We start from the raw sequence: 66,506 nt of genomic DNA, 5'->3' as shown, positions 1-66,506 counted from the left end.
TTTTGTTTTTTAAGGGGTGGTGGGGAAAGAAGAAAGCACTCATGAGTGGGAGATTTTCTTGGGTAGTGAAAAGCTATTCAGTGGTGGGTGGTGGCTGCAAGTTGTGTAGACAGAAGTCAGCCTGCCAGTGTGTGAACTGGCCCCCATCAAGTGGCAGAGGTGACATTTTCCCAGAGAAAATTCAGTTTCTCTTTAGACTTGGTTTGAGGGTTTTTTTTTGTTTTTTTTTGTTTTTTTTTTTTGTTTTTTTTTTTGTCTTTTTTTTTTCTTCAAGAATTGCTGCTTACGCCTTTAATCCCAGCACTTGGGAGGCAGAGGCAGGCGGATTTCTGAGTTCGAGGCTAGCCTGGTCTACAGAGTGAGTTCCAGGACAGCCAGGATTACACAGAGAAACCCTGTCTCGAAAAACCAAAAAAAAAAAATTTTAATCTGATCCTATTTCTACCTCCCCAGGGCTGAGATGACAGGTGTGCACCACTAGGCCTGGGTTCTGTAGTTGGAGGGAAACCCAGGGCTTCCTATATGATAGGCAAGTGTTCCACCCACTGAGTCCAGCCTGTATCCACCATTCAAAGAAGTTTGCAGAGAAACAGTTCTCATAGTGCATAGCTCACTGAAATTCAGAAGCCATACAAGGATGGAGGCACTGCCACCTCCCCCACAAACACTTACCCCCACACCCTAGCCCCCACAAATCCACATCCTGTCAGAGTTTCACACTGAGACGTTTTGTGACTGATTCTCCCCCTGAACATCATATTCTCAGGGCCCTGCTAAGTATCAGAACCCGACTCCTCTCTGTGGCTATGTAATATTCCAAGGTATGAGCAGAGCATGAATCAGTTCCTCATACATGTATGTGTGTGTGTGTATGTGTGTGTAGTATGTAGGTGGAAGGTTAAGTGCAATGTCCGAAGAGACATGTGATCTCCTGGAGCTCCAGATAGCTGTGAGTTGCTGTTGTGGGTAGTGGGAATTGAACTTAGGTTCTCTGTGAGAACAGCCATCCTCGTACCCTCTGAGCCCTCACTCCAGCTCCTCATTCACAGTTCAAGCCCAGCCTCTGATAGCTGAAGAGTGAGCAGCGGCGCCTGGTGGGGTCTGGGACAGGGGTCAGTGTTTACCTCAAACACCTGACCCACCAGATTCAGGGCTTCCAGGCTCAGTGGAGGGTTGGGGTATAGTACCTCCAAACAGCCCTCTCTCCCTCGCTTCTCAGCAGGCAACAGATTTGACACGCAGATCATTGGGGGTCGAGAGGCAGTCCCACACTCCCGCCCATACATGGCCTCTCTACAGAAAGCCAAGTCCCACGTGTGTGGGGGAGTCCTCGTGCATCGGAAGTGGGTGTTGACGGCTGCCCACTGCCTGTCTGAGTCGTGAGTATCCCTCTCTATGTCCCCAGGCTTCAGGCACTGAAGGACTCAGGCCAGCCCTCTCCAGGCTGTATAGGCTGTGGCTTCAGGTTCGATGGGTCACGTGGTACAGGAAAGGACACCTCCTTTCAACATGTGACACCTGGTAATGTGTGAAAGCCAGCCTGCCGATAAGACAGCCAGAGTAGCAAAAACTGCCATCAAGAAACCACTAAATAAAAATAAGCCGGGCAGTGGTGGCGCACGCCTTTAATCCCAGCACTTGGGAGGCAGAGGCAGGTGGATTTCTGAGTTCGAGGCCAGCCTGGTCTACAGAGTGAGTTCCAGGACAGCCAGGGCTACACAGAGAAACCCTGTCTTCAAAACAAAAAAAAAAAAAACCCAAACAAACAAACAAAAAAAAGAAACCACTAAATAGAGCCATCTTGGTAGGGATGGTAGACTGACTGCTCATGCAGGGTATCATCCTCAACCCCAAAGAAAACAGGAGCCCAGAACAAAAGGAGGCAGCTCTTGTGTGTGACATCATGTGCCTGTAGTCCCAGCTCTCAAGGAGACTGAGGTAGGCGAGTAGATCTCTACCTGACCTGCATAATTCCAGGCTACACAGTAAGATCTTAACCAAAAGGAATTGTTAGCTCATGTGTTTCAGAAGTTTAGGCTTCAGGTATGGTTTGATCCAGGTTCTCTCACATGGCTCGCAAGTGTAGGAGTCTTGTGGAAAGAAGTTATTTCTCTGTAGTTTGGATGAATGCAGGAAGTTAACACAAGCCGACTAACCTCAAGCCTAATCACAGAAGAGAGGCTGCAGTTGGGGGAGGGGTATTGAAATCTCCCAAGTTGGCACTGGGTAGGAGCCAGAGGAGGAAGTCTCCTGGGGAGAGGGCTGAGAAGATGGAAGATAAGCTGCCAGGAGTGGGCTGGGGAGATAGCTATGGATGTGTGGAAAGGGAGGAGGGCATTTCTCAGGCTGTGGGCAGCTGTGGGCGAGCAAGGTTTGCATTGCAGGCTACAGAAGCTGAAGGTGGTGCTGGGCCTGCACAACCTCCATGATCCCCAAGATCCTGGTCTCACTTTCTACATCAGGAAGGCCGTGAAACACCCTGCCTACAACCACAGATATGAGAATGATCTGGCGCTGCTTAAGGTGCGGGCAGCATGGGGTGGGGTAACTGAGGGCCTGCCGTAGCCGCCTGGCTTCCGTCAGCCGCTCACTGGCCCTCCTGTCTCCACAGCTGGATGGGCAGGTGCAGCCCAGCAAGAAGGTCAAACCACTGGCTCTGCCGAGAAAGCCCCGAGCCAGGCCGGCAGAAGGCACCCGGTGCAGCACAGCTGGCTGGGGTGTGACCCGCCAGGGTGGGCACCTGGCCAGGGCCCTGCAGGAGTTGGATCTGTATGTGCTGGACACCCGAATGTGTAACAACAGCCGTTTCTGGAACGGTGTCCTCGTGGACAGCATGCTGTGCTTAAAGGCTGGGACCAAGAGCCAAGGCCCCTGTAAGGTGAAAGCGATGGCCCGGAGGCCTGGCCTGGGCAGCAGCCCGAACCAGCCTGACACTCTGGGGAGTGGAAGGAGGGTGGGACTAACACTCACCTCATTCCTCAGACAGGGAAACTAAAGCCCTGGGAGGGTAAAACACCGGTGTCTGGGTTGGAAGTCAAGAAGCCAGAGAACTGTGGTTTGAAGTGCAGTAGCACAGATTAGTCATCTGGGCCCAGAGCAAAGGTCCTGGGGTACAAAGGAGAGAGGAGAGAAGGGAAAGGAAGAGGCAAAGAGACAAGAAGGCGAGAGTGCACATGGAGCTTACAAGAGGCCCCAGCACCTCCCAGCCTCCGCTCCCCATCTGCAGGCACAAAGGCTGACTTGTGTGTATGTCCCTCACCTTTTGCAGGGTGACTCTGGAGGGCCCCTGGTGTGTGGCAAAGGTCAGGTGGATGGGATCCTGTCTTTCAGCTCCAAAAACTGCACAGACATCTTTAAGCCGCCTGTGGCCACTGCTGTCGCCCCCTACAGCTCCTGGATCAGGAAGGTCATCGGTCGCTGACCATCCCAGCCTCTGGACTGATGGCCCAGATGATCTGAGACACCATTCTCGATGGCTGGGGCCAGGAAGGGATTAGATATGCCTATGGCGACCAATAAATCTTGATATATCTGTGGAGTCCACCCCTGTCTGCCTCTGACCTCTGCAAACCTCCATTCCCTCTATAATGATGAAGGTGACCCTTCGGAATGGCTGGCAGGAGAGTCCTGGGACACAGGCCTTGGCTTGCAGGGAGGCAAAGCAAGAGCAATTGCAAAGTGTGGCCAGCAGGGGGTGCAAGCTACCTTCTGTGTGGCTATCACATGATTTACTGACACCTCAACAGGAATAGCTAAAGTATCACTTCAGTGGGTGTCAGTACATCCAGCTTCCGGTTCCAGAACATTCCATCACTGTGCTTCCACCTCAAACGAAGCCCAATCCCCAGCCTGGTCCCCACAAACCTCCCTGGACTCTCCTGCCTTCTGTGCACTCTCACACTGTGCGGCCTTTGTGTCAAGGTCTGCACTGAGCTGCACATCCTCAAGGCCCCTTCTTACTGTGGTGGTGTGAAGAGCCTCCCTCCTCTACCTGGTTTCCTGCGACAGAAAACACATTGGCAGGAAAGAAACCATCACAAGTCTATTAGAGAAGCAAGAGCCAAGGGTGCCTGGAAAACAAACATGGCAGTCAGCTCTGTCCTGGCAGCTCTGCAGTTGGGAGACTGAGGTAGGAGTGCCTCCATTTCAAAGTCAACCTGGGCAGCAAAACAGCCTGTCTCAAGGTGGGGGGTACTATCTCTACAGCCTTCTCTCAGAACATTCTTTTCTTCCCTTGAGAGAGGGTCCCACGCAGTCCAGGCTGGCCTCAAACACCATGTGTCGAATGTAGCTGAGGATGACCTTAAAATCCTGGTGTGCTTGCTTCTACCTCCTAGATGCTGGGTGTCAGGCGTGTTCCACAAGCCCTCTTGAGCCTGGAGCTAGGGGAGCATGCTCCACTGAGCTACCCCTCCTTTCTTTCACAAAAACAGCTTTGTGAGAACAGGGAGGCTGTGGAAGGCCAGCCAGAAGTCAGAGGGCAGAATTAATGCTGAAACCTAGATGCCTCCGGCGGCTTGTTTTCCAGCCTGCACTTTGTCCCAGAATTCTAAATTGACTCAGCCTCTCTCTCCCATGCCCCAGGGAGGATCCCACCTGCCTCACCTGGCTCCTGGACTCTGGGTGGCCCTGGTTCAGTAAAACAGGCTTCAAAGGTATGAACAGATTAACTCTGTTTTATCGCCAGAGAAAGGCGTGTCTGGAAGCAACAAATCTGGGAGTGGTAGGTACATCTGGAATCCTAGCACTCAGGAGGCTGGGGTGGACAGGGCAAGAATTCCAGGCGAGCCTGGGCTACAAAGCTGGACAGACCTCATCAGTTAGAGCACTGGCCGCTCTTGTAGAGGACTCAGGTCTGAGTCACACATGGTGTCTCAGGACCATTTGTGACTTAGATTCAAGGGGTCAGATACCTTCTTCTGGCCAGCCTCAGAGGCAACCTCCTAGTCAATAGAAATAAATCTTTTTTTGTTTTGTTTTGTTTTTTGGTTTTTTGTTTTTCGAGACAGGGTTTCTCTGTGTAGCCCTGGCTGTCCTGGAACTCACTCTGTAGACCAGGCTGCCCTCGAACCCAGAGATCCACCTGCCTCTGCCTCCTGAATGCTGGGATTAAAGGCCTATGCCATCAGATCCAGCTGGGTTTTTTGAGACAGGTTCTCATACTGGGACCTGGAACTCACTGAATTAGCTAGCCTGGCTGTCCAGCGATTCCCAGGGACCTGCCTGCCTTTCTTTCCACCCCCCCCCCCAGGATTCCCAGGGACCTGCCTTTCTCCCCCCACCCCCAGGATTCCCAGGGACCTGCCTGCCTTTCTTCCCCCACCCCCCAGGATTCCCAGGGACCTGCCTGCCTTTCTCCCCCCACCCCCAGGATTCCCAGGGACCTGCCTGCCTTTCTCCCCCCCCCCCCAGGATTCCCAGGGACCTGCCTTTCTCCCCCCACCCCCAGGATTCCCAGGGACCTGCCTTTCTTCCCACCACCACCCCCCCAAGATTCCCAGGGACCTGCCTTTCTCCCCCCGACCCCTACCCCCCAGTACTGGCTTTAGAAACCCTTGACAGCTTTCCAGGCTTTCTCTGCAGAGTTGAGGTCAGATCCTTATGTCTGTACAACAGACGCTTTAAAAATCCCTGCAGTCTCCCCAGCTCAGCCTTGGTGGTTTTCTGTCAGTTACCCATCCTTGAGGCTGAGCCAGGAGGTGGTGGCACACTCCCTTAATCCTCCACTCCGGAGGTGGAGGCAGGTGAATTTCTGTGAGTTTGAGGCCAGCCTGGTCTACAGAGTGAGTTCCAGGACAGCCAGGGCTACACAGAGAAACCCTGTCTCGAAAAAAAACCAAAAAACAAACAAACAAACAAAACCAAAAAAAAAAAAAAGAAAAAAGAAAAAGAAAAAAAGAAACCCAGTCACAAACAAACAAATAAATAAATAGTTGCGGTTTATCCGTAAGCCCTCAAACACTCTTCTCAGCTTAGACAGAGGTGTGGTGGCCTCTGTCTCTAGAGTATTTCTCTAGCAAGATTGGTAAAGCCTAAAGTGAAGATGTGGCCAGTTGGGCCTGGGCCACAGACCTGAATACCCATGGCCAGCAGGATATCCTCTCAGGTCTCAATCCCCACCAGGGTTCTGGGGCGGCTCCAACTGGACACAGATCAGAGGTGCTGGGCCTGTGAAGCAGGCAGGTTGTTTTACTGCTGCTGTCCATGCTTCCTCAGCTGGTGCTTCCTTCCCTCTAGAAGCTGTCCCACCCATCCCACAAGGAGTAGGAGCCAGGCAGGAGCCAGACAGGATGGCCTCCACACATACACAGCAATATGGAGACGCTCCTACCCCACCTGGCAATACATGAGGTTTTCCCTTCCTCCCCTCCCCCGTGTTTCTCTCTCTCTCTCTCTCTCTCTCTCTCTCTATATATATATATATATATATATATATATATATATATATATATATATATACCATTGCCTAGTCCACCCTTGAGCTTGCAGTGATTCACCTCTTCAGCTTTCTGAGAGTCCAGATGACAGACAATACCAGCACACCTGCTTTCTCCCCAGGACAGCACTCGTTAGCCCCTCAGCTGCTGATCCCTATAGACCACAGGATAGGAACAACCAGGCTGAGTGCCTGAGGTGGCTGGGCCATGGCCTGGGAGGTAGGACAGGCTCTGTGAAGACCACCATGGGACAGCTAGTGGTGTCCTGGAGCCATAGGCAGTGAGCAGTGAACACCAAGCACAGGACACAGGAGGCCTGGCCCTCAGGATTCAGAGATCATAACCAGCTGGCACGGTGTGCACGAAGGCTATGTTGGCTACATTTCTGCTGCTGTGATAAAACACCAAGCCCAAGGCAACTCACGGGAGACACAGTTTATTTGGGCTTACAGTTTCAGAGGGTTAGAGTCTACCATGGTGGGTCACCATGACAATAGGTGACAAGCATAGCCAGCAGGCACAGGAACTGACCACTCACAGAGCTGACTTAACAGTGAGGTCATACCTCCCACACCTCCCAAACCATGCCCACCAACCAAGGACCAGGCTGCTTGAGACTACGGGGACAGCTCATTAAAACCACTGCATGCTCACCCCCGCATCTGAGAGGGGGAGATGGAAGGATCCTGAATTTAGGCCAGCATGGAGACAGGAAGAAACCCTGAGCCAAAGGAGAAGAGAAAAGAAAAGAGGGGCTAAGGAAGTCCCTCCAGTTAAGAGCTCTCCCAGAGGAACCAGTTCCATTTCCAGCACAAGGTGGCTCACAACCCTCTGTAACTCCCGTTCCAGGGGATCCAGCGCCCTCTTCTGGCCTCCCTGGGAACTCACTCACATGGGGCACATATATACATGTAGGCAAACACATATAATTAAACTTGTTTATACATGAATATACACACTAATAGAAATACTTTTGTTTTGTTTTGTTTTGTTTTGTTTTTGTTTTTCGAGACAGGGTTTCTCTTTGTATCCCTGGCTGTCCTGGAACTCACTCTGTAGACCAGGCTGGCCTCAAACTCAGAAATCTACCTGCCTCTGCCTCCCAAGTGCTGGGATTAAAGGCGTGCGCCACCACTGCCTGGCCTTTAAACATTCTTATAAGAGTTAAAAATACAAAACTGGGCACTCAGGAGGCAGAGGCAAGTGGATTGCAGAGTTCAAGGGCAGCCTAGTCTACAGAGTGAGCTCCAGGATAGCCAGGGCTACACGGAGAACCTTGTCTCAAATATATATATATATATATAAAATAAATCAAAACAGCCCAAACAACACATGTATATTTTACAGCTGTATCTCAGTAGAGCAAGGGAAGGCAGGTCCTGGGAGAGCCAGACAACTGCCACCCCAGCACTTGCAGGTGGAGAGCCTTCTTGTGGGCTGGGCCGCCCTAGAGCCTGGCGTTTCTTCTGTAGGATCCTTCCCATCCGCTCCTCAGAAGAGCCCTCACCAGGAGGGCAAGTCACATGTCCCCACAAAGCTGCAGACAAAGCTGTGCTCTCTCATCTGTAGCCAGAGTTCCAGACCCCAATCTGAGCACGTGGAGCCTGGCAGGGCCCGCCCTTCCTCTCCCAGAGTCAGGGATTTTCACTCTCCAGGGTTTGAGGCTTGGCCACCCCAGCCCCTTCTTTACTTGGATTCGTTGGGTCTCTTGGTCACTTACAGAGACCTAATCAGGGGCTCGGGAGCGAGTGGCTGGGTGTGGGGCTGGGGGCTGGGGTGAGGGTGGGTAGGTATGGTGGTAAAATGCCTTCCTAGAACTCCCCAGCGAAGGGCCTGGGGGCGTGGCTCAGTGGCAGGGTTCTTCACAAGCCCGTGAATCTATGGATTCCCACTCCGACATAGCAAAACACAAAGATTAAATTAAAAATCCTGAATTTTAGTCCGGTGGTGGTGGCGCACATCTTTAATCCCAGCACTGGCAGTGGCAGGTGGAGTTCTCTGTGAGTTCAAGGCCAGCCTGGTCTACAGAAAGAGTTCCAGAACAGCCAGAGCTATGCAGAGAAACAACAACTCCTGTGTTGGAAAAAAAAAAAAAACAAAAATACAAAAGAAAAGAAATAAAAAAACAAAGTATAGCTCTGGCTGTCCCGGAACTCACCCTGTAGACCAGGCTGGCCTCAAACTCAGAAATCGGCCTGCCTCTGCCTCCCAAGTGCTGGGTTTAAAGGCCCACGCCACCGCTCATCCTGGATTTCAATACACAACAGATGGTTCTCGATGTATCTATGTTGCAAACACTGGGTGGAAAAGCCCTAAAAAAAGGAATCTAAGTTTTACAATTATGACACTCAAATTTTATGGGTTGATTTGTGTGTTTAGTTATCTTTTCTTTTTTTTCTTCCTTGATTTCTTTCTTTTTGCTGTTATTGTCCTTGTTAGGTTTTCTTTGTTTTGTTTTGTTTTGAATCAGGGTTTCTCTGTGTAGCTCGCTGTCTAGACCTCCCTCTGTAGAAGTGGTAGTGAAGACCCCCATACTCGGGAGACCCTTCCTCAAGCCTCCGGAATCGCGACCACCCAAAGATCACAAGAAACCATACCTGGATGCAATCAGCAGAGGTTTATTAGGGAAAGAGCTGGCAGCCAGCGGTCTGACCAGGTACTCGCGCTGGAGTCAAGGTCCGACCCCCTCGGCCAGTCCTTGGAGGGTTTTAAAGGGAAAAACCACAAACCAGGGGAGTGGGATGGGGTTGTTAAAGATACAAAACATGAAAACAGTGGAACAATTCAGAGGTATTCACTCTAAATGATTAGTGTCATGTGGAAATCGCCCTGCATTCTTCTCAAAAATGTGGTTTTTACCATGCCATTGTGCCCTATCCGGCCATTTCAGATTGCTATCTTTACTTTTTCCGGCTATAGGGCTAGGGCCCCACCTAGGTGGTAGCATCTTTATCTGTAATCAGGAATGTCTTCCTGCCTTGGGCGAGGCTTGAGGAATGTAATCCAGCAAGTGTCCTTCACCTGGAATGTGAAGGCCTGAAATCTTATTTTCAGTTCTGTAAGGCAAAAAATCTACACATATTTCATAAAATGGCCTTTATAATTTTTCACTCTACAATAGTAGTAGGCTTGCTTCACAGAAATCCGCCTACCTCTGCCTCCCAAGTGCTGAGATTAAAGGCGTGCACTGCCACCAGGCTAGTTATTTTCTTTTTAAATTTAATCTCATTTTTTTTCTATGTGTTGGGTTTCAGACCCTGGACAAGGGCCTGGGTGCATATTTAACATACCAAAGTGGACCTGACCTCCAGCTTCTCCCAGCATCCCTCAGTCCCTGCCTGGTACAGGGCATGGTTAGCATACTTTCCAGCCCAGGTGGGCTGCCCCTCCCCCAGCAGCTCTTTCCCATATAACCCCGGTATTTTGGTGTCTCCCCTCTCTCCCTCTCTGCACTTTCTCTCTTGCACCATGCACATGCTTTCTCTTTCTCGTCCCTCTCCCCTCCCTCCTTTGGGACCAGTGAACCCACCAGACAGTGGCTTCCCGATAAACCTGCCTTTATAGACTTTAATTTGGCTCATTTTGTGGGTGGAGAATAATGTATGGTCCTACTGTATGGGTGTTTTGCATGTACGTTGGTGCACAACTTGCTTGCTGTGCCTGGTGTCTCCTGAGGAGACCAGAAACATGCATGAGATTCCCCTGGAACTGGAGTTACAGCTGTCTGTAGGCTGCCCTGTGGGTGCTGAGAGAAACCTGGCTGTTCTGTAAGAGCAGTCAGTACACTCAACAGCTGAACCTTCTCTTCAGCTCCTTCTCTCCTTTCCTCGGTGTGTGTTTTTGCTTTTCTTTGGTTTTGACAGGGTCTCCTGTAGCCCAGGGTGGCCTCAAACCGACTTTTGGCTAAAGGATGTTGAACTCCTGGCTTCCAGCTGCCAAGTGCTGGAATGACCAGCATGCACCACTACCCCAGGCTTTCCACATCTTTATCTGCTAGTCTGGCTGGAGATCAGGCGGCTAAGGTGGAGTAAGGCGAAAGGGCTTAGAAGGCTGGTGGCCATGTAGGGTCAGAGAAGACTCTAAAAAGCCAGGCCTGGGAGGGGCCGGGCTTCATTGTGTAAACATAGGACAGGGCTTCCTGGCCAACCTGAAATTTCCCAGAGGCCTAAACATACAGGGGTTAGGAATTCCACTCAGCCCAGCCTTGTTTGTTTTGAGCCTAAGGACCTTTGATGCCAGCTGGCAGCTCCCTGCACTAACCCTCATTCTGCACATAGCTCTCCTCTCCGGGGAGGCTTTAGGATTCTGAGCAGTTAGCTCAAAGCCCCCCCCACCCCCAAGCCTCTGAGAGGCAGCTGCCATGGTGTGTAAGTGGGTCACCAGGCTCATAGTGACTTACTACTGAGTCCTGGCCCCTCTGTCACCAGGCTTTGTCCTGCCCTTCCTGGACATTCCTGAAGCCCCTGGCATGGTGTGCACCCCTCAAAGGAGCTGCTGACCCTGAAGCTGCTGCCAACCTCATGCCTGCCCTCATCTCCCGATTTTACTTTTATTTATTTATTTGGATTTTTTAAAAGATTTATTTTATGTATATGAGCACACTGTAGCTGTCTTCAGACACACCAGAAGAGGGCATCAGATCCCATTACAGATGGTTGTGAGCCACCATGTGGCTGCTGGGAATTGAACTAAGGCCTCTGGAAGAGCAGTCAGTGCTCTTAACCACTGAGCCATTTCTCCAGCCTCTATTTGGATTTTCAAGACAAGGTTTCTCTGTGTAGTCCTGACTGTCCTGGAACTCACAGAGTGCCTCCTGCCTCTGCCTCCCAAATGTTGGGATTAAGGCCTTTAATTTCAGCAAAGGAGCCAGAGCCTAGCCTGGTCTACATAGTAAACTCCAAGCCAGCCAAGTCTACACAGTGAGCATCTTTCTCAAACAAACAAAACCCAAAAGTTGTTATAAAACGTCCATGTCACAAATGAAAACAACATAAAGGCAAAAGTAAAATGTATAAGTAAATAAATAATGTAAGAGCAGCTCCGGCTGGGGAGATGGCTCAGTTCTTACAGTGCTTGCTGCTTTCCAGAGGGCCACGTTTCAGTTCTCAGCACCCACACCAGGCCCATAATGCCAACTCCAGGGATCAGGCGCCCACTTCTGTCTGTGGAGCCTGCATTCATGTGGTACCCACAGGGAGACATACTTACACATACATGCACACATACATACACACATACACACACATACATACATACATACATACACACACATACATACACACACATATACATACACACACACACATACATACATACACACACACACATACATACATACATACACACACATACATACATACATGGACATACTTTTTTGAGATAGGGCCTTACTACTTAGCCCAGGCTATCCTAGAACTGGCTATGTAGAGCAAGCTGGCCTCTAACTCACAGATGTCTGCCTGCCTCTGCCTCCTGAGTGTTGGGGTTAGAAGTGAGAGCCACCATGCACGACCCTCAAATATAATTTGTTTTTGTTTTTGAGACAGGGTTTCTCTGTGTAGCTCTGGCTCTCCTGGTGGTAAATACTCTATAGACCAGGCTGGCCTGAAACGAAGGTCCACCTGCCTCTGTCTTCCGAGTCCTGGGATAAGGCATGTGCCACCACCAACTGGCTCAAATAGAAGGTTTTTTGTTTTTGTTTCTTGGTTTTTTGGTTTTTTCGAGACAGGGTTTCTCTGTGTCGCCCTGGCTGTCCTGGAACTCACTCTGTAGACCAGGCTGGCCTCGAACTCAGAAATCCGCCTGCCTCTGCCTCCCAAGTGCTGGGATTAAAGGCGCGCGCTACCACCACCCAACTTTTTCTTTTTTTTAATGAAAAAGAGAGCTGTGCATCGTGGGGAAGGCATTTATCCCAGCACTCCGGAGGCAGAGGCAAGTGGATCTCTCAGTTAGAGGCCAGCCTGGTCTACAGAGTAAATTTCAAGACAGGGGCTGAGAGAGGAGAGAGGGGAGAGAGAGAGGGGAAAGAGAGGGGAGAGAGAGGGGAGAGAGAGGGGAGAGAGAAGGGAGAGAGAGGGGAGAGAGAAGGGAGAGAGAGGGGAGAGAGAGGGGAGAGAGAGGGGAGAGAGAGAGGGGGGAGAGAGAGAGGGGGGAGAGAGAGAGAGGGAGAGAGGGAGAGGGAGAGAGAGAGAGAGAGAGAGAGAGAGAGAGAGAGAGAGAGAGAGAGAGCACGCGAGCGAGGCGAGAGCGCGCGCGCGTGCACAGGGGCAGCCCAGGCTCCAGGCCCCACCCCTTCGAGGGTGTGGTCTGTATGGTCACGTGCCAACGCTTCCCCACCCGCTCCGCTTCTGTAGCGCGAGCCTGGGCGGCGGACGCTGGGTACGTGCCTACTCGCTGTGCGTCTGGCGCCCCGCCCTGCGACGCCGCGTGCGTGCGTGCGTGCGTGCGTGCGCGCCTACGTGCGCGCGCCCCGCCCTTCTTATAGAGCCGCAGTGGGGCGTCCCTTGGACGAGGCGACATGGCGGCGGCGCTGCTGCTGGCGCTTGCCTTCACGCTCCTGAGCGGCCAAGGCGCCTGCGCGGCGGGTAAGAGCGGGGTGCTGGGACCGGGCTGGGGTCACGGACCTAAGGTGAGCCGCGGATTTCGGGGACTTGGTAGTGTAGGGAATCACAGCTTTGGTTCCCTACTCGGGCTCGGGGCTGGAGATGTGTGGAGGAGTAACAGTGGCTGTGGGTGACGCTCGAGTTGACCCTAGACCTCGACTGGGCGACGAGGTGGAGGGGGATGATCTTAGAGATGAGGCCCTGGAGAGACAAATCAAAGGTTAGGACTCTGAGGGAGACATCCTAAGGTTGTGGGAACCGGGCGTGGAAGGAGCCGCCACCTTGCGGTAGTCCCCACCTGAACATGGGAGGTAATTTAGAGAATTTGGAGTACAGAAGTGAGTGGAAATGACCCCAGATTTTGGACAGCTGGAGATGGAGGGAGCCGCTGCCTTAACTGTCCCAACTCACAGAATAGGGCTGGGAGGTGACCCTGGAGGTTTGGAGATACAACAATGACTATAGGCGGCCTAGGTTTGGGGGAGTTAGGGAAGGTGTGGGAGGAGGTGAGCCTGAAGCTGGAAGACAGTAAGGCTCTGGGGCAACATCTCCGAGGTTGAGTTGGGGCGTCCGTGGTCGTAGAACTACCATCTTGGTTTCTCCACCTGGGTACCAGGGCTGGGACTTAACCCTGAAGATTGACCTCTTGGTGTTAGGGCCTGGGAGTGTGAAGAGAAAAGAAGCTACTGGGTTGAGGGTTCCCCACCTGAGAGACAGGGCTGGAAAGTAACCATGGGCAGGAGGGAATTGCAGAACATCTGGGAGAGATTTGTGGGACATGGGGTGGGTGACAACAATGTTTCAGGTGGCTTCCTCCGGGTTTGGAGAAATCTGGTTGGTGAGGAAGCTGCCATCTTGGGGAGGTCCCAAATTTGGAAGACCTGGGAGTAGAAGGAACTGCAATCTTGGTTCCCAGAGGGAACAGGGCCAACGGGGTGGGAGTCACAGTCCCTAATTTAAGAGGGTGTGGAGTTAGAGAGGTCTGCCACTTTAGTGCTACCACCTGGGGGTGGGGAGAGGAGATGAAGCAGCCTTTCCTGCAAGGGCTGCTCCAAGGTTTGGGGCTACTAGGGGGACTAGAGTGGGAGGAGCTACCATTTCAGGGTGTCCATACTTGGGGGACTAGCCAGGGAGATGATTCAGGAGGTTTGGGATACAGAAGTGCCTGGGCGTCTGGGTAGGAGGGAGGTAACTAGGAATTTGGGGAGGTCCTTGACTGTTTGGTGATGTGAGGGTGACCTGAGAAAGGGTTGGGAGGTCTTGTGGTGGAGGAAGCTGCCGCATTGCTGTTGAAGGGAAGGAGCACAGCACTGCTTCAGGAATCTGAGAGAAGGTGAAGTTGGTGGGGGGTGGCATTGCCTGTTAGCAATGTCCTCGGGTCTTGGAGGGTGTGGATTGGAAAGGTGTGAGAGGTGACTCTCTGGGTTCTTAGGGTACAGAGGTGCCTGGGGATGGTGTATCCTAGGCTTGGAGGACTGGGGTGTGAGTGGAGTCATTGCCCTGGGGTCACATGTGGAGGTTGGGTGAGGAATTCCCCAGTGGCAGTTCCCTCCCTAGGTTTGGAGGAGTCCCAATCAGATGTCCCCATCTGTCCCTGTCCTCCTTGGGGTGAGCTTGCAGACTCTCCATAGTCCATAGTCCCTGGCAATGGCCACCTGTCCTTGCCCCTAGCAAAGGAAAGGAATGGAGGTCCCTTCTGGGCTGGAGCCATGCTTCTGGCTGGTCCGGTGCTCCTCTGATCTAGGACTGGTTGGGGAGTGAGTGCCTGGGAATGGCCCTGGACCACAGGCCCAGGGACTTGTTGGATTATCATTCTTGATGGGATTTCCAGTGACCAGGGCATACTCAGCTTGCTCCCACCCTGGTGTCTGGCCTATTCTGGCCTTAGGTCCTTGCCTGATTGAGGCTCAAAAGGGCAACTGAGGCTCAGGTAGGGAAGGCAGGTATTCAAGGTCATGGCAAGGTTGAGCAAGGAAAGGCAGTGTGGTAGGCCTGGACTCCAGAAGGCAGGCAAAGGCCGGAACCAGAGCTCCACTGGAGAAATGGGCCAAATGACTGCTGCCTCTATCAGCAAGGAGGGGTCTGTCCTGGCAGCAGTGCCCAGGGTTAATCCTGACCCACTTTCTCCATGCCCTCTTCCTCCTCATCGAAACATCTTGAGGTGCTCCTGTGAGGCTGGCTCTTGGGTGCAGATAGCTGTCTCCTGCCAAGGTGGATGCAGCTGATTTACTGTGTCCTGGGCACAGGCCCAGTGGCTTTCTGCCTGGGGTTAAGCAGACCTTTGCAGTGCACAGGGGCCAAGCACAGAGTGTAGCTTGCGGGCAGGTCCTGGGAGCAGATCCACAGCCTACAGCCTGGGCAGGGCCCAGGTCAGCCTGGGCTGTGTCATTTTCCGCCGTACAGTGGGGGGAGGGGGTTCTGCTCAGAGGGCAGCCCTGTGGCATGGGCACTTAAGTTTCCTAGTTGTGTGAGGCTGGAACTTGATACTAGGGTCTCTGCAGACTGGTCTAAGCACTCTACGCCCCAGTTTCACATGCTTTGTCTGAGTGGCGGGTCTCAGACACCTCACTGCAGGGTGTCGCCCCAGCAGTTACACAGATCTGATTTACCCACATTCCTCAGGTGTCTGAATGACATGGTGCTCCTGAGAGGTGACAAGCCAACAGCCTAGGTCATCACTGGGTAGCAGGAGACTGGTGTGGGCTGCCCTCCAGAACAGCACCCCCTCCCCGGCACCTTGTGGTGCTGGCTTGTTTACCCAATGCCTCAGGCTGGCCTTGTTCTCACCTAGCTGCAAGTAGGCAGGAAGGAAGGTGCTGTTTGGACAGGCTGAAAGCTGTGGGCTACAAGTCACATGGCCGGGCTCCCAACTTGACTTCTTGAAGACCCTGTGGAGGCTCCTGAGGTTGCCATCATAGTTAATGGTCACTCCTGAGCAGTGCTAGCTAGGTTCTGTGTGGGAAGGTTGGCAACAGATGCCAGGGAGTACCACAAGGCACCTGCATTCCTGAGACCGATCATGGGTCACCTAGATGGTCCTAATGGCCTGGCATGTGACCATTAGGCTTGTGGTCCTTAGAACATGGCAGCCATGTCCCAGATGGATGACACCCATAGTATAGTGTCTCTTCAGAAACCCAGCTGGGATTGGGGTCTTCAGGGCACCTGTCTTTCCTGACGACCTAGATGAAGTGGTCAGATGTCCTGAGGCAGTAAATAGGAAGGGGCCAAGGGAAAAGGCAGCTGTGGCTTCCTCCTGACTCCGTGATTTCCACTTGTTGGGAACTACAGGTTGGGGAGTCTGGAAGATCTCAGCTCTGAAATGTGGGTTACCAAGAAACCATCCTTTACCAAAGCTGCTGTGTCCTTCGTACCCCAGGGGTCTTGGGGCCACTTTGGTGGTAGGTGTCACTCTTGGCCCTGGAGATTTGGGGCAAGTGCTTATCTTGTCCCACCCCCAAGTGGCCGTAAACCCGTATACTTGTGCCTTCAGACAACGACTGTACCTTATGTAGGCATGCGAGACCTGCCTTCCCCGGGACATGTGTTTGGGGCAGGCACACAAGTCTGAGTGTCCCAGGGCCCTGAGAGCCCCTATCCTATCTTCATTTTTTGTTTTGGAGACAATTTTAAACAATTTCATCTGGCCTGGAACTCCTAGCAATCCTCCTGCATAGATCTCCTGAGTGATGGAATTATAGGTGGGCCACAACACCTGGCTCCTATACTCTTTTAAATTACATTAGTGTGTGTGTGTGTGTGTGTGTATGTGTGTGTGTGTGTACACGCACGCATGAGTGGCACACAGGTCCTTCACCATGTGGGCTTGCTTGGCGGTCACCACTCTTACCCAGCCCTTTGTGCTTTGTTTTCTACCTAACTTCATACTTTTCCCTGCAAGCAGAAAGAAATGGAGTTCGTTGTGCTGTGTTGGCCCCTGTGGCAGGCCCTGGCGGTTGTCCTTCCTGCCTGATTCTCCTTCCTTGTAGTAATGGGCACTAACCCTTTCCCATAGCTGGCTTCCTCAAGGCACCACTGTCACAGGAGCAGTGGGCGGGGGGCAGTGTGGCCCTGCACTGTGTGGCTGTGGGCAGCCCCGTCCCCGAGATCCAGTGGTGGTTTGAAGGGAATGATCCAAACGACAGCTGCTCCCAGCTCTGGGATGGTGCCCGGCTGGACCGAGTTCACATCCATGCCACCTACCGCCAGCATGCAGCCAGCTCGCTGTCTATTGATGCGCTCACCACAGAGGACACAGGCATTTATGAGTGCCGGGCCAGCAGTGACCCTGACCGCAACCACCTGACCCGGCCACCCAGGGTCAAGTGGGTCCGTGCCCAGGCAAGCGTGGTGGTCCTTGAACGTGAGTGGCCAGGGCACTTGTCTCTGTTTACCTCTTGTGCCACCCGACCCTGGCTTCCACTTTGTAGAACCAGATGCTGCTCTGCTCTACTCTACCACACATTTAGGCTCACCTGGGGATATGGGTGGGCCGGACACTCATCAGTGTCACCCTGCTGGGTGCAGGCTGGCCCTGCCCTCTTCCAGGTGCTTCCTCAGCTTGTGCCCCAGGTCTTTGGTCTTCTGTATTCCGCCCTGACCTCCCATCCTGTTCTGCTCTGTGCACTTGCTCCCCTGGCTCACAGTCTTCCCTGTGTGTTTGTCTGGTAGAGGTGGGGTCTGCTGCCCAAGTGTTCGCTCTGACTGTCTACTGCAAACCTGAAAATTCCAGCCAGACTCTCCAGAGACTACTGGGGGCTTAGTTTCCATTTCTGAGTGATGGTCAAATATTAGTGAAGGGAACATGAGACATCCATGTGTTTTTGTTATGTGGGGAATTGGGGATGGTGCTCCCCCTGAACCACGCAGCTATGGGAGCAGCAGGCGGGGCTTGGGCAGCTGGGTCTCTTACCTTGAAAGTGGACTTGTAGTGGGACATCAGCTTACCTTAGAAGTCTGGGGCTGTAGACTGTCAGCCACTGTAATTCCAGAAGCAGGGGTGTGGGGCAGACTGTTGTCCTAAGCTGACTCTTTCTCCCTGTGGCCTCAGCGGGCACCATCCTAACCTCTGTCGTGGAAGTCGGCTCCAAGACACAGCTTACCTGCTCTTTGAACAGCAGTGGCGTTGACATCGCTGGCCACCGCTGGATGAGAGGTGGCCAGGTTCTGCAGGAGGACGCACTGCCTGACCTGCAGATGAAGTACACGTGAGTCTGTGGTGCCCAGAGGACCCTGTCATGCCATCTCACAGATGCACCCCGTGGAGCCGTGCCAGGCTCCACACAGCTCTGTGTTGGCTGCATGGCCTACCTGTATAGCGTGTGTGAGAGCCTGGGTGGGGAGGTGGCTACCTTGCCTTACGAGCTCCGAACCTCACTGCTCTGTCCCCTACAGAGTGGATGCAGATGACCGCTCTGGGGAATATTCCTGCATCTTCCTTCCTGAGCCTGTGGGCAGAGGCAGCATCAATGTGGAGGGTAATCTGGGGCCAGAGAGCACAGGCCGTGACTGGTGAGCTGGGGGCTGGTGTGGGGCTGAGAGCAGTCTATGTGCTTGGGCAGCAGGGTTCTCGTCCTCACAGGGCCACCCAGGATTAAGGTCGGAAAGAAATCAGAGCATTCCAGCGAGGGAGAGTTTGTGAAACTGGTCTGCAAGTCCGAGGCATCCCACCCTCCTGTTGAAGGGTGGTTCTGGTTTAAGACTTCTGACAATGGGGACCAGGTGAGGGCGGTGGGGCAGTAGAGGCTGCAGCGGGAACATGGCATCCTGGACACAGGGAGGGTGGCAGAAGGGGCATGGGATTCTAGGAATAGTGAGGGCTGCCATGGGAGTGGGGACACAGGAGGGGCACTTTACTTTGGTGAGGGGATCTGGGAGTGGGGACACAGGAGGGGCACTTTACTTTGGTGAGGGGATCTGGCACATGAGGTTGCAGGAATGACAGGGCTTCCAGAGATACCATGGCAGGGAATGTTGCGGGGCTCCTGGGACAGTAAAGGAGAGACTCTGGCAGGACATGACAAGCCCCTCTTCCCAGTTCATCACCAATGGCACTGAAACCAATAGCAAGTACGTCGTGATATCCACACCTGAGAAGACAGAGCTGACCATCAACGATCTGGACATGAATATCGACGCTGGCACCTATGTGTGTAATGCCACCAACTCCCAGGGCAGTGCTCGGGAGGCCATCTCACTGCGTGTACGCAGCCGCCTGGCAGCCCTCTGGCCCTTCCTCGGCATCGTGGGTGAGGTCCTGATATTGGTTACCATCATCTTTATCTATGAGAAGAAGCGGAAGCCAGACCAGACCCTGGACGGTGAGCAGCCCTGGGTCTGGGTGAGTGGGTGGGCCCCACTCAGTGTCGGCCTGGAGGATGGTGGGGTCTGCCCGTAGCTTAGGTAGCCACTGTGAGGGCTTGGAGCTATGGGTACCTCCAGCTGCCAACTGCATGGTAAGCCTGGGGTGGCAAGGCTCTCACAAGGCTCTGACAATGTCCTCTTTCCTTCATGTGACTGCTCTGGATTGCAGAGGATGACCCTGGCGCCGCCCCACTGTAAGTCCAGTCGCTGTGGGCTCTGAGGAGCCATCTGTGTGTCTTATAGAAATTGGGGGGCCGGGGCTCCTGGACTCAGTGTGTCTGTCTTTCATGGGCCTTGGTGGGTTCAGGGAAAGTGGCTGGCTGCTTTTGAAATAATGGCAAGATTTTGGTGGTGCCGAGGCCAGCCCTGTGCCTGTCAGAGTGAAGACCCCCTTTTGTATCCTCAGGAAGGGCAGTGGAACTCACATGAACGACAAGGACAAGAATGTGCGTCAGAGGAACGCCACCTGAGGGGTGGGGCGGCGGCAGGGGAGGGGCCGGGCCTTCTGACCCCAGCCCAAGTCCACCTCCTCTCCTGTGTCCCATCCTGTCCTCGACTTGAGCCTGCCCAACCTGACCTATCCCAACCCAAGTGAAGACAGAGCCTTACCTTACAGAAAGCCCACCTGGAAGAAGCAAGCCACTTGCAGCCCGTTTCTAGTTTAAACTAAATGAGGTTTCTATGCAGACAATCCATTACTTAGGGGTTTGTGTTTTTATTTTTCCTTCCCTTCTGAAGTGTGTCACTACAGCCCTGTGGAGTGGGGGAATGGGTCAGGGGGAAAGGCGAGGGCACGCTCTGACTTACTGTTGGAGGGGGCTGGGACCCCACAAATAAAGACCTACCCCACCATGTGTGTGTCACTGCTTGAGGCTCCAAGATCCCATCTTACAGGAAGAGTGCATGTTGAGAGCACATGCAGGGGAGGGGTTTTTGGTCAGCAGGGCTCCGAGTGGCTCAACCTCCCTAATGCTCTGCTCCTGTAATAGAGAACAGCACCCCCGGAGGTCCTGACCTACGAGTTGAACTGCAGGTACATCTCTAGTCCTCATGAGTGTCCAAGAAAAGCTGTTGTCATGACATTGTTGGCTGCTGTCCTATGCAGGCCTCTGGCCTAGTACTGATCTGGCTTTTGGACACCCATCCTCCAGGAGATGTGCTTGCTTATGGGAAATAGACAGACCCATGAGACTTCCTGGCTGGTTTTAACTCTTAAGTTTTGGGCAGGGGTCAGGACAGGTGTATGTGGCCTGTGGTGTTATTATATAGTCTGGCTCCAGAGAGATGAGACCCAGAAGCCAGCTTTGATCCCAGCATGGTGCATCCCAGAGTGGTGGTTAGGAGAGGGAAGGTCTCTGGGGTATTGATTGGCAGGCTTTTCTGGGACCACTGAGGTAAAAAATAGGGTCCAGACCAGGCCTTCTTCATGTCAGGGAAAAGCTGGTGGTTCCTCAGATACCTCCCTGGCCTTCCAGCCACTAGGGAGTGCTGCACTTTGGTCCACTGAGGAAACCTGTGCCCTGGACCTGGCCAAATGGCTGGCTTATCTTTAGTACCCACATGCAGCTGCACGTGCCTAGGACCTCACCCTCTGTGTGGACAGGAGAACCTGCTTAAGGTTCAGAGTCAGCCCTGACTGCACCAGTGTCCATGTGAGCCTGTGTAGAGAGAAGCCCGGGCATCTGCTCCCAGCGCTGGCTACCTACGGGTATCTAATATTCTGTCCATCAAATAAAGACCTCCCACAATTACAGGTGCAGCTCCAGTCATCTCCTGGGGTCTCAAGGCAGGCACTGTGGCCCTAAGCCTGTGAGTCAGAACACACTGAGGGGTTTAGGAAGTGGTTCCATTTAGGGCTCATCTCCAGAGCAGTAGTCTCCCCTGGAGAAGCAAAGGGACATATCCACATCAGGTGGTTGTCCATATATAACAAAAAATAACAAATACTGGCTGCATGCCCCTCAGCCCAGAATGACACAGAAGCAAATGCTCACCCCTGTTCCTAAAGTCCTCAGTTCCTGAGATGAGATGGGTACAGGATCGACTTTGTCAAACAGAACAGCCTGGAAATAGTCTCTGGAAACCACGGGGTCTTTTGAGAACCAGCCGGCAGGCAGAGACAAGGTCCAGGGCCTTGGGGAAACAAAGCTTCATTGATAGGGCAGGACTCCACATGGACTCAGCAACTCGCTGCTCACTTATGCTCAAACCCTCTTCAGCCCGTGGTCCACCTACTCTGCAATCCTAGTCCATAAAGTGGGATGGAAGTAGGTAGAAGGGCCAGACAGGATAGATAACATTGAGGTTTGTAAAAAGGCCATCACTGTGAAGCCTGTCATAGATGGGTGCTCACCGTGAGCCAGCTTCTCCACACCCTAACAGGGGCCTGGGGGAGAAGCACCTTGGCAAACCTTAAGTGAGTAACAACAGGCTGGTGAGCTAATACACACCTGTCTGCACCTGCAAAGTGGAGTCAGCTTAAGGATCAGTTCAAGGTCACCCTCAGCACATACTGACTTCTTTAGCCTATGTCCTATGAGCCATTGTCTCCAAAAGACAAAAAGTGCAGCCACCCTCCCTGGATGTGCATATGCCAGAGAAATCAAGACCCCAGGGAGAAGTGCAATGGACACCCAGGATGTATGTGTGTAGATCAGAACCTGAGGAAACCCCCTTCCCTACCAGCCATGAAACTCACACCCCAGATCCTGCCAGCCAAGGAGTCCAACTTTGGCTTGCTGAATGCTACTGGGGCAGCTTCTGCAACTGTTCTATCCTTTCCCTGGCCCGGTCCTAACTCCATTCAAAATACCTCAGAATCTTGAATACAAAATGACTGGTTAGTGTTGGGAGAGCAAGGGATGGGAGAAGAGTCTAAAGGAGACCCTTGAAGCAAATGATTTGTTCCCTAGAGTCATTGGGTTGTTGGTTGATTGGCTTGTTTTTCAAAGATCATGATGAGGTTGTGTATCTGTGTGTGGGGAGTGGAGTGGCCTGTGGTGCTGAACTGAAATTATAGGTGTGTATGACTGCACTCAGCCATTGATTGGTCGGCAGGGTCTCATCAAGCAGCACTAGTCTTCAATTCACTATGAAGACCAGGCTGGTCTCAAACTTAGAGATCTACCTGTCTCTGACTCCCAAAGGCTGGGATTGAAACTAGATAGAAAATGGAGAGGGCTTAGCGGTTTAAGAGCATTTATGGTTCTTGCAGGAGACCTGGGTTTGGTTCCCAAAATCCACATGGTGGCAAACAACCATCCATAGTTCCAAATAACTCCAGCTCCAGGAGAATCCAACACCCTATTCTGGCTTCGTTAAGGGTCATTCTTGTATCTGGTGTATATACATACATACAAAAAAAAATGAAATACATCTAAAAGACCAAAAGGAAGCTAAATAGGGCCGGGCAGTGGTGGCGCACGCCTTTAATCCCAGCACTTGGGAGGCAGAGGCAGGCGGATTTCTGAGTTCGAGGCCAGCCTGGTCTACAGAGTGAGTTTCAGGTCAGCCAGGGCTACACAGAGAAACCCTGTCTCGAAAAACCAAAAAAAAAAAAAAAAAAAAAAGGACAGTTCCTGAGGAATGACACCCAAGATTGACCTCTGGCTTCTGCAGATGCACACACACACACCCAAGACAGCAGCCCTGAGCCAGTTATTCATTGAGTGTCAAAAACCCTCTGGGGCAGATGTCAGCATGGGTATGGGGAAACCAGGTGGCCACGGCCAGTTCCCACGCATTGAAAATATCTGGCTCACAGTAGCAAATCAACAAGATCCCCAAGTGCAGACACAGGCCAAGATCTCTAAGTCCTAGCATCCTTTGTGACCCCTGGGCTGGCAGAGCGGTCTCCTGGCATGGAAGATCCTCTGACAGCCAGTAGCCATGCTGCCTCTTCCCTCAACCATAGTCCTGGGGCTCTGGCAACCTGCCGGGATGACATCTTCCCAGGGTGAACATAAAAGATCCCCCTTCATCTGGAACAGGCATGTGTCCTGGGGCGGAGCGCAGTCTGGCACTGTCAACTGTGATGTTCAAAAGTGGAAGCCAGAGGGGTGCTAGGGGCAGCTCCAGAGTCCCCGGGGCCGGGGCAGCCCATGTGTGTCAGATGAGGACATGCAGCTGGCATGGCACATCCGACACCATGGAACACCTACTGTGAGCAGGCAGAAGTCATAGCCCCATTCTTGGGACATTCAACCCATTTGGTATAGCTAATTCAGCATAAGGTCAGGACAGAAACAGTGAAGTGAAGCCTATAGGGACCTTGCCGACCATTGAGGGTTAGAAGGGTCCAAAAGAAGCTAAGAGGGACCAGGAAGATCTAGAGGGGATCCAGAAGCATCCAGGAGGTCAGAAGGATTTAAGGGTGAACTTAGGTTGGTCCAGGGAAATGGGGGGGGGGGTGTCAGGAAAACCTAAGGATGCCCAGAGGGGACATAAGAAGGTCCCAAGAGTCCCCTGCATGTGTCATAAAATCCTCTCCACTCTTTGGTGAAGAAGGGTGGGAACTGGAGTTAGACCTAGTGTCACCTGGCTCCAGCCTCACCACATAACCTCAGGCCACAGCCTTAGGACTCCCGGGAGCCAATGTCTTCCAGGAGCTGGGTTGAAGTGAGGGATGTAGCTGGGGCTGAGTCAAGGGGGCAGGTATGTGTCCAGAGGCAGATGTTGAGCCAGGGTGCCCTGGAGACCTCTAAGGACTACCAAACCTGGGATCTCCACTATGCTGAAGGGCACCTTTTGGGGGTGAAGTCGCCAGATGTCACAGGAGGCTCTATCTACTGTTTTTGTTGCCTGACTGTGCCTCAGTTTCCCCACAAGTGGGGCTTGGAGATGGGCTGAGCTTAGAACCCAGAATGATCTCAGCCCTTCCCACAAATATCCGTAGGTTTCTGGCTTGAAGGCAGTGAAGCAGCAGAGCTAGGGCTCTGGTGGCCTCCGGAACACACTTTTATTACGGAATCTGCCACCCTGACCGGAGAAAGGGGTTAGCACCGGCGGGGGAAGCGCCAGCGGTTGCCCCTCCCGCGGTGTTCTCGAGATCGAGAAGGAACCCCAAAGCCTACCAGGGCCTGGTCTGCATCGTGCGCCAAGGCAGGGGCCCGCCGGCTGGGCTCTGTGACCTTGGGTTCGTCCTTGGCCTCAGTTTCCCCTGGGGAACCAAGCCTGAGCGCATCTCCAAGGTCTCAAGGGGCTGACTGACCTTGAGCCTGCCTGCTGGCCCGAGCCTCAGTTTCCCCGATCCATTCCACTGTGGGGTGGGGGTGGCTCAGGTGGAGGCGGGGCTCCCGCCCCCGCCCCTCCCCCGCGAGCAGAGGCTCCACCCCCGGCTCCGCCCTCCCTCGGGCTCGGCCGGCGGCGGCGGCGGCCGCTCCGCTCCGCACTGCCCGGCGCCGCCTCGCCATGGATGCGCGCGGGGGCGGCGGGCGGCCCGGCGATAGTCCGGGCGCGACCCCTGCGCCGGGGCCGCCGCCACCGCCGCCGCCGCCCGCGCCCCCTCAGCCTCAGCCACCACCCGCGCCACCCCCGAACCCCACGACCCCCTCGCACCCGGAGTCGGCGGACGAGCCCGGCCCGCGCTCTCGGCTCTGCAGCCGCGACAGCTCCTGCACCCCTGGCGCGGCCAAGGGCGGCGCGAATGGCGAGTGCGGGCGCGGGGAGCCGCAGTGCAGCCCCGAGGGCCCCGCGCGCGGCCCCAAGGTTTCGTTCTCATGCCGCGGGGCCGCCTCGGGGCCCGCGGCGGCCGAGGAGGCGGGCAGCGAGGAGGCGGGCCCGGCGGGTGAGCCGCGCGGCAGTCAGGCCAGCTTCCTGCAGCGCCAATTCGGGGCGCTCCTGCAGCCCGGCGTCAACAAGTTCTCCCTGCGGATGTTCGGCAGCCAGAAGGCCGTAGAGCGGGAGCAGGAACGCGTGAAGTCGGCGGGGGCCTGGATCATCCACCCCTACAGCGACTTCAGGTGCCGCCTTCGGGAGGGGCCCGTCCTTGGCGCGCCCGGGAGAGGGCGGGGCGCCACGTCCCGGATGGTGACCTCGGGGTGGTGGCAGTTCGAGGCACCGGGCGGAGGATGGGGGGTAGTCTCCTCGCGGTGACCTCGGGCGCGACCTGGACCCGCCCCCGAGGGGCCCTGGTGTGCAGAGGCTCCGCCCTTTTGGAGGCTTGAAGTGAGGGGATCCCTGGCGCTCCCCCTCCCGCGCGCCCCGGTTGCAGTGGGCGAGAGCCACGGCCTCAGGGCCAGGGTCTGAGCGCATAGGGGTGGAGAGGACGAATAGAGGGGAACGTGGGCGCCCGTAGGCCGCGGAGCAGAAATGAGGGTGGAAGGATGGATAGAAAGGAGAAAGGAAGAAAAAAGAAGAGGAAGGAAAAGAAGGGAAGGAAGAAGGAAGGGCGCATGGGAAAGGACGCACTCCGGAGGCCTCGGGGAGGGGGTTATTAAGCGGGCGCCGCTCGTTCCCACGGTCTCCGCTTGCTCCCGGGGCGGGTGCGTCCCGAGTACCCACACATCCCGGGTGTGTGGCTACGGACGTGGCCTGAGTTGGCTGCTGCGTGCAGCGATAGGCGCTGGCGTAGGGCCATGACCCGACTGTTTGCATCTGCCTCTCCTTTCCAGGCGAGCTTGAGATATGATGCTGGAGAGGGTCCTATGGGGGCGTATGTCTGCGGATCAAGGGGAGGCGTGTCCCTAGGGGTGTGGCTGGTGGGTCTCTAGAAGTACCTGTTGGGATGCTGGCTGTGCGAGCGCGCGTGTGTCCCGAGTGGGTGTACGCGCGCGTGTGTCCCGAGTGGGTGAACACCCGCGGGCCGTGGGGAGAGCTGCGTGCAGGGGATGCAGGCTACTGACCCCATCTGCAGTGACAGTTAGGGTGCAGATTTGAAGACTTCCCTATCCCGGACAACTGTAGTTTGAAGTTTCAGTACCACGGACAGCTCCAGGACCTGGGGCGGCTCCTGCTCATCCCTTTTCCATTTTCCAGTGCTTGATAATTGAGCAAATCTCTTCCATGAACAACTTCCCTGAGACCAGAATGCCACCTTTGCCAGGAACCTAGGTGTGAGGAAGATGCCCAGGGGTTAGGGCCAACAGGAGTTGTTCTTGTATACCCTAGCCTGAGTGCCCTACAGGCGTTTGCTCAGTTCTCACCTGTGAAATGACACAAGACGGGAAGTGGGCTTGCCAAGACTTCCTAGCTGACCAGTGTGAATAGAGTCAGGTGCCAGCCAGCCAGAGAAAGGCATCGAGGGTGGGGGCAGGCCGTGGGGGCTCCTCACTCCCCCCTACTCCAGCATCACCCTTATGCCCAGGTTACAGGGGTGGGCATAAGGCCATACTTAGGCTTGGGTTCTTACCTGCAGTGGTGATGTGAGGCTGGTTGGCAGGTTCGTGGGAATGGGAGGCTTTGGGAAGAAATTGAGCCCCTGCCTTGGGGCCTTGTGGGTGCTGATGCCTGGGAGACCCTGTGCATGCTGGGGCTGCCATAAGCCCTGGACTATGGAGAGGTTCACAGGCGAAGGGTCTTGCCTGGAAAAGCAGAGCTAACAGAATGGGAGTGAGGGTATAGTTGGGGTCAGAGGACTCAGTGTGGCCATCAAATTGCAAAGATGGTGCATGGGGCCACACACCTTTCACATCTGGAGACTTGTGCCCCTTCCAGAACTTTCTGGTTCAATGTTGATGGTCTCCAGAGCCTCTAGAGCTGTTGGAAACACCAAGTGTGTTAAGTGTTAATTGATTGGTTTGGGCTATCCTGGGATGAAGCTCAGGCTAGCTCTCTACTGATGAACCCCACACACATTCTGCTCACTTTCTCCTTTTTGTTCTGAGACAGGATTTCACTAGGTTGCTCAGTGGTCTTCAACTGAGCATCCTCCTGTCTCAGTTTCCTGAGCAGCTGGGATAACAGGTGTGTACCACTAAGCCCAACAGTATTTATTGAACATAAAAAAAAAAAAAAAAGAAGAAGAAGAAGATCCTACCCTGGAGATAGGAAAAGCCATTCAGACATTATTATGCCTTGGGTGGGTAATATATACATAAATAATATGTATATCTTTAAATTCTTTATGCAGAGCAGTGGGCAGGGACCTCCCACCCCTGTCCAGGGGCTGAGCAGTTCCCTCTTTGGCTCTGACTGGTCCCCAGTGGCCTAGTCCTATGACTTGCCTGACATCCGGATGGGACTTTGCTGGTTGGTGACTAGGTACTGGCCCTCCCTGCCTAGGCAAGAGGGGGAGGAGGAGTCACTGAAGGCACCAAGGGAAGCAGGGCTGTGGGATGTCAGGGCCCTTGGGTATTGGTTGCCTGCAGCATGCAGTCCACAGGGACCTAGAGGAGCCAGGTTCTTAGCAGAATTCCATCCTAGAGTCCCCTAGGACTCAGGGTGCCTGGGGATCACTTTAGGCCTCTCTGCCTCAACTTCTCAGGATTCGAGGAGGTTGTGGTGTGGGGGAAGGGGATGGGTGTCTGATGTATCTGGAAGGATCTTCTATCCTTTTACCTATTGATAGGACTCTGCTCTAGCTGTGCTTAGACAGCTAAAAATGAATGGTATTTCCATCTTTGTTCCGTTTACGCATCGTGTCGGGGGGACCACGGTGCCTATGTGTTAGTCAGAGAGCAGGATGCAGAGTCAGCTCTCTCCTACCTCGTGGGTCCTAGGATTCGATCAGCTTGTCAGATGTGGCGGCAGACATTTAATTCAGTGAGCTATCTCACTGCTCCCAGTTGGCAGACATTTTATTCAGTGAGCTATCTCACTGCTCCCAGCTGTTTTGTTTTGTTTTTTTTTCTTAAGAAAATGGGGGTGGTGCTGGGACAGGGTCTCCTGAAGCTCAGGCTTGGCTTAAAATCACTATAATGGAGGATGGCCTTGAATTCCTGATCCTCCTGATTACTAGGACCTCAGGAATGGTCTACCAAGCTCAGTTTCTGTGTTGCTGGGATTGTGACTCAGGTTTGCACATGTTAGGAGACGGTGCTACCCACTGATGCCCCAATTTGAGATCTCATTCTGTAGCCCAGGCTGACCTCCTACTTACGGCAATCCTCCTGTTTATCCTCCAAAGATCACAGACAGTCACCCCCTCACCCAATTTTACCTGCTTCTTCTGAACATCAGCCTTGGCCCTGAGAAGGTTCTAGAAGCTTTCATGGAGAAGCAAGTTTGAGGGTTCTTGGGGGGAAGTGCTCCAGGCCCAAATGTCTATGCTCAGGCTGGGAATCAGAGCGGTGGTGATGCCTGGGGAAGAAAGAGGAAAGAGCCAGACAGCCTCAGAAGCCTATAAACCCAGCCCAGACCTGTGGACGATGGTTCTGAGCCTGCCACATCCTCCCTGTTCCCCACTGGATGGCCAGGGGTCAGTGTGAGGTCAGGATATTGGGTCCTGCATGTAAATCCCTGGAAATGTGCCCTATATCAAGGCCCTAGAATAAATCGCATTATCAGGGAGGATGTGGGGTTTAGGCATGTATCCGCCTTATCCCCACATGGGAGTGTTGGGACCTGGAGCTCTCAATGCTGTGAGAGAAGTGTCCGGGGGAGGGTATGAGATCAGAATGGGCAAGGCCCCCTCTTCCTAGGACCTGCACTCCAAGGCCATCACTTCAGTGTTTCCAGTGGGACCCCTTTCCTTGCCCTGGCCTTGTCTGCCTCCAACGTACAGTATCACATGCCCCCATCCCCCTTTGTCACCCTGATGTCATGTCACAGATTGTATTCTACTTGCTCAGCCTGGTATCTCCCATCCCTCTACCTCTACCTGGGAAGGCCCACCCATAGTGAGTGGCCTCAGGGCCTTTGTACCTGCTGTTCTGACTTCCAAGCATTGTACCCAGGCCCATCTCCCACACCCTGGCATCCAGCACAAATCCCACTTGATGGATATTTTCTCCTCAAGCAATTCCATAGGAGCCAGGTGTTGGGCAGCAGTATGTGTGTGGCCACCTACACTTCCTGGTCGCTTCATGTTCCTGGTGCTTGCTGTACAACTAACCTTTACACACATCTGCACAGGGAAGACCGGGAACCCTGACACCTGCTCTAAGGACTCAGTGAGCTCAGGCCCTGATCCTCTGTCCGAGCCTGGCCTGTAATCCCTGACCTCCGGTCTCTAATCCATCCAGCTTTGCTTGGATCTGTGATCCCAGAGGGCTTTTGGCCACATCTCAGATCTGCCGGGAGAGATGTGGCTGGCATTGTTGGTCTATCAAGGACTGACCATGGCTTTGAGGGCTCAACTAGGCTCCTAGGATCCAAGTGGGGGCCGTGACCCATCCCAGAAGAGTCCAGCTAAGAATGGCAGGGTCTTTTCTGTGTTATCCATGGGCCTCAGAGCTGAGAACGGCTGCAGAGCTGGGGGTGAACAAGGTGTATTTGGTGGGAAATAGCCAGAACTCACCTCTGGGTGAGAGGACTGAGGCTGAGAGTCAGTGAGGGAGACTTCTCTTGTCTCCCATGAATCTGCCCTCTGACCCCTGAGCTGGGTCCACAGCCTGGTACTGAGAATCCTCAGAGAATAAGGCAGTCATTAGGACTCGTTGTTTATTGGGGAATTTATTTGTTTTGTTTGAGACAGAGTCTCACGTAGCCTGTGCTGGGCTTTAACCCACTATGTAACTAAGGATGTCTTTGAACCCTTGATTCTCTTGCCTCAGCTTCCAGGGGCTAGAATGACAGGCCTTTCAAAGGACTGGCCTGAGGTCCCTGAGGTTCCTGCTTGTGGCAGGGCAGATAAGGCCTGGAGCTTCAGAGAAGGTGGGACACTACACAAGGATGCACAGCCTGAGCGAGAAATCAGAGCTGTGTCTGGTCTGGTCCAGCCACCATCCCAGGTCCTGTCTCCTCAAGCTTGATGCCTGTCTCTGGGCTTGGGGCTGGTGAGGTGGGGGTGCGGGAGGGGACCCCTGCAGAGCCCTAGGGATCCAGATGTGCCTGGCTTGTTTTCCCTTGGTGTGGGACTTCTGACCCCTCCCTTTCTACTCCTGACTCTTATCTGTGAGGACCAGGTTGACTGGGGAGGATGAAGGCCAGAAATACTTGTGTTATAGCATCCCTGCCAGGGCCACCAGGACAGCAACCACCTGTTCCCTCTCCTCAGGCCCTTGGGGGAAAGCAGGCCATACCATGTGACCTGGAAATACAGTTGCTGAGGAAGGTTCCTGGACAGGGTGGCTGCAGGTAGAGAACAGGCCAGTCTGAGTCCTGGACCCCACTTTCTGAGACCCTGTCTGGAGAAGCCCTGGACTTCAGTGGGAAGTCTGCCTGGCCCTGACTACCCCAGGAAGGGAAGAGAAGCTTTGGGTCAACTGCAGCCTAGGTCAGTTGATTCTAGGTTTCTCTGATCATTTCTTTTTTTTTTTTTCTTTAAAGATTTATTTATCTATATGAGTACTCTGTACTGTCTTCAGACACACCAGAAGAGGGCATCGCATCCCATTTGTGAGCCACCAGGTGGTTGCTGGGAATTGAACTCAGGACCTCTGGAAGAGCAGTCAGCCATCTCTCCAGCCCATCTCTAATCGTTTTTAAGCCTCCTTCCCATCATGATTGAAAGCCCCCACTCCGGTGGTTTCTAGGTCCCCTTGGTGGTTTCTAGTCTCTTGATCTTTAGTTGTTCTTTCTCCAAAGAGAAGGCATCCTCAGTCCAGAGAGAAAGAGGTTAGCCCAGACTACATGCGTATTCTGGGGACAGCAGTTCAGAGTGCCTGTTGACGAACAGGATCTCTCCTCGCGATCTGAGCCACGATGCTGTCTAGATCCGTGCCCAGATTGAAAGTGGTTATTTCTGGCTGAGAGACGCCCTGTGGTGCTCTTGAAGAGAAGTGGGGTTGGCGTCCTCCTCAGTGGGCTGCTCATAGCCTCCTGTCACTCTGGTTCCTGGGGAATCAAACGCCCTCTCTGGCTCCTTGCACACGCACAGGACCTCTCAGACATAACAAACACACATAGTTTAAAAAGAAAAAAATATTTAAATCTGTTCTTTGATTTTGTTCCCGAGGTTTGATGAACGCCTCTCCAGTACCAGTGGGTGTTATCCCGAGCTCTGGAAGTCTTATTCCCACCAAGTAGTTGTGAGGGGCGTGACACATTGATAGAATCCCCAAATCCTCCCTCAAGGGCTTCACCCTACATGGGCTGAAGACAAGAGCTTGTCCAAGGTCACTCGTGCGTGGCAGGGGCCAGCACAAAGCTGTGCTGAGACTGCTTGTCGTCAGCTGTTGGCTCGAGCTGAGCCGCTGTGACTGCCCCAGTACAAATCACTTTTTAATTTTTTTTTTCTCTCTTTTTTGGACTGTTTCCTTGAGCTCAGTTCTCTGAAGTACTGGTCGCCTGCTGGGCATGGTGTTTATAACTGTGCCCGTGAAGTGCAGGCCAGCAGAAGGAGCCAGCTCACAGGCCAGTGCTGAGACATCGGCTCCAGACACTGCACCCCTGACACACGTCACTCCTTTGAGCTGATTCCGGCCAGTGCCCCAGGTTTCGTGTTCTAGAAACAGTGGACTCTGTGCCTATGGGAAGCCCCAAATCCCAGGGGGGTGACAGACCCCAAAGGATATGAGGGGGCTGATAGTGTCTAGGTATGCAGAGACGCCTTTCCATTTTTGTTTGTTTGGTTTGAGATGGGTTCTCACTGTGTAGCCCTGGCTGTCCTGGAACTCGCTCTGTAGACCATGTTGACCTTAAACTCACAGAGAACCACCTGCCTCCTCCTCTCAAGTGCCGGGATGACATCTGTTTTCACCGTGCCCAGTTCTCCAAAGTGTTTCTTGAGGTGACCAGCTGTGCCCCATAAGAGCTGTGGCCTCACCATGGTGTGAGCCCTGTAGCTCTTGGCAGAAAAGACTGTGGCCGGGGGAGGCCCTGGCCCTGTACCGCACCTGGCTCTCAGCCCCCCACCCATTCCCAGCAGTGTGCCACCTACTGGGGGAGGCCCTGGCCCTGTACCACACCTGGCCTCAGCCCCCCACCCATTCCCAGCAGTGTGCCACCTACTGGCTCCTAGGCACTTCCATCCTTTCTGAAAGGCAGACTTGTGTCAGGCACATTGTCCCTCTTTGGTCATGTGAAGTAGTTGGTCTATTTTGAGCCTTCTCTGCGGTCTGGAGGTAACTTCAAGGCAAGGTCAGAGTGGGTCAGAGACAGCGACCCTGGCTGCCTGGGGTCAGGAGGCTTCTTTGAGGAAGTCCCATCCTTGTCATGCAGTAAGATCTGGGATCTCAGATCTTAGGGTTGGTGCCCCAGAGAGACCCCCTTAGGGCAAGGGTCCTGGAGAGAGACCACCTTGCATTGGGGTCCTGGAGAGCCATCTTAGGGCCGAGGTTCTGGAGATCCACCTTTGGGTTAGGGCCCCAGAAAGAAATCACCTTAGGTTGGAGTTCCAGAGGGGGATCACCTTGGGGTCGGGGTCCCAGAAAGAGATCACCCTGGGGTGGGAAAGAGAGCCCTGCTGACGCCAAGGCCGAGAGCTGTGAGCATCCTGCCTCTCCTCAGGTTCTACTGGGACTTCACCATGCTGTTGTTCATGGTGGGAAATCTCATCATCATCCCCGTGGGCATCACTTTCTTCAAAGACGAGACCACCGCGCCCTGGATCGTCTTCAACGTGGTCTCGGACACTTTCTTCCTCATGGACTTGGTGCTGAACTTCCGCACCGGCATTGTGATTGAGGACAACACGGAGATCATCCTGGACCCGGAGAAGATAAAGAAAAAGTACCTGCGTACGTGGTTCGTGGTAGACTTCGTGTCATCCATCCCGGTGGACTACATCTTCCTCATCGTGGAGAAGGGGATTGACTCTGAGGTCTACAAGACGGCCCGCGCACTGCGCATTGTGCGTTTCACCAAGATCCTCAGTCTGCTGCGGCTGCTGCGGCTATCACGGCTCATCCGATATATCCACCAGTGGGAGGAGGTGAGGGGCAGGGAGAGGACCAAGCGTGGGCGGAACCCCAGAAGTGTGGGCTTGGGTCCCTTTCATCTGGGCAGGATCAGGGCTATAATTGATGCCAGGGCCACCAGAGATGTGGAGTCCACGGACGCTGGGCTTGGAGTGTTGGCGGGGCCTTGACTGTGGACAGGGCACAGGAGTCAAGCGATGTTGGAGACAACGTCTAGGGGTTGGAGATGAGGCCTTAAGTGTGGGGCTTTGGGTGTGGGAGCAAAACCTTTCGCTTGGGTGGGACCAAAGAAATTCTGTGGGAGGAGCCAATGACCTGAGGGTGGAACCTTGGTGTGGGTGTGGCCATGGCTGTAGGACCAGAGCTTTGATTTGGAATGCGGATGAGAGACGTGTACACCAGTACTGTGGGTGTGGGGCCTTGTCACAAGAAACAGACCGGAGCTGTAGGACTAGGTCTTTGGAGTGTCGTTGGGTCAAAACTACGGGGAGAGAGCCTCACGCTTGGGCAGGGCCAGAGCTGTGGTATGGGGCCCACGTGGATGCCAATCCTGTCAAGGCGGGGCTTTGGGTTGTGGGTGTGGCCAAGTCTGAGGACCATGAGAAGAAGCGGGGCTGAGGCCTCTATCAGGAACCGAGGTGGGCTTCTTAGGGTAGAGTCGAAGCTGTAGGGTGGGGCCTTGAGTGCCACTCGTGGGGGAGCAAAGCTTTAAGGAGGAGCCGGCAAGGGCACTGGGCAGGACTCTTACTATTAGAGCCTTGAGGGAAGTGGGAGAGGGGTCGTGCAGGTATGCCTGGGATAGAAGCCCAGGGTGGGATCACAGGGAAATGTGCAGTCTGTAACGGGGGCTGGGCGTACATGGGGAATGCTCGTTATTAGACGGAGGAGGAGGGACAGGGTGGGGGGCATCTGGCATGTTAGTGTAGGCTCAGAAGCAAGGCTGGAGGACAGGTAGTCTTGGGGGCCCCTATGGAACCCACCTACCCTATGGAGTCATAGAGCTAAGCCTCCAGGATGCTCGAATTTGGGGAGACCTTTAGACAACCTCATCAAGTGTTACCATGCCCCTTTCTGTGCCCTGGAAAATGTGGGGGAAAAGGCTCAGACTTCACCAGTTACCTACTCCCGAATTCAAGATCTCAGCCCCGAATCTGCCTCATTCCTGCTTCTGCGGCCACTGGGAAACTTAGTCGGGCTGGCAGTTGCGGACAGGGCTTGGACAGGATGGGAAGGTCATTAGGATGGGTCATGGGTGAGGCAGGCTGGGTGGAATTCAGAACAGAAGTAGCTGGGAGAGGGTACAGAGGCTTTCACTAACCTTGGACAGAAGGGCACGGGATTCAGCAGGCAGCGGTTGGGATCTGGGATAGACGTTGGGGAGGGCCTGGGACTCTCACGGTCACATCCCCGCTCAGATTTTCCACATGACCTACGACCTGGCAAGCGCAGTGATGCGAATCTGTAACCTGATCAGCATGATGCTCCTGCTCTGCCACTGGGACGGCTGCCTGCAGTTCCTGGTGCCCATGCTGCAAGACTTCCCCAGCGACTGCTGGGTGTCCATCAACAACATGGTGGTGAGTGCGCCCTGGCAGAGCCCACGCTCGCAAGCGCCCCCTGGCGGCCTCCAGGAACAGTGCAGCTCCCACTTGCCCTGTGCCCTGTGGCTGCCTAAAGTTCTCTGTGGGCAACATATGATAGCTGATACCCACTAGCGCCCCCTAGTCACCCCCAGAGGCCTTCTGAGCACTTGCCCCTGTGCCCAATACATGCCAGTGCCCCTTGGGATCCTTCAGCCCACATTTCTTGCTATCTGATGCCTGCCAGCTACCCAGGGCCTCCTGAGGCAGATCAACAGCCATTTTTCCATGTCACACAGATATACTACTCAGCAATCTTCTTACTATAGAAAATGTTTAGCCGGGCGGTGGTGGCGCACGCCTTTAATCCCGGCACTTGGGAGGCAGAGGTAGGCAGATCTCTGTGTGCTTTAAGCCAGCATGGTCTACAGAGCTAGTTTCAGGGCAGCCAGGGGTACACAAAGAAATCCTGTCTCAAAAAAACCAAACCAAAAAAAGAAGGAGGAGGAGGAGGAAAAAGAGGAAGAGAAAGAAGAAGGAAAGAAAGAAGTTTTATTTTAAACTTATTTCATTTTTGCATGTGTTTGTCTGTACGTGTAACTGTGGTGGTCAGAAGAGGATGTCCAGTCCCCTGGAGTTAGGTCATGGATGTGTGTACTGAGAACTGAACTGGGGTCTTCTTCAAGAGCAACAAGTACTCTTAACAGCTGAGCTTTCTCTCAGACCCCCTCATTTGTTTAAAAGATTTCTTTCTTTCTTTTCTTTTCTTTTTTCTTTTTTTTTTTTTCTGAGACAGGGTTTCTCTGTGTAGCCCTGGCTGTCCTGGACTCACTCTGTAGACCAGGCTGGCCTCAAACTCAGAAATCCACCTGCCTCTGCCTCCCAAGTGCTGGGATTAAAGGCATGCGCCACCACTGCCAGGCAAAAGATTTCATATTAGGTTTATTTATTGTTATTTCTAAATAATGTATGTGTGTATGGGTATGTGCACATGAGTACAGTGCCCTCAGAGGCCAGAAGAGGGCGTCAGATCCCCTGAAGCTGGAGTTACAGGTACTTGTGAACTACCATGTGAATTCTGGGAACCGGACTCAGATCCTCTGAAAAGACAGCCAGTGTTCCTAACTGCTAAGCCATCTCTCTAGTCTCTCTTACGTTGCAGTCATCATCTCATGTAGCCCAGGTTGGCCTCAAATTCACTAGGTAGCTGAGAATGACCTTGAACTCAAGATCATCTTGCCTCCACCTCTAGAGTACAGGAATGTGCACCTCCACACCCTCTAGAGTACAGGGATGTGCACCTCCACACCAGCTTCCCTTTTTGTCTTTATGCAAATGCATTTAAGATAAAACAACCTTCCAATATTAAAGTTGTTTCCACAAGCCTGACAAAGTAACAACTCCAAGGATCTTCCTGTTGCCTGCATCACAAGGAGGCTGTAGCGCCCAGGGAGGAGCCTCTGCCAGCTTCTAAGAGCCTCAGATGCAGGGATAGCTAGTTCAAGGAGAGCATGGGCAAAGTAGAGAGAGGGCTGAGGGTGGCTCAGCAATACAAGCCTGCCTAGAGTCCCCAGTGAGGAAGGGACTGGGGGCGTGGTCAGGGTGGAGCCCCTAGAGTCGCCCAGTAAGGGTAGAAGGGTAGAAGACACGGCTTAGGGACAGGCACCTGCTTAGCAGACCTAGTCACAACTGTGAAAGCATAGGGGCAGTCTTCAGGGACAGTCGCAGCCCAGGCCAGGGGCAGACTGAAGCTTGGTGTGTGTCAGTCAGGACACGCAGGCAGGCAGGCATCAATGGAGTCAGAAGCAGGGTAGGGAGAACCCACAAGCGCCCTACCCAGGAGCCTGGCACAGCCGCCTCGGCTGAGGGGCCCATTGTCTACCCGCTGCCTGCACAAGCGGTTCCATTTCCTGCATTGGCCCAGTGCCCCACCCCCCACCCCCGGGTCAACTGAGGACGTGTAGGGATGGGCCTGGCCCCTCTCTGTCCTTTGGCTATTATTCCAGTGTCCCAGGACCCTGGAACTGACACTCTTGACGTTAAAGCTGCTTTGGCCGAAATGCTGCCCCTTTGGGGCTTAGTTTCCCCAAAAGTGAAGTGGGCAGTGGCGTCAGGCTTGTCCCTGATGGTGCCTCATGAGGCATATCCTTTGCCTGAGACTGCCTTGGGTACTTCTGACCGTGGGGAGCTAACCCCCTCAGGTGTTCACAGGGGGTGGGCAGGTAGGTTCGAGGGACCCCCCAGCCGTCTCTGTTGACTTTGCAGAACCACTCATGGAGCGAACTCTACTCATTCGCGCTCTTCAAGGCCATGAGCCACATGCTGTGCATCGGCTACGGGCGGCAGGCGCCGGAGAGCATGACGGACATCTGGCTCACCATGCTCAGCATGATAGTGGGCGCCACCTGCTACGCCATGTTCATTGGGCACGCCACTGCGCTCATCCAGTCCCTGGACTCGTCGCGGCGCCAGTACCAGGAGAAGGTCAGAGGAGAGAGGCGATACCTTGAGTCTGAGGGGGGAGGTGGCCCTGAGTCTGGGAGGAAGCAACCCCTGTAAGAGCTCAGGACAGAGTCAAAGGGAGGACCCCGTGGGGCTCAGAACCAACAAGACCAGTCTCTGGGGTCCAGTTCTGAGTGTTCTCAGTGTCATGGGGTGGTTGGAGAGCAGGGTGAACCTCTGGAGAGAGTAGAGCTGTCAGCCATTGTCATCTGTCTTCCGCACAAGGAGTACATCCTCAGGACTGGGGACAGAGGCAGCTGCTTTGGGCTACATGGCAGCCGAAACGGCAGGAACGTTGGCTTCAGCCACCTGCACCCTTCCTCTCTGCAATGGGTCTCAGTTCCCCACCCCCATCAGTGCCAGCCGGGTCAGCCGGGCTCTGTGCCAGGTACCCACGTCCGGAAGCCTCCGTCTCACCCAAACATGAGCTGGTGCTGTCACCCACCCGCCGTCACGGGGTCCGCTGAGATAAGAGCAGCTGTGGCTGGGGCAGCCCTGGGGTACTGTGCTGGGGACAGCCTGGCACCCACACCCCAGCCCTGATAGGGAGGGGCTGGCTCTGTGTTGGTCCCCAGGTCCCAGGGCCAGGGCCGCTGCTGAAAGTCAGCATGCACAGTGATGTTGGCACTATAGATAGCCAAGTCCCAGAAATATGAGCCAGACACCTAAGGTGCTCACAGAATACACTTTTTTTTTTTTCAAGACAGGGTTTCTCTGTGTATCCCTGGCTGTCCTGGAACTCACTCTGTAAACCAGGCTGTCTTTGAACTTAGAAAGATCCACCTGTCTCTACCTCCTGAGTGCTGGAGATGAAAGGCCTGAGCCACCACCATCTGACTCATACACTTTGATAGACATGGTATCACGTAGCCTAGAATGGCCTCCAACTCATTATACAACAGAGGGTGACCTTGAACTTCTGACCCTTGTGATGTGGGGGGGGGGGTGCACCACTATATCCAACCTAGACTCAGGTTTAAACATAAATATATCTGTTAGCTGGACATGGTGTGTCAGACTGTCATCCCAGCACTTGGAAAGCTGAGTTCAAATTCCAGGCCAGCCTGTGCTACAGAGTGACACCCTACCGCAGACAATGAAACAGAACACGAGGGCCTGGGGAAGGGACTGAGTGACTGTGGTGTTAGGGACTGAGTGCTGCAGTGCTGACCTAGCATCCATGAAGTCCTGGTTTCCACTGCAGCATCATAAACCTTTTGTGGTGGCACAAGTCTGTTATCCCAGCACTTGAGAGGTAGAGGCAAGATCAGAAGTGTAAAGTTATCCTTGGCTAGTTTGAAGCCAGCCTGGGCTTCATGAAACCCTGTCTCAAAACAAAGCGTGTCATTTGTCTTTGGTGTTGCAGGGCTTGGCATTTCCTTGGGCCAGGATGCATAAAGTATCGTGTCCCTGGGCTGGGTGGCATTGGGCTGGACACTGATCCACCTCTTCTCCCTTCAGTACAAGCAAGTAGAGCAGTATATGTCCTTCCACAAACTGCCTGCTGACTTCCGCCAGAAGATCCATGATTACTATGAACACCGGTACCAGGGGAAGATGTTTGACGAGGACAGCATCCTTGGAGAACTCAATGGGCCACTGCGTGAGGTGAGGTGCCCATGGACAGCCACAGGACCCGGGGAGTCTCAGTCACACATGAAACTGTGCCCAGGGTCCATGGACAAACTGATGGGGCACATGTGGGACCCATGGGATCAGGTCTGGCCAGCTGGTTTAAATCCAGCTGTAGGTGCTCCTGGGCGTGTCTCCCTGGATGTCCCTGGCCATCACCTGCTTCCTTGCCAGCTTCAAACACAAAGCTACAGTCTCCCATGTATAGGTCATGAAATATGGGGTCCTTCCTGCCTCTCCTGTTATCCAGGGCCCTTACTTATTCCATGTGTTTTGCTTACATGTGTGTCTGTCTGTACACCATGTATGAACATGGTACCTATACAGGCCAGAAGACAATATTGGATCCCTGAAGCTGCAGTTACTGACAGTTGTGGACCCCCATGTGGGTGCTGAGAATCGAACCTAGATCCTCTGGAAAGAACAGCCAAAACTCTACTGAACATCCCCCACCTCTTAAGATTTTATTTGGGGTGTGTGTGTGTGTGGTGTGGTGTCTGTGTGTGTGTGTGGTGTGATGTCTGTGTGTTTCTGATTCATCAGAGCTGCAGTTAGATACACTGTGAGCCACCAGATATGGCTGCTGGGATCCAAACCCTGGTCCTCGTGATTGAACAGCAAACACTGTTAACCACTAAGCAGTCAATCCAGCCCTGACTTTAGATGCACACATGCATGTGTCCAGGTGCACATGCACATGGAGCCAGAAGACAATCTTCTGCCCTTGAGAGCACTGTCTACCTTCTTTAAGACAGGGCCTCTCACTGGCCTGGAGCTCAACCATTCAGCTAGGCAGGCTAAGTCGACATACCCCAGGGATCCTGTCTCTGCCTTCCAAGACCTGGGATGCCAAGCATACACTGGCACCGTCTGATTTTTTAACATGTCTCGAGGATGCTTGCATGGCTCACTAAGTGCCCCTAAAGCCTGACTGCATCTGTAACTCTTCATTTCCAAATACAGCCCCATGCATAGGTTCTGGAGCTCAGGACTTTGGCCCAGTCTTGCCAGGGAGGTGTGGCCGGTGATTGGGGGACAGCAGCTTAGTGCTCAGGGCTGAGTGTGGGGCAGGCGGCTGAAGCAAGGGCATGATGTCTAAGTCCCAAGTTGAGGGCAGGGCCAGGGTAGAGACCCCCAGGATGGAGCTACAGGAGGAGGCTGCCAGGGCCGGGAGACCAGGCACCTGGACAGAGCCTTGGGGGGCCTAGGGCTGTTTGGGGACATCCCAGTTGGCAATCTTTGGTTAATGGCCTTGGAGGAATTTAACTGTTAATTTCACTTGTCCGTTTGTAGAGAACGTAGCTCACAGGCCTTAGATGCATGAGGTACACAGGTTTGTAGGAGAATACATCCATCTCTAAGTCTGTAACTTTATCACCAGCCCAAAGGAAACATTTCTTTTTAAAATACTGTACCCACGTGCATGCAGTGCCAGCAGCAGCCAGAAGAGGGCATCGTAATCCCTGGGATTGGAGTTACCAGACTCCAGTTGTGATCAACCATGTGGTTGCTAGGAATTGAAACTAGATCTATTTTTGAGACAAGTTTCACTCTATAGCACAGGGTGACCTCAAATTCATGGCAACTCTCCTGCCTCAGCTTCCCGACCCACCTGGTCTAGCTTGGATGGTCACTTTTTGGTGTGTCCCTCTGACTTGCTCCTCCTTGACAGGGCCTGTGCTCACAGCCCTGTCATGAGTCAGGGAGGCTGGTCTCATTCTCCACGGGTTTCTTGTTGGGTTTTGCCTATATTCTTGGCAGTGACCTTGACTAGATCCAGCTGTTTAAAACCACAAGCATGATGGGTCCTGGCTGGGAACCGGGTAAATGTGGCAGAGAGAAAGGCTACCCTGACCAAGGGACTGAGGAAGCATGTGGAGTGGCCATCTTTCTCTTTAGAAGTGTTTTGCTATGAGCTCGTGTTGCTCAGGATGTCCGAGAATGTTACTGCATAGGTGGTGAGGGTGGCCTTGAACTCCTGATCCTTCTGCCTCCACCTCCAGGCTGTGATGACAGGTTTGCGTGACCTGGTTTATGCCATGCTGGGGATGGAACTCAGGGTGTGTCAGAAGAGCTCTACCCAGTGAGCTCTGGCCCCTCCTTTAAGCCTTTGGGTATTATTTGTGGTCCTCTCACTTTCTCTTTAGCTAGAATGGCTTTTTCCAGTCCAGTGTCACTCATCCTATGGTGGTAGAGGGACTTTCCTGTATGCCTTAATCTCCTAGCCCTGCCCCCAGCATCTGCCTGGGAAGTTGGATAGGGGCCGAGGGGCCACTAAGTAACCCAGAGGAAAGTGAGGTCTGAGTCACGGAGCCAGTCGCTGAGCCACCGTCCCTTCCACCCACAGGAGATTGTGAACTTCAACTGCCGGAAGCTGGTGGCCTCCATGCCGCTGTTTGCCAACGCAGACCCCAACTTTGTCACAGCCATGCTGACAAAACTTAAATTTGAGGTCTTCCAGCCTGGAGACTACATTATCCGAGAGGGGACCATCGGGAAGAAGATGTACTTCATCCAGCACGGGGTGCTGAGCGTGCTCACCAAGGGCAGCAAGGAGATGAAACTGGCAGACGGCTCTTACTTTGGGGGTGAGCACCCTGTGGCAAGGCTGAGGTCCGCATGGGACCGTGCACAGCTCAGACCCGGGGAGGTCCCGGGAGGGTTTGCCCCAGCAGCGGGTGAGTGTGCTGGGCAGGCAGCCGTGTAGTTTGCCGGCTGAGGCATCACCCGTTTTCGCAGAGATCTGTCTGCTCACGAGGGGCCGGCGCACGGCCAGTGTGCGGGCTGACACCTACTGTCGCCTCTACTCACTGAGTGTGGACAATTTCAACGAGGTGCTGGAGGAGTACCCCATGATGCGGCGTGCCTTTGAGACTGTGGCCATCGACCGCCTGGACCGCATAGGTGAGCTGCTGCCAGGCTAAGAGGAACAGGGAAGTAGAGGCATGGCGCAATGTGCTTACAACTGTCCAGATGACTTGGGGGAAGGTGTCTTCCTGGAGACAAAGCCTGGGGTGAAAAGGAAGGTCGGGAGGACAGAGGCAAGAAGGGCCAGAATCACAGGGCCTGATGGGAACAGCTCAGGCTCAATAAGCCAGGCGCATCAGGGGTGTGGAACATTGTTTGTGGAGGAACATCTGAAGGAGACTGGAGGCCTATGTGAGACATGTGTGGCAGGGAGAGGTGGCACCTTGCTAATGACAGGACATAGCGATCAAGACAGTGGCTCAAATCCACTGGAGCAGGATGGGTCAGAGGGCATACACATGACAGGCACTCTACAGAATATGCTGGATGGTGGGTATTTATCTGAACCCGCTGTATACAGCAGGCATTTACGATGCACTTGCCACAGGACAAGCCCTCAGTACTTGGAATTTACAGGTCCCACACAACTGCACACATCAGGTGCTGAGAACATGCCTGCTGCATGCAGTGGGAGCTGGCTGCACACAGTAGATGCTGCTGCATTCCCACTCACTAGGTAGGCAGGTGCTCAGGCTAGCCCTCGCTGACAGTCTCCCTAACCCCCTACCCACAGGCAAGAAGAACTCCATCTTGCTGCACAAGGTTCAGCATGATCTCAGCTCCGGTGTGTTCAACAACCAGGAGAACGCCATCATCCAGGAGATTGTCAAATATGACCGTGAGATGGTGCAGCAGGCAGAGCTGGGCCAGCGTGTGGGGCTCTTCCCACCACCGCCACCACCGCAGGTCACGTCGGCCATCGCCACACTGCAGCAGGCTGTGGCCATGAGCTTCTGCCCGCAGGTGGCCCGCCCGCTTGTGGGGCCCCTGGCACTGGGCTCCCCACGCCTCGTGCGCCGCACGCCCCCAGGGCCTCTGCCTCCTGCAGCCTCGCCAGGGCCACCCGCAGCGAGCCCTCCGGCTGCACCCTCGAGCCCTCGGGCACCGCGGACCTCACCCTACGGTGTGCCTGGCTCTCCAGCGACAGCGACACGTGTGGGGCCCGCATTGCCCGCACGCCGCCTGAGCCGCGCCTCACGCCCACTGTCCGCCTCGCAGCCCTCGCTGCCCCACGGCGCGCCCGCGCCCAGCCCCGCGGCCTCGGCGCGCCCGGCCAGCAGCTCCACGCCGCGCCTGGGACCCGCACCCACCGCCCGGACCGCCGCGCCCAGTCCGGACCGCAGGGACTCAGCCTCGCCGGGCGCTGCCAGTTGCCTCGACCCACTGGACTCTGCGCGCTCGCGCCTCTCTTCCAACTTGTGACCCTTGCGCGCCGCCCCGCGGGCCGGGCGGGGCCGTCATCCACACCAAAGCCATGCCTCGCGCCGCCCGCCCGTGCCCGTGCAGAAGCCATAGAGGGACGTAGGTAGCTTAGGAGGCGGGCGGCCCTGCGCCCGGCTGTCCCCCCATCGCCCTGCGCCCACCCCCATCGCCCCTGCCCCAGCGGCGGCCGCACGGGAGAGGGAGGGGTGCGATCACCTCGGTGCCTCAGCCCCAACCTGGGATGGGGACGGGGCGGCCCTGGCCAAGGACCTGGCTGTGCCCCGCGTGTGCGGTGGCCTCCGAGGGAGAATATGGATCAAGTGCAATACTCGGCCGCCGGCTTCCCGCTGCCCCTGGCAAGCTCATGCAATAACCAGCCCGCCCCGCCCACGCGTCTGTGGTGACCTCCCTCGGGCACCAAGGGGCGGGCTTCACGGCCAAGCCGGCGTGGGGGTGAGGCTGGGTCCCCGCCGTCGCCATGAATGTACTGACGAGCCGAGGCAGCAGTGGCCCCCACGCCCCATTAACCCACAACCCCATTCCGCGCAATAAACGACAGCATTGGCGCCCAGCGCAGCGTCTCATTGCTTTGGTGGGTTTGCCCGTCACCAGAAAGTGGCGGCTGGCGTAGGTAGACAAAGACTTTCATTTATTTACATTATGCACAGGTTTAGGGACAGCGCGGCGTGGGTCAGCTGAAGAAGTAGGTGGATCTTATCACCTGCCCCAGATCGAAGGTACCTGTGAAGCCAAGAGTGTAGAGCTAGCTTTGCGCCGGCTCGGCCTCAAGGGCCCCTGTGCAGCCCCTTTTAAAACCCTTACCTGTCTCTGGCAAGGACCGGAGTGTCTCCTGCAGCTTCACGACCAGGGCAAGCTCCGAGGGCTTTAGGGACCTGGTGCTGCAAACAGGTTAGGGTTAGGGTAGACATCAGTGGGGCAGCGGGTGGCAGGCAGGGCACCAGGCCACAGGAAGGGTAGCTCACCTAGAGACGGAGCAGAAACGCTCCTCCAGGAACTTAGCCAGGTCTTCTAGGATGGGCTGGCTGTGCAGGCGCACAAACTGTTCGCGGCATACCTGAGGGGTTGCAGGCTATGTCAGCCATGGTACACACTCCTGGGATCAAGGCCACTGGGGGCGGGGACCCGACCCACCTCGTTCATCGTGGGGATGTCAGCGGCATGCGTCCAGAAGCAGTCGTGCACAGAGACAAAAGTCAGGCCCTTCCTAGGCAGGGAGATCCCAAGTGAGGCGCTGCTTGTACAGCTACTGCCCTGAACCTCATTCTGACGACACCCTGTCTGTCTGCCCTGGCACTGGGCACTCTGCCATGCTTCCCTGGATACCTTTGCCTCCCCATTGCTCTAAGCAGTTCAAGAGGCAGTTTACGTTCCCTCACCCAGCTGCTGCGCCTGTCTGAAGCCAGCTCAGTGCATTGGCAGGTCTGTGCCAAGGACTCCCACAACTTGCCAGCACCCGTCCATCCTGCCCTACCCCTTGTGGGAAGTGTCCACCCGATAGACTTAACCTACTATGTCCATGTCCCCAGAAAGCAAAACAAGGCTGGCATGCCCCTTGCAGCTAAATATCACAGACTGAGTGTCCATGACGCCCAGACCCACCTGTAGCGCGCGCCTGCCTGCCTGCCTGCCTGCCTGCCTGCCTGCCTGCCCGCCCCTCTGGGCCCACGAGGGCCCACACCGCATCCTGGGACCCACCTGTAGCAGTGCAGGGCTGTCAGCATCATGTGGGAGGAGTCCAGGGAGTGGATGAAGTTGGGCGGGAAGCCATTCTTCTGCTTCAGAGTATTGGGCTTCCTGTGGACCCAGAAGTTCTAGGTCGGTACCCTCTTAGCCCAGAGCCCTTCCTACCCCTGCTTCCATTCTCTCCCCTCCCGCAGTACAGGACTCACTGGTTGTCGTCCACTGAACTGGTGAAGGTGATGCTCTGGATACCACCTTTTACCTGCAGAGCAGGGTAGGGGATAGGTGAGTCCAGCCCTGGGCAGGGAGGACAGGAGATGAGGGAAGAGGAGAAGGGCGCTTCCCAAGTACCTGGACCTTGGACTCGCGGTGGTAGGGCTGTATGACGGGGATGCCCAGGGGCGTGACCCACTCCACAGGCCAGCCCGCGTGAGAGATGAGGTTGGCACTCTCAGTCAGCCAGTGCTGTGGGCGTGACAGCACACCAGGTTGAGTGAGCGAACCGTGGGGTGGAGGGGCCCCCCGAGATGGGAGAGGGCTGGCAGGGACACACCTGAATGGCACGGGTGCTGGAGAACATCTCCTGTAGACTTTTGAAGACCTGGCGCACGAGGTAGTGTGAGGCTTCCCAGACAAACTCCTGTGGGGACAACCGTAGATAGGAACAACAGGTGGGCGGGGCCAGAACCTTGCCCCTCTCCTTGCCCACAGCCAGAACCCAGGCTTTAAAGGACTAGAGCTGTTCAGAAGAACCAGGTTCAGGGTCCCTGTGCTCAAGGGAGCCACATTCAGGTAAGGACCGGGCAGGCTGCACACCTGGGGGAAGTCACTGAGTTCGCGCAGGCGCTTCTCTATCTGCAGGCGCCCGCCGTAGCGCGTGACCCCATACACCACTGTCATCACCGTCTGCTTCACCACCTTACGGCTGATGAACCCCTCCAGCACCTGGGCCACCCGCAGACCCTGCTTGGCGTGCTGCCGGCGGAAATCCTCCACCTGGATGGGGTCAGGGGACAGGAAAACCGACACGTTGCTTCCATCCCCTCTAGGGACCCCATCTAGGCACTTGTAGAAAAGCAACCCCGAGTGGGTACAGGAGGGGTTCCCTGGCACCCACCTGTGTTGCCACCTCCCTGTACACATCTTGAGGCAGGTCCGAAGGCGTCAGGTTGACTGAGGCGGCACCTACACTGTCTCGGCCCAGTGCGGCGTAATGCTGTAAGCCATTGCAGGAACCATCCTGACCACAAGGGGTGCCCAAGAGCTAAGGCCAACCGACCCAATACTGACACACAGGTCACCCCAGGAACTTATCCCACCACCCGGTAAGAGGAGCCTGGGCCAGCCTCCCTCATAAAGCAAAGCTGCTGCATCAAGAGGCTGGTCCCACAGGGCAACCCCAGTTTAAGATAACCCCACTGCAAATGCCAGTTCCTGGGGCACCACGGGCTCTGGCCCCATGGGCAATCCACCTGTGTGCCCACCTGATGAACCGGCAGATGGGAAATGTAGGCAGCGGGGTCTGGGGACCGGACTGCTTGTGCGACCTCCATGCAGCAGGCCAGGGTCTGCCAGGGTTCATCGGCTTCCGTCCACCACTTCCGGCCCTTTGGAGGATAGCATCCATGAAGCTGAGCCGGCACAAGCCAGCCTGGGTAGGTCAGCTGACATGGGGATATAGGGACACTAGGCAAGCATGTGTGATGTAGGGGGATGAGGACGGCCACTCAGGTGACAGCTGGCCGCTGCTGCTGCACCAGGGAGCCACTAGTGGCATCGAGAGGGGACACAGTGGGAAGAAGGAGGGGGACAGCGGTGGTTAAGGGTTGAAAGCATATGAGAAGGTGGCCCAAGCCTGAGAGGACCACAGAAAGTCGGGAGGCAGAGACCGGGGCTGCCGTGAGAGGAGCTCGTGACTCCGTACCGTCAAGGGGTTGTCTGCAGAGTCCAAGATCTCCTCCATGACGTCGTCCGCGAAGGCTAGGCGCATGCGAAGCGAGTCGCGCTTCTTGAGGCCAGTCAGGTTGACCAGGTGGATCTTGAGCCAGTCCAGGCCGCGTGGCCCCAGTGGCCGGCCCTCAGCAAACGCCAACAGCGCACGCGCTAGGTCACTGCCCAGGTGGTTGAAGTGCGGCGGGCAGGGGTAAGTCCGGCCGCGGAAGTCCATGTTGTGCGGCAACCAGAAGACACGGTGGCGCAGGTGCTGTGCCAGGGACAGGCGGTACAGGGCCTCACTGCGCAGACTGTGCATCTCTCGAGCGGCCTTGAGGCAGCGAGCCAGCTCCTTCCGCAGCTCAGACTTGTGCGCTGGTGTGGAGCCGGGTGGTGGCCGAAGCTGGGCCGGCCGTGGTGCTTCTGAGCGCGGGGGAGGCACGCCCAAGTGCATACAGCCCTTGTCCCTGAAGATCTGCAGCACCAGGTCCAGCAGGCGCCCGTTGACACGCCAGGCACAGTTCCCCAGCTGCGTGAGCGCATCCAGGGCACCGTGCAGCTGGGCGGGAGGACAGCGCTCCAGTAGACGCTGGTGCTGCGTGGTCCCCTCCGTGGCACGCATCAGCTTGGTGGAGCTCAGCAAGTAGGCGCCAGACTGCAGCGATGTCCAGGGCAGCGGCGGGCACAGCATAGGCACTTCTGTGGTCTCGAAGGTCAGGGTAGGCTCTGCTGCTGTCTCCAGTAGATGCGTGTAGGCAGGGTGAGGCTTGAGGATGCCCACCTGGGTGAGAAGGCAGACACAAAAGGGGTGCACAGGAGGCTGAGTGCCAGCGCCTCTGCGACCTCGCAGGGAGAACAGAAAACTCCGAGCCCTAGCCTAGTGGAACCCCTTCCTGCTTTTACACACGTCCCAGTGGGGATGGCTAGACCCACACAATGGCACAGGCATGCTGGCCTGTGTCCTTGAGCCCCACACGAGTCCTTACCTGGCGGAAGCTTCGGAAGGAGTAGACGTGGTAAAGCACTGGGATGTAGTGCTGAGCGCCATGCCGGGCCGCCAGACTGCGCGGCATCCGCACGGCCTGCACCAGCATCTCGGCCAACTGCTTGCCCAGCTGGAGCTGCACTGCCATGGACCAGGGCTGTTGCGGAGGGGCCTCCAGTGGGCCCAGCGATTCCCAGTACTCCCGAGGAAGGTAGGGTGCCGCCTGTAAGGAGAGCAGTGGGGTGGCCCACATTTTCCCGAGGAGGGAACTGAGGCTCGGATGGATGGAGTTGGGAAGCCGGTGCCTGAGGGGTGCGATGGGGAGGGACGGGGGTGGAACCTGTCATGAGTGGGGCAAAGTGAACAGGGAGGGGACGTCTCCAAGAGAGTTCCCCAGGTCAGCAGGAAGTCCACGTTACCTGGGTGTCGGAAGCCAGCAGCTGGAGGTACTGTGAATACCGCTGCTCCAGCTTTTGCACGTGGTTGGTGACCTGCTTCTGCTTCACCAAATGCCGATTTAACACCCGAAGGCCCAGGTTTTGGGCCAACTGGAGAAGGGGCTCACCCTGCGCAGGCAGGACCTGCAAAACCTGAGGTGCAAGAGGAGCCCAAGCTGTGACTGCCTGAACTCCGCCACCTGCCCATGCCCGGGCCTCGGGACGCCGCCCACCTGCATTAGTATGCTCACAAACTCCTCTTCGCTGAGCAGGCACAGGAACGGGTAGAGGGAGGGCTGGCCCTCATAGGCCTGGCGGCCCATCGCGGCCTTCATCTCTCGAAGCTCACTTAGCAGCTCTGCCTCCCACTGTGCTCGCAGTGCCTTCAGGGTCTTCCGCTGTGGGACAGCAGCATCACTGCCCTGAGCTCATAGCCCCCCTGCCAAGACCACTCAGGGCCCCAGCTGAGGTCACAGCTCCAACCCCTACTGGCTGACAGGATGGCAGCCTCCGGATGAGCCTCTTACCGCCTCAATGACCTCCTTGGTCATCACTGGGGCCTTCTCCACCGACTGGACACACACACTGGAACTCAGCTCCACATGCAGCTGCTGGTGGAAGAGCTCCTGCAGGGTGTCCAGGGGCAGGTGCAGCTTTGGGTAGGACACAGGGCCCTCCTGTTGGGCACAGAGACAGACCACCACTCCCTGTCAAGAAGCCCCATGCCAAACATGTGTCCACTCAAAGTAAAAACCCAGAGCATTAAGAGTTGAGACACAAGGACACAGACACCCGACTGCCAACAGCCAGTACAAACAACCCAATGCCCTTGACAGATGACGGATGCATAGGAGAACCCTGCCTACACACCAGAATAGTACCGAGCCATGAACAGGAGCGAGCCTCCAACATATACCACAGTGTGAAGGGACCTTAAGGACGCTGTAAGCAACACAAAAGGCCACAGGAACAAGGGCTCTATGACAGGAAACGCCCCGGAGAATCCAGAGGAAGCAGATCCGTGGGTGCTCATCCGTGAGGGCACCAACCTGCCCTGTGCCTGCAGTTCAGCCTTCCTGATGCAGGGAGGGGATGAAACGGGCTTCCCGCCTGTGACTCACCTTGCTGTAGACATCCTTGAGCAGCACGGAGGTGCTGACTGGGCTTGGGTCCTGTGGCGGTGGACAGAAGGCAGGCTCAGCCTTGAGCACTGCTCTCAGGAGTGCCGTCCGCTCCTCCTCTTCCAGGACCAGGTCGGTGAAGAGCAGCTGGGGCCGGAAGCCCTCTTCCATCATCTGCTTCACACACCTGAGGCAATACGAGGGAGGTGGGGTGCTAACTCGGCACTCGGGGGACAGGGCCCCCAGGACATTCCTGACTCACCTCTGGATGGTGTGAACATCCTGGTCCCTGCGTCCCAAGCACTGGAGCACGGCCGCATAGGAGCACAGGTCTGGGGAGAGGCCAGCATCCTTCAGCATGATGAACACATAGACCAGCTCTCTGAAGGAGCCCTGGGGACAAAGTGGGGTGTGGGTGACGGTCAAGAACAACACCTGGACTCTGATCAATGTGTTCCCTAAAAACATCAGTGACTTGGAAGGAGATACGGCAGTAGGTGAGACAACAGGGTATCTTCCTGAGGGGTCTCTGACAAACTGGAGATTGAGCTAGGGCCTCCTGGATGCCAGGCATATGCTCTACCACCAGGCTACAGCTTCAGGATTTGTATTTTATAGCTGGCTTGATTTTTGTTGTTGTTCTTTGTTTGCTGAGATAGTGTCTCACTGTGTAACCCTGGCTGGCCTGAAACTCACTAAGTAGGTCAGGCTGGCCTTGAACTCAGACCTGCTTCCTGTCTGCTGTTCTGTTCTTTCCTCATTTTCGTTTTTCTCTTTGAACTCCTAGACTGACATTCTCCTACCCTAAGATGCTAGGGAAGAAACTGAGGACCCAAACCTCTCACAGCACCCCAAGTTTCCACCAAAGGGATACACAGGAAAAAGCAAGCTCCCCCACTCTGGAGAATGGAATGTGTCCCACAAGGTTCGGCAGCCACTGGGACACCAGGGACAGCCCCTGCTCAGGGGGCTCACAAGTCCTGCAGTGAACTACACTCAGGCCTTCATTTTAGGGGGTAGCAGGGTTTTAATGTCTTGACCAAGCTAGCCTCTAACTCACAGAGACCCGCCTGCCTCTAGCTCCCAGTGCTGGGATTAAAGGCGTTCGCAGCCATGCCTAGATCTTCTGATTGTTTTGTTTTCTGTTTGTTTGTTTGTTTGTTTTTAAGGAAAGAGTGTTTTCTGTCTGTAAAACCTAAAGGAATGTATCCAGTGGGAAGCAGGACTTGAGCTGGGTCTCACCTTACGGGCCCAGCCAAGCATCACAGTGTTATACATATCCAGTGTGAGCACTTGCTGCTTGTCTCGGTTATTATGGTGAGTGACCAGCACGTGGTGAGCAAGGGGCAGCTGGCCGGTGCAGACGCAGCACTCAAAGAAAGCCAGACACTTCTGCTGGAGGGCCAGGGTCTGCGTCTCCAAAGCCTTGGTTTTCTTCCTGGCCAGGGTTCCTGTCTCATGGTAGGTGAGCTTCACCAGAGCAGCCTGAAGGACCCTGGCCAGCTGCTCTTCCTCTGAGCTCTTGGGCGCCCCCTTGCTCTGCTGCAGGTAGCCAGCCAGCTTCTTACTCCAGATCCGGGGCTCCTTGCGAAGGGTCCAGGACTCCAGTGTGTGGGCTCGCTTCTGCTGCTCAACTTCCTCTTGGCGCCTCTGCTTCACCTCTTTCTCAGCCTCCAGCTTCTGTGCCCAGCGGCTGCTGCGGCCAAGCAGAGGCCGGTCCACCTGCACCTTCTTCACCCTCATCCCAGGCGTGCTCTCTGCCCGGAGCTGCCGCACCCGAGCCTCTAGCACTGCAGAGAGCAGAGAAGGATATGGACCAGTCCTGCAGCTCAGGATGCTCTGAGCCTACCCCAGGGTCATCCCAAACGCCTTCTCCTGGCTGTCATCATGCCCTTGGCTCTGCCTGCCAACCCTCTCATGACACCCTGCCCAATGTTGCCTGCTTCTCCCTCCATCTCTCCACCAGCCTTAAGGGCCCGAAGTCAGGGCTTTGGCACATGCAGGCCCTGGCCAATCTATAATAACCTGCTGTTTGATACAGGCACATATTTGATACAGTTCAGTAGAGACGCAGTAAATATCCCTGGCTCAGGGCCCTAAGTACCAAAAGGCAATCAATGGCACTACACAAGAAGGCCCCTGCTATATAGCTTTCGGAAGTAACTGAGCTCACACATGAAAAGGCCAAAGCCTGGCCAGGATCATGGCATACAAACATCCACAGTTAGCAGCAAGGGCAGAAGAACGGCAGGGTGAAAAACAAGGCTACAACTCAGGTGTCACCAAGACCAGCTGTTTTGTCTTCCCCTCCCAGAACTCCAGTCCCTGGCTCATGGCCCAAAGTCAGTGTGAGGCAGGGGCCTGGTTCACATTTGTACAAAAACAAAGTTGGGAGAAGTAAGGTGGATGCAAGAGGACCAGAGTTCTGGGGCAGACCCCGCCTCAGTGAGCATCTCACGGCACTCAGGGTACATCAGAGACAGAGGACACATCTGGTGAGGCCACCAGCAAAGCAAACAGGTGGCAGGTGGGCACTGACTTCTTCCTGAAGGGACCCAAGAGACAAGAGGGTGTAAAGGCCCTGGGGCAGAACTGGTTGGTCTGTCAGGGGTAGAAGAGTCACGTGGCTGCTGGAAGCTTCATGGGCCACAAAGCACTGTCTTCTGTTCATGACAGGAAGAAGCATCAGGAGAAGAAACATGCACCATGTACTAAGTCTTTAGAACCCTCTTCTGTCCAAATGACAGATTCCAGCGTGAGATACTCTGGAGTGTGAGTCAGGGATCCGTTGCTGCTGAGGGCAGAGTGGGGCCACAGTTCGTTCGACATTTGTCTTTACAGAGGTAGACCCATCCATCCCCCTAAGTGTCTCTACCTTCTGCAGCTGCCATGCAGATCTGACATAGGATCAGGAGGGAAACCTGGATGGTGGCCTGGGACATCCTGTCCACTAGACTTGGTGGCATAACACTTAAAATTGGGTTCCAAAGTCAGTGGTCGTGATGCCTTTAATCCCAGCACTCTGGGGGCAGAGGCAGGCAAACCTGAGTTCTAGGACAGCCTGGTCTACAAAGCAGCCAGGACCACCTACACAAGAAACCCTATCTCAAAAAAACCAAGAAAGAAAACAAAGAGAAAGAAAGAGAAGAAGGGATGAAGGAAAGAGAGCAGGAAGGAAAGACAGACAGATAGACAGGCAGGCTGGATTCCAACTGCACCTTGACTCTACAGAACTAAAACTGAAGACTCTCCTACCTCAGCAGAGACCATTTCAATAATGCATCTCAGGTATTTGTTCAGGTATAATTTGGGGCCTCAACTGTCTTCCTGAAGTGAGAGTCCCATGTGGGGATCTGTAACTCAGGGAACAGAATTACAGCGGCTCCCAGAACCAGCACGGCACACAAGAAAGAGGAGCCACAGGACCACACACAGGACAGTCCGACAACACTGCCTGCTCAGTGGACTCTGGGCCATTTTATATACTGCCTTGGAGTGGCCAGGTCCGGCGTAGAGGCCACTCCCTCAAGATCTCACTGTGTAGAAAGGCTTCGGATGCCAACTTACCTTCCAGCAGCTCAGCATGGCCCCACTCTCTTTGGACATCTCGCTCACAGGGACTGGCAGCAGAGCTCCTTCTTGAGTTGCAGAGGCCACCAAGAGTCCCTGGAAAGAGACATGAAAAATAAGAATACAGAAACCACCATATCAAGTGGGCACTATACCATGCACATTTATTACCCCAGGACTCTGGAGGCTGAGGTAGGAGGGTCTCCAGCTGGATTCCAGCCTGGGCTACAAAGGGAATTCTACGTTAAGTGAGTGTGAGCTCCTGCCCAGAAAGAAATGGCATCACAGGATAAGGACAGCCGGGCATGGTGGTACAGGCCTGTGACCCAGCACTCAGGTTGAAGCAGTAGGGCATGAGTTCAAATTCAGCATCCAGCAAAAGCCCACCATAGAAGAAAAATAAAAAATAAAAAACACGCGCCGCCCCCAAATAAATCAAGACCCAGAAAAAGACCAAGTTCAAGGGCAGAGCAGGCTGAAGCTACAAGAGTCTGGGTGCAGGATCCAGCAAGAATAACTCCTAGCTAAAAGTAGCCAAAGGTCAGTGTCAAAACCCGTAAGTTCCCAACAGTGGGTCAGAGGGCTGCAAAAGCGAGCAAGAGTCAAAAGTCAAAGTGCCCTGCGGATTACCCTCGAAACGGTGCCAACTAGTGTCCAGCTAAGTGGGTTCCCAGAAACTCCTTCATAGGTCAAAGAACAAAGGTTGGAGATGACCGGAATCCCAAGGAAGAGAAGATTACAGTCCTGGGTCCGACACTCCTTTACCTTCCTCCGAAGCCGGGCGGTGGGGCCTAGGGGAGCGCAGAACCCGGCCAAGACCCGCTGCGCCTCGGGTCCACCGGAGCGCCGACATGCCGCCTGCTGCCCGCAGTGCGCACGCGCACGCGCCGCCTGCAGGGAGTTGTAGTTCTGTGACTGCCGGAAGCGTGCCTAGTGTCTGTACCAAGAGAGGAGCCGAAGGAGAACTACAACTCCCAAGAGGAAGTGGGCAGCGTGGCCGCAAAAGAGCGTGCACGTGCGCAGAATTTTTTTTTTTTTTTTTTAAGATTTATTTATTTATTTTCATGTATGTGAGTATACTGTCGCTGTCTTCAGACACCAGGAGAGGGCATCAGATCCCATTACAGATGGTTGTGAGCCGCCATGTGGTTGCTGAGAATTGAACTCAGGACCTTTGGAAGAGCAATCAGTGCTCTTAACCACTGAGCCAGAAATACTCTTCTGATTCGTTCTTTTCATATCCAAGTTCCCTCTCTGATTTTTATAATCTTCTTGTTCTTTGATTGATTGGTTTATGTTTTATTTTATTTGTTCATATATATACATAATATATATTATATATGCATAATATATGTATATGTATTATATGCACGGTTTTTTGGCACAAAGTCTCACTATGTAACCATGATTGTCCTGGAATTCCCTATAACAGGATGCCCTCGAACACAACAGATAGTCTCCTTCTCTGCAACCCAGTGCTGGAATCATAGGCAAGCGTCATCACCCACTCCCTACCCTATTTTGTCCCTCCTCTTCCTCCTCCTTGTTTCCTCTTCCTCCTCCTCTTCCTCCTCCTCTCTCTTCTCTCTCTCTTTTAGTGTGTGTGTGTGTTTGTGTTTGGGAGACCAAGCAATGTGGTTAATTCCTGTTCTCAGTCTACACGCCAACTGTGAAGGTTCAGAGAGCTCCAACAAGTGGCCCAAATGCACAGGGCATGTTAGAAAGCTGTGGGAAAGCCTGTGTCTCCTTAAACTTCAGTGGAAACGCTGAGCTATGGCTCAGGATCTTGGTTCCACTCATCCTGGCCTCCACAGGACAGGCAGACAGGAACAGAGCAGGAAGTGAGCTAGATACACACATGCTGTCAGGTGATCTAGGTGTATGTAGACAGTCAGATGGTGCCTACATGGGGCTCAGGGAGGACACCCCTGGGACAGCTGTTATTCAAAAGACTAGTGTAACAACAGGAACAGAGGCAGGGAGAAATGCCAGCCAGTGCAAAGGCCCGGAGGCATGAGAAGAGTTGCCAAGCCTCTGGAGAAGCCTTCAGGGCAGGACTCATGGGCCTTCCTCTGATTAAACTCAAGCTGCCACCTGCACGAAAGTTGAGGACCAGACCTGTGGCCCCTCCATTACACAGTTCAAGCTGCCCAAGCAGGTGGGGCCTTGCTGATGTCACTGGCTGGGAATGATTTCAGCACTGGGCACTGCCCTCTGCAACCAGCTCAGATCATTCCCCTGAGCACCCGAGGCAGAGTGACCTCAATCCTGACTTCCTCTTAGGGTCACCTTCCTGGTCCCCAGGGATGAAGCACCAAGACCTGTAGCTCCAAGACACAGACAACTCACATCTCTGTTTCTTCAGTCAGGGGCTCAAGTTCTTCCAGTGTCCCAAAGTATTCAGGTTCATCTGTGATTTGCTGGAGCACCAGACTCTCCACAGCAAGCATTTCCACACTTGCTAAGTCTCAGTCTAAATCCTAGACAAGGGTGTTACCCCTGAGCCACACCGCAGCTCCTCACTGGGGGATTCCAGCCACAGCCCTTTATGTTTACCTCAGCTCCACAACTGTGATTTAGGACCAGTGATAGGTTGTCCCAGTCTCTTTCCACTGTAGTCAATAATCAACCATAGTCTTCCTGTCAATGGAGAGCGGAGTTACTACTGTTCTGAAGGTGAGGTCAGTTTCCTTATGAAACGAAGGATTTTGAAGCCTGGCCTGGTCCATGCTGTGGTCTCAGCTATTCAGGAGGATGGAGAGCGTAAGAACAACGTCTACGCTTACTGAGACCCTGTGTCAGTACATGCTCCACCTAGTGTGTGAGGCAGCTGTGGGTGTGGTTCAGGGGCAGCACCTGGCATATGGGAGAAGCCTGGGTTCAATTCTTAGTGCCCATCAAGAAAACATCCCTACTAGTTTCTTGCCAAGAGTAGTGTCAGCTCATGCCCATCATGCCAGAACAGTACTCAGAATGCTGAGTTCAAGGCCAGCCTGAGCTAGTCTATAGAGTGAGACCTTGCCCTATCTCAAAAAAAAAAAAAAAAAAAAAAAAAAAAATCCAAAATCCAGCAAGGTGGCTCAGCAACTAAAGGCGCTTGTCACCGAGCCTTGAGACCTGAGTTGATCCTCAGGCCCCATATAATAGACGCAGTGAGTCCAACAGATGAGCTTCTGACTGTTACCTTCGAGCTCAATCCTAAACTAACTAAATAAGAAAGAGCTCAGCTTGGAAGCGCACGCCTTTAGTCTCAGCACTCTGGAAGCAGAGGCAGGCGGATTTCTGAGTTCGAGGCCAGCCTGGTCCACAGAGTGAGTTCCAGGACAGCCAGTGTTCCACAGAGAAACCCTCTCAGGAAGGAAAAGAACAGACTGCTGTGGAGTCTGTCCATCCCACACCTGCCATCCCAGCATTCAGTAGGCTGAAGCAGGGTGTTGACCATGGTCACCACACAACCCAGCAATCCCCCCTCCAATATATGCATCCAGAAGAAAGGAAAACCCATATCCACACCAAAACTCAAAATAGTCACAGCACCCGGAGCTAGTGGTTTCCACACACCTGGATGACGGGCACATGGTATGGGCTCTCCCTATCTTGGAATATCACTGGGCCATGAACAGGAGTAAGACTCCCACACATGCTCTTAAGGACACGGTGCTCAGTGAGACAACCAGCTCTCAAGACATCCAGTGGGTGTCTCCATGACAGGAAATGCCTGGACCAGGAGACTCCAGAGACAGAGAGTGGACTTGAGAGCTGGTAAGAAGGTAAGGTGACCCCGGGCAGTGGTGGTGCACCCCTTTAATCCCAGCACTTGGGAGGCAGAGGCAGGCGGATTTCTGAGTTCGAGGCCAGCCTGGTCTACAGAGTGAGTTCCAGGACAGCCAGGACTACACAGAGAAACCCTGTCTCGAAAAACAAACAAACAAACAAACAAACAAACAAGATCAGGTGACTGCTCATGGGGACTGTGAGCTTTCTTTGGGACAACATTCTGGAGTTTGACAGACAAGGGTTGCCCAATGCTTATGCACTAATAACTGAGTTTATACATTAAATGAATGATTTATGTGGTATGTAAATTATATTCCAATGAACTGTTATTAAATTAAACCAATTCAGACACCTCCCAGGTGTGCATCCTGGCATCTCATTACAGGGAATCCAAAAATGTCCAGGGACATGTCCAGGGGTGCAAGGGGTTCATCCCAGGAGAGAAACTTCTGGCCATGGAACAAAAGTGGCCGGGTGGCATTGGCTGGGTGGCACTGTATGCGACACTGTTTTCCAGCCATGTGCCTAGACTCCTCAGCAGCCTTCCAGACAGACACCTCCTTCTTACACAGGAATCACGCAGGCACGGGTGGCCAGATGACTCACAGGGCCTTGTGCTATGTATGTGCTGTGTAGACCCAGGTGGACCCAGGCGTGGCGTGGGGAAGCCCTGCTTCTTCTTGTCCTGGTACCACCCCCTGCTGTGACCTGCCCAGGCACAGGAAAAGACAGGATCTACTGAGCCACCAGGAAGGAATCCTGGCATCCCGACAGACTAGTTGTCTTTCCAGAGGGCTCCCCAAAAGGTAAACTTGCCAGCAAACCTCACCCTGGTGCTATTTAAAGGTCTCACGTGGGGCCAGGGGGAGGGACTGACACTAAGAACCTCCATTCCTCAGCACCAGTGACTCTAGACTGCATTTGAAGGTCGTTGTGTTTAGCCTCAGAGCCATGGGCTGCTGGCCCCGTGTGGGTGGCCATGGCTGCCTTGGGTGTGTCCTGGGATGGGCGTGACTGTAAAGAGGAGCAGGTGTCTGGGTTGATACACTACCCCAGTTCTGCTGCCTGGACGTTGTCCCCTTGTCCTCAGTGTCCCATAACCTGGTGGTGACATATATGTCTGTCCTTCCTGCCCAAACACATGTTGTCCCATCAATCACTGTGCCCACCGATCGCCCCACCCTTCCTTAACCATTCTTCCACGGCAGAGCCGCTCCCCAGGGGAAGCTTCAGAATCTCAAAGATGAAGAAAAGTCACATTGTCCCTCGCATGCTTGACCCAGCTGGCCAGGTTGACTGTAACACTGCGTTTCTGGGGATAGAATAAGATGTTTACCTGTGGCTAAGTCTAGATTATGCGGCAAGCTGGAGTGTGCATCACATCTCCAACGCCAAGTGAACGGTTTTCAGTCTCCATGTTACTCCTTGGCTGAAACAGCTCATTCTTTTTGCTGCAGGGCCTCAAACCAGGCCCCCAAGGCTGTTTCAGATAGTAAGAAATTACCTTGAATATCTCTCTTGGATCTACACTCATGGGTCCAATGGCCACCCTTGCCACATTGTCTGCCCACCCCTGGAAGCCTCGGCCTTCTTTCTGGTTTATATTTAGAAGAGTCATTGTCCTCAGAGATGCCTTGTTCACAGTTTTGTTGCAGATGACTGTATTTCCCACAAGGCAGCTTGGTCACCGACTCTTTGCAAATGACTGTATTTCCTGCAGTTGAAGCACTGAGTATTTTGATATTGGTGACCGGTAGCTTGACCTATTAGATTAACATAGCACCTATTAGAACCAACACCAGTCGTCGGAGCCGGTACGCACTGTGTAAGGGTGCTGATGGAGTCTTTACTGACAACTCTGATTTTTTTTTTTTTTTTTTTTTTTTTTTTTTTGGTTTTTCGAGACAGGGTTTCTCTGTGTAGTCCTGGCTGTCCTGGAACTCACTCTGTAGACCAGGCTGGCCTTGAACTCAGAAATCCACCTGCCTCTGCCTCCCAAGTGCTGGGATTAAAGGCGTGACCCACCACCGCCTGGCTACTGACAACTCTGTTACATTCCGTGTTCACATTTTCATGCGCCATGGTCTCTATCAACACCTACCTTGAGTCAGGGTCTAATGAGGCTTTACTCACAATTGAAACTAATCTTTGTAAAACATCAGAAGGCTTCTCCAGAGTCTTGTAGAATCTTTGTAAGCGAGGCCAACTTTTTCCCAAGCTCTTGAAGAACCTAAGCAACATTGTTCTATAATACATCACTAAACTGAATCTGTTTCTGTATGTCACAGCCACCCTTCACCAAGCCGCTAGTCTTTTACTCTGTTCATTCCCCTCGCTCTATGTCACTGTTCAATATTCACAGTGTCTTCCCTTCACCATGGTAACCACTGCAACTGCAGACCAGCCTCTAGTACAGCTGCTACTAAGCTCTTCCAGTCTCGGGGATGATTCTATTTTGAGTAGCCCAGTTATTTAGAATTTGTTTCACATAAGGCAAATGCATCCCATATGAAATCACGGCCTCTTTAAAAGGCCTTAGCGCTATTGTTTCTATAGGACGCCATCCTATCTCGTCATAACCTTATTCCCACCAGTAGCAGGCTTATGCTGTATGAGCACTCAGAAAACTGATGGTGGTCTCATAACCCCAGGCTACCCCTTCCCTGACTCTGGCAAGTGGTTCCAGATTAACCCTTTCTTTCCAAATGGGCTGTTTCACGAACCTGTCTTCCTGCTGGTCCAGCTTTTCTCTGACCCGACCTTCCTCTGGTGAAGTTTTCCCCCTCTTTTCCCCTGCAGGGAAAGCCTGCTCTCTTTCTCAGTCACCCAGACTGAGCCTTGTTGTTCTCTTTCTGGTGCTCCTCACTTCCCTTCTGTCTCGACCCTCAACCTCTCGCTACATCGCCAACTCTGCAACCCTTCAGAAAAGAGAATAGAGTGACCCCTTTTGTTTTTCCATTTCAGCCTTTTTTTTTTTTTTTTTTTTTTTTTTTTTTTTTTTTGCTGCTGTTTCTCAGGCCCCTCCATTTCCACCTGCGATCTTTCCAGCTACTCAGCCATCCTTCCAACCTTTTCCAACATATGAAGAATAAAAGGAAAAACAGAAAATCCACACCCCCCCCCGGGAGTAAAGCAGATATCCCAGTGGTAACAGCACCAATAAATTTTTGCTGGTGTCTTGAAAAATAAATCCATTTCTTCATCTCCTGCCATTTCCTTTATGGGCAATTGAAATCAAATTTCCCATTTTATCCTTAACTTTCAAACCCCATGTTGAGGCACCACTTGTAGCCTGTCTTTGCTACCTTGTGGGTTCTTTTTTCCTGCCCTTTATTCCCCCCACTACTCTCAGCCCCAACACTAGACAGGAGAGAAAGAAGGCTGGGGAGGAGAGAGATCCCTGAATCTAATTTCTTTCTTCTTGTTTCTTCTTTGACCGTAACTACTACTAACAAGCTGCAACTAATCCCCTTGAATGACCAACAACCAACCTACCCAGACTCTAGCATTTATTTATTTAGCTGGTTTTTTAAGACAGGATTTCTCTGTGTAGCCCTGGCTGTCTGAGAGTTTGCTCTGTAGACCAGGCCTCAAACTCACAGCCTGCTTCTGCTTCTCAAGTGCTGGGATTAAAGGCATGTGCACCACCATCACCACCCGGCTGGGCACTGACATGTATATACCCTCTGAAAAGTTCCCAGAATTCCAAATGTCATACAATGTCAGAAACTACTTGCAGCTGGCAAAACCACACCTCTGCTAGAGCATGAGGTAAATCATAGTCTGTCTGCATAAACAGTTTGAAGCAGCCCCACATCCCACACCTGGGATGAAAACACATTCTTGTAATAATTGTGTGTCTTTAGAAGAAATGAAAATTCCAAAATTGAAACTACAATTGGCACCTTCTAGCACACCTCATTGCCACCTGTCCATCTCTCTTTTTAAAAAAGATTTATTTATTTATTTTATGCATATGAGTACACCACCATTGCTGTCTTCAGACACACCAGAAGAGAGCATCAGACCCCATTACAGATGGTTGTGAGCCACCATGTGGTTCCTGGGAATTGAACTCAGAACCTTTGGAAGAGCAGTCAGTGCTCTTAACTGCTGAGCCATCTCTCCAGCTCCACCTGTCTATCTCTTATACTGTCTGCATCTCCCGCTGTCTCTGACTGTACAGCTCTGTCTCCTATCTTTTTTTTTTTTTTTTGTTTTTTTTTTTTTTTTTTTTCGAAACAGGGTTTCTCTGTGTAGCCCTGGCTGTCCTGGAACTCACTCTGTAGACCAGGCTGGCCTCGAACTCAGAAATCCGCCTGCCTCTGCCTCCCAAGTGCTGGGATTAAAGGCTTGCGCCACAACCGCCCGGCCTCTGTCTCCTATCTTTGTCTTTTGTCTCTGTTTCTTTGTTTTCCCTTTCCTCTGTCTCTGGTTTCAGTCTATATCTGGTCTGTTTTCTTTCACCTCTGTTCCTTCTCTGTTTATTCTGTTTTCTGGTTCTGGTATCTCTGATCTCTCTGTCTTCAATCGTTGTGCCTCTGTAATCTCGTTCTTCTGTCTCTTGTTTGTATCTCTCTCCACCCCTGCACCTGTACCCTTGGAAGCCTAGGGACAAACAGGAGCCCACAGACCCCGCATGTGGAGCCGAGGCCCCGCCCCCACGCGCCCATTGGAAGGCAGCAGCCATAACCCCGCCCCCGACCGTGCAGCTGGAACACCGCGCGCCGCCGGGCACAGGTCGGGATGCCTCGCCGCCTCTGGCTGGGCCTGGCCTGGCTGCTGCTGGCGCGGGCACCGGGCGCTCCGGGCGGGTACCCGCATCTGGAGGGCGACGTGCGCTGGCGCCGCCTCTTCTCCTCCACCCACTTTTTCCTGCGTGTGGACCCTGGTGGTCGGGTGCAGGGGACGCGTTGGCGGCACGGCCAGGACAGTGAGTGCTGGGGCAGCAGGGAGAGATGGGTGGACACACATCCCGGGGCCGCTGGGTGGGGTCAGGGCAAACTTAGAATGGGGATTCCTGTTCCTGGGATCGTGACCTGCGAGAATTGGGGTTCCCTCTGTTCCCAGGCAAATGAGGTAAGAGGGGATGCCCTGATCTCAAAGTCCTGCTAAGAGATCAGGACGGGATCAAGGTCTGGATAGAGCTTTTCTTTGCATACAGAAGACCTTCCATAAGTGCTTGTGGCATGTATGTGGCAAAAGGAGAGGCCACCGCGAGGAGGAAGCTGGGGGCGATGGGGAGGCCACAGCTGGCTTCCCTGGCAGGGTTTGAGCTCAGCCCTGGGCAGGTGACAAGGCACTGCCCATCCCAGTAGCTTTCATCTGGGTTCCAAGGCCCTCATTAGGCCACACAGAACGAAGGCTATGACAGGGGACTGGCTGGGCAGGTCCATCCATGGTAGCACAGCCAGGCGGGGTGGCCCCAGGCTGAGGAAGAGGCCCAGTTGAGTGACCTGGCCCTTCAGTATGTCTGAGATTTAGACCCCACCTACACAGGGATGGGGGTGATAAGCTCTGTGTGGATGCGGTTCTTCCCTCCTTAAGCTTGATAGTTCCTGTGTGGTGCTGACCACACATGTGTTGTGAACCAAGATGGCACACTGTCATGGGCCTCCCCTGGGGTGAAGCAAACGTCCTCCTTTCAGAGCAGGGAGGAATGGAGGAAGAATGTTGTCACTGATGTCCCCAGCATGGTCCCCAGCCTGAGGCCTCAAGGTTCCAAAGAGGGTCTGGGCCTAGAGGCCTATGGTGGGATCCAACCCTTCCCTGAACCCCTCCCTTGAGTGAAGCTGAGACTCAGAGCCAGCTAGGGCTTGCCAAGGATGGTCACAGAGGGTTGAACAGACAGATGAGGTCCAAAGATGGCTCTTCCAATCCTGGGCCTCAGTTTCCCTTCTGGAAGTAGCTACAGTTGGCTACAGTTGGCACCCAGGCCCCAGGGTTGTGTAGGCTCCATGAAGCAGAGAGTATACAGTTGGTGCCCAAGCAGCAGCAGAAGGCATACTATACTGCCTGTGCCCAAGCAGGAGCAGAGAGCATACAGTTGGTGCCCAAGCAGCAGCAGAAGGCATACTGCCTGTGCCCAAGCAGAAGCAGAGGGCATACAGTTGGTGCCCAAGCAGCAGCAGAAGGCATACTGCCTGTGCCCAAGCAGCAGCAGAAGGCATACTGCCTGTGCCCAAGGAGCAGCAGAGGGCATACAGTTGGTGCTCAAGCAGCAGCAGAAGGCATACTGCCTGTGCCCAAGTAGAAGCAGAGGGTATACAGTTGGTGCCCAAGCAGCAGCAGAGGGCATACGGCTGGTACTTGAGCATGGCCTGGCTCCCCAGGTCTTTCTGGCCAGCCTGTGTTCCTTAGTCTCCAGGGTTCATGCCAGCCAGGGTTGGAGACACAGTGGTGATGGGAATTGAAGACCCAAGTGTGGCTGTTGCCTGACTGTCCTGTCCTGTCTCCACTCAGGTATTGTTGAGATCCGTTCTGTCCGTGTGGGCACTGTGGTGATCAAAGCTGTGTACTCAGGCTTCTATGTGGCCATGAATCGCAGGGGCCGTCTGTATGGCTCGGTGAGTGACTGGCAGTGGGCAGCTACTGGGTGGTGATGGTCGATGGTGCAGATAGCCAGTCTCACGCACCCGCCCTGCAGCGGGTCTACTCTGCAGACTGTAGGTTCCGGGAGCGCATCGAGGAGAATGGCTACAACACGTACGCCTCACGACGGTGGCGGCACCACGGCCGACCCATGTTCTTGGCACTCGACGGCCAGGGTATTCCCAGGCAAGGCAGACGGACTCGACGGCACCAACTGTCCACACACTTCCTGCCAGTACTGGTCTCGTCTTGAAGGGCCTGCCAAAGGTTCAGGAGACATGGGCGGTACACAGGGCCTGCGAGATCCGGAGCTGAGCAGCAAAGGGCCAGAGCAGAGACCCTGGGCCCATACATGTCTTTCTTTATGTCACAAGCTGGGTGCCTGTTGGCTGCCAGGCATGGAGACATGGCAGGGTCCCTGCAGGTGAGGCCAATGCTCAGGGTGATACATAGGACTGGCAGTTTCCATCCATCTAGTTTGGAGGTGAGAACACTCTGAGCACAGCACAGAGAAGCTTGGAGGTGGGACACATCAGGTGGATGCGGAAAGTAAAGACAGGGAGGACCAGGGAGGATGGACATGTGGAAGGCAGGGCCCAGGTCAGCAGAACACAGACATATTAGCCCATGTGGCCAGAGTGGGGGACTGAAGTTAAGAGCATGTCTTGCTCTTCCAAGGGGCCTGAGTTTAGTTTTCCCACATCAGACCGCTAATAACCCCTTATCCCCCACCCCAGAGGGTCTTCCCTCTTCTGCTCTCTGCCGGCACCTGTGCTCATGTGCACCTACTATACACACACACCACACACACACACACCACACACACACACACACACACACACACACACACACACACACACACACACACACACAGTCTCTACATAACCTTGCTGGCCTGGAATTCACTATGTAGGCTAGGCTGGCCTGGAATTTAAGAGGTCTGTCTGTCTCTGCCTCTGTAGTATTGGAATTAAAGACATGCACCATCATGCCAGGCTCATGTGGGGCCTCTGAACACTTTGTGTTCAATGCCTGAGTTCCCTGGAGTCACTGGGAGGGACCAGCCTGATTTCACACAGATCACAGCCTGGGGAGGCCAGTGACAGGTGGCTAACAACAATAAAAGTTTTGAGCCTTGGTGTGCATGGTTGCTTGTCAGTGGCAGGATCTGTCACTGTGCTAAGAGCTTTCAGAATGGATGCTCTGGTTCTTGGCAGGGAAGGCATCTCCAGGGAATGGCAATCTGCATAGCACCTGTGGGTGGCACCCTTTCTGCTCTAGGGCTTTCAGAGTGGGATATGGCTGGCGGCCTTTGTCACTAAAGTACCACTGACCTACAGAAGCCAAGACTTATGCCCCAGACTCCGACAGAGTAGAAGGCAAGGATCCCAGCATGGTCAGGGCTGAGGTCACGTGATCCTCTGGGCTCTTCATGTCCTAAACTTGAAGACACGATGGGCAGGTCCTAGCACTGCCAAAAGCAGTGACTGCCTTGGGCTGGAGTGTTCTGGGTCTTCTCCGTGGAGGCTTGGGAGCAGGAAGGCTAGGGACTTGCTCAGCCACAGTAATCCTGGTGTGGCATACGTAGGCGTGCTGTCATACGTGTTGCAAATCTGTCACTCCAACCACAGACAAGTGTGTGGTATGAGACTCCAGGCCTGCTCACTCACCTACAGGCCTTGCACCAGGCAGCTTCCCGCCCTAGCAGCTCTGGAGCAGTCTTCAGATCTTTCCTCCTACCAAGCAGTGCAGAGGGCTGGGTTCCATCAGGCCTTTGCCAGAAGCTCCAACCCACCCTGTGCATTGCCCCACCATGCAGTCATGGACACCCTGGCTGAAGGAAGACGCCAAGCCATGGGCTCTGCTTTTTTGAGTAGGTGTATTTTAAATAGCTTTCCAGATAACACACATTTCCCTTAAAAAAAAAAAAAATGTCTGCTGGAGCAGTTTGTTCCTGGGTCTGCTGGTCACCCTCGTGGTCCCGAGGCCGGTGCTGTGGGTGCTGGGCCCGGCCTCCCAGGGCATGTGGCGGGCTGGGCCTGGCGACAGTTCTGCTGACTCTCCACAGATCATGCATGGCCGCACGTGGCTCAAACGTCCATTTATTTCAAAGCAGTAATAATTTAAAATCATAAAAACCCTTCTGCCGTTGAACATTTGGAGGGTGAGGTTAAAGACGGACTGAAGGCGCCTGCTGGGGACATGGGACCCATGTGCACACCTCCAAACAGGAGCAGCCATGGCCAAGTCCGAGCCTGCCCGCAGCCTGGGGCCCGCCCGGTGCTGCCGGCCGCCATGGGGGGCAGCACCTCTAGTCCACAGCCATGGCGGGCGGTGCTGGGGCACCTGGGGTGGGTGGGATGACCAAGCCCCGGGGGGATGGCCAGGTGGGACTCAGGAGTTGCTTGTGGCGTTCTCGTTGCTGGGTGAGCTGGACGAGGATGAGGATGAGGACGAGGAGAAGCCTACACCAGTCAGGCCTGGGGGATTGGTGGCCGTGTTCTGTCCAGTGAGGCTCTTGCGGCAGACCGGGCAGCTGTCATGCTTGAGAGGAGAGAAGAGGGGTTAGAGGAAGAGCAGGGCCCAGGATCCAATCAGGTTCTGAGTCAGGGGAATGGTTCAAGCAAGGGTCAGAACCTAGGTTAAAATCAGGGTCATGGGCGGCCTGGCTCAGGGACAGAGTTTGGATTACATGGTTACGGTGTGGTCAGAGTGTGAGTTGGAGCAGTCTGAGTCTGGGCTGGGAACCCAAGTAAGATGGCTGTTTGGCAGCTGCCTAGGGTGGCAGACAGGCATATCAGGAAGGGCAGGGTCAGAGAAAAGCCAGGACCAGAGTGAATGAGGTCAGCCTTAGGGTTCAGGTACAGTCGGAGGCCATAGGTGGAGACAGGCACAGTAAAGGTAGGCTCAGAGCTAAGGACAGTCTGGTCAGGAGAGTTTGACTAGCGCTAGGTTTTCAGTTCAGACTTTCTGATTGGTGGTCAAGCTGATTGGGGTTAAGGATGGAGTCTGTCAGGCTTAGGGTGATGGAGCTTGGCAGGCAAGCAGGAAGTCTGGGCCTGAGCTGGCCAGGTCCATGCGTGCAGGCTGCTCGGCTGGAGGGCAGTCACCTGCTCTAGCCAGGGCACGATGCAGCTGTCGTGGAACA

General features: G+C 54.3%; 6 protein-coding genes across 14 annotated transcripts in view; 4 read left to right on the top strand and 2 right to left on the bottom strand.

Moving 5' to 3' along the window:
* Positions 1–3,543, top strand: part of Gzmm (granzyme M) — a 5,662-nt gene extending 2,119 nt beyond the window's left edge. For 3 of the 5 annotated variants that reach the window (XM_076919591.1, XM_076919587.1, XM_076919589.1), the window contains exons 2-5: positions 1,220–1,379; positions 2,385–2,523; positions 2,612–2,878; positions 3,269–3,543. In XM_076919591.1, coding sequence (XP_076775706.1) covers positions 1,285–1,379; positions 2,385–2,523; positions 2,612–2,878; positions 3,269–3,421 — 654 coding nt within the window. In that variant the 5' untranslated portion in view covers positions 1,220–1,284 and the 3' untranslated portion in view covers positions 3,422–3,543. The remainder of the gene's footprint in view (positions 1–1,219; positions 1,380–2,384; positions 2,524–2,611; positions 2,879–3,268) is intronic. The other 2 variants (XM_076919592.1, XM_076919588.1) reach the window with 1 other exon arrangement.
* Positions 3,544–12,858: 9,315 nt separating this feature from the next.
* Positions 12,859–20,254, top strand: Bsg (basigin (Ok blood group)). Of its 2 annotated transcripts, XM_076919585.1 has the most exons (8): positions 12,926–13,021; positions 17,055–17,402; positions 18,090–18,246; positions 18,434–18,516; positions 18,621–18,760; positions 19,077–19,359; positions 19,572–19,596; positions 19,809–20,254. In XM_076919585.1, exons 1-8 carry the CDS (start codon positions 12,955–12,957, stop codon positions 19,870–19,872), a joined length of 1,167 nt encoding a protein of 388 aa, XP_076775700.1. In that variant the 5' UTR covers positions 12,926–12,954; the 3' UTR covers positions 19,873–20,254. The 2 variants fall into 2 exon arrangements, with proteins under 2 accessions (XP_076775701.1, XP_076775700.1); XM_076919586.1 differs by lacking the exon at positions 17,055–17,402 and having other exon boundaries at positions 12,859–13,021.
* A 4,557-nt stretch (positions 20,255–24,811) lies between these two features.
* Positions 24,812–43,815, top strand: Hcn2 (hyperpolarization activated cyclic nucleotide gated potassium and sodium channel 2). The gene is made up of 8 exons (XM_076919584.1): positions 24,812–25,362; positions 32,891–33,314; positions 34,716–34,877; positions 37,146–37,364; positions 38,844–38,990; positions 41,362–41,602; positions 41,754–41,918; positions 42,556–43,815. Exons 1-8 carry the CDS (start codon positions 24,812–24,814, stop codon positions 43,242–43,244), a joined length of 2,598 nt encoding a protein of 865 aa, XP_076775699.1. The 3' UTR covers positions 43,245–43,815.
* A 57-nt stretch (positions 43,816–43,872) lies between these two features.
* Polrmt (RNA polymerase mitochondrial) lies at positions 43,873–53,889 on the bottom strand. Of its 2 annotated transcripts, XM_076919582.1 has the most exons (21): positions 53,756–53,889; positions 52,988–53,086; positions 50,663–51,210; positions 49,683–49,813; positions 49,421–49,607; positions 48,827–48,976; positions 48,533–48,697; positions 48,282–48,452; positions 47,864–48,085; positions 46,870–47,658; positions 46,430–46,552; positions 46,063–46,185; positions 45,762–45,941; positions 45,499–45,585; positions 45,297–45,410; positions 45,155–45,207; positions 44,961–45,059; positions 44,397–44,469; positions 44,228–44,319; positions 44,067–44,143; positions 43,873–43,985 (listed from the first exon to the last, which is right to left on the bottom strand). In XM_076919582.1, the coding sequence occupies exons 1-21, from the start codon at positions 53,841–53,843 to the stop codon at positions 43,936–43,938; spliced, it is 3,621 nt and encodes a 1,206-aa protein (XP_076775697.1). In that variant the 5' UTR covers positions 53,844–53,889; the 3' UTR covers positions 43,873–43,935. The 2 variants fall into 2 exon arrangements, with proteins under 2 accessions (XP_076775697.1, XP_076775698.1); XM_076919583.1 differs by lacking the exons at positions 50,663–51,210; positions 53,756–53,889 and adding an exon at positions 53,162–53,495.
* A 7,624-nt stretch (positions 53,890–61,513) lies between these two features.
* Fgf22 (fibroblast growth factor 22) lies at positions 61,514–63,764 on the top strand. Of its 2 annotated transcripts, none has more exons than XM_076919581.1 (3): positions 61,514–61,700; positions 63,230–63,333; positions 63,437–63,764. In XM_076919581.1, the coding sequence occupies exons 1-3, from the start codon at positions 61,514–61,516 to the stop codon at positions 63,671–63,673; spliced, it is 528 nt and encodes a 175-aa protein (XP_076775696.1). In that variant the 3' UTR covers positions 63,674–63,764. The 2 variants fall into 2 exon arrangements, with proteins under 2 accessions (XP_076775696.1, XP_076775695.1); XM_076919580.1 differs by having other exon boundaries at positions 63,414–63,759.
* A 1,454-nt stretch (positions 63,765–65,218) lies between these two features.
* Positions 65,219–66,506, bottom strand: part of Rnf126 (ring finger protein 126) — a 7,674-nt gene continuing 6,386 nt past the window's right edge. Inside the window, exons 8-9 of one of the 2 annotated variants that reach the window (XM_076919577.1) lie at positions 66,469–66,506; positions 65,219–65,902 (exon numbers count right to left, since the gene is read on the bottom strand). The exon at positions 66,469–66,506 is cut by the window's right edge and continues 78 nt beyond it. In XM_076919577.1, the coding sequence (XP_076775692.1) occupies positions 65,753–65,902; positions 66,469–66,506 (188 nt within the window). In that variant the 3' untranslated portion in view covers positions 65,219–65,752. The remainder of the gene's footprint in view (positions 65,903–66,468) is intronic. The other variant, XM_076919578.1, reaches the window with a different exon arrangement.

The sequence above is a fragment of the Arvicanthis niloticus genome, chromosome 22, assembly GCF_011762505.2.
Source record: "Arvicanthis niloticus isolate mArvNil1 chromosome 22, mArvNil1.pat.X, whole genome shotgun sequence".
Classification (NCBI taxonomy): domain Eukaryota; kingdom Metazoa; phylum Chordata; class Mammalia; order Rodentia; family Muridae; genus Arvicanthis; species Arvicanthis niloticus.
The sequence above is the reverse complement of the archived record's forward strand: the minus strand, read 5'-3'. Positions and strand labels throughout refer to the sequence as shown.

Coding starts and splice junctions, on each gene's coding strand:
- Bsg (XM_076919585.1), top strand. CDS start 12,955: ATGGCGGCGGCGCTGCTGCTGGCGCTTGCCTTCACGCTCCTGAGCGGC. Junction 18,517..18,620: donor AGGCAGCATCAATGTGGAGG/GTAATCTGGGGC, acceptor TCGTCCTCACAG/GGCCACCCAGGATTAAGGTC. Junction 19,597..19,808: donor GACCCTGGCGCCGCCCCACT/GTAAGTCCAGTC, acceptor TTGTATCCTCAG/GAAGGGCAGTGGAACTCACA.
- Hcn2 (XM_076919584.1), top strand. CDS start 24,812: ATGGATGCGCGCGGGGGCGGCGGGCGGCCCGGCGATAGTCCGGGCGCG. Junction 37,365..38,843: donor GGCGCCAGTACCAGGAGAAG/GTCAGAGGAGAG, acceptor TTCTCCCTTCAG/TACAAGCAAGTAGAGCAGTA. Junction 41,603..41,753: donor AGACGGCTCTTACTTTGGGG/GTGAGCACCCTG, acceptor CCGTTTTCGCAG/AGATCTGTCTGCTCACGAGG.
- Polrmt (XM_076919582.1), bottom strand. CDS start 53,843: ATGTCGGCGCTCCGGTGGACCCGAGGCGCAGCGGGTCTTGGCCGGGTT. Junction 49,608..49,682: donor GATGTTCACACCATCCAGAG/GTGAGTCAGGAA, acceptor GTATTGCCTCAG/GTGTGTGAAGCAGATGATGG. Junction 44,470..44,960: donor ACAGCCCTGCACTGCTACAG/GTGGGTCCCAGG, acceptor CTCCCTGCCTAG/GAAGGGCCTGACTTTTGTCT.
- Fgf22 (XM_076919581.1), top strand. CDS start 61,514: ATGCCTCGCCGCCTCTGGCTGGGCCTGGCCTGGCTGCTGCTGGCGCGG. Junction 61,701..63,229: donor TTGGCGGCACGGCCAGGACA/GTGAGTGCTGGG, acceptor GTCTCCACTCAG/GTATTGTTGAGATCCGTTCT. Junction 63,334..63,436: donor GGGGCCGTCTGTATGGCTCG/GTGAGTGACTGG, acceptor TGCAGACTGTAG/GTTCCGGGAGCGCATCGAGG.